Here is a 69,970-nt window from a genome sequence, read left to right on the forward strand (position 1 = left end):
TTCGTTTGGCAGCCTTTACCATAAATGGGTTAATTTAGTTTTATAGCGAGCGAGAGAGAGAGTCCGCTTTTTCTGTACAGTCTACGGCCGTTTGATAGTGGGCGTGTCTGTCTGCAGGCAAATATGTTGAAATATGTTTCATATCTAAGTCAGTTTACTGCAACTAACCCAAGAGTTATGTGTGCATTCATTAAAGGTTTAATAAATGGTTCCAACACCTATGGAAAAATACCTAATACTGGTACAAGTATTGGTGTTTTTCCACTCTACACTTTCTACATCTACCCCACCAGCCTTTTTTTTTTTTTTCTTTTTAGCAACTTGGGAGAAACAGTTCCGTTATTGTAATGAAGACCTGTTGCTCCAGTTTTAATGGTACTTATATGTGCACACGTCAATCTAAACAAGTGCTCATTTTCTCTGTTTGTGTGTCTATGGCGTAGCAGCATGTAGGATGGCTTGTCTGGTGCAGTGCATTCCTTCATGTAATAAGCTTCTTGTTCAGGGCCCAGGTCTCCCTGCAGTAGGCTATTGGCTGACCAGGGCGCTGCAGAGTCCCAACACAAAGAGGCTCTGTGTTAGCCGGGCTCACAGGCCCCCACAGGAGGAGGCCCTGCCTCACTCCAAATGGGATACATCTCAGTGCTGTTGTCGGCAAGGAACACACCTTTTCACAGGAAGCCTGAGTTTCACCACAGGTGTCCTTTAGTCATTAGTAACACTTAAGCTGTTTGTGGGAATGGGTGATGAAGCACATCTGATGTCTTCACGGCTCAGTTAGCAAGTTGGTTGTTTTAACTGATTCCATCAGCTCATTTCATCATCCAGTGCTCTCATGCTGTAGCCACAACCAGACTACACTATGCTTGATGCTTTATTATTATGTTATTAGCTTGGAAAAAAGTTTTAAGGTGGGATTTATGGCTCTGGAGGAGGTTTTCTGAAAAAACTGCCCTATTTTATTTTTTAAAAAATGTTTTAACATGCTACAAACTGCATTTAAAAGATAGCAAGTTAAGTTTATAACTATTTTCAAGAGAAAGCTGCTTTTTTAAAGGATACTGCAGAGTTAAATGCACAGAGAGTGGTAAGTTGCCCCATAGTTTTGGAGCTCAGGTCTGGAAGGAAGGCAGAATCCCCCTTAGTTTCAGAGAAAGGGAGATATTTGAGGACTTGATAACCGAGTTTGGAGAATAAGGGTGTAGTGGTTCCGTCATATAGGTGGATCTGTAAATAGACAGATCCACCTACAGACAGACAGATCAGGGAAAGATAATTAATTAGAGATATTGTGAAGATGCATAATGTGATGGTGTTTTCTTCTGCAGTATTCGTCAGTTTAATCAAACCTTCACCCAAACTGTGATTGGGGACAAGGTCACATATGTCATTTTACGGGCATTTTTTCATTTTTGCTAAGAATCGCTACTCCGTGTAGAGGATTGATTAGATTTTAATGAAAGTGCGTGAAAATTGAATAACCATTGCAATGCTCACAAATTAGCTTTAATTTTAGATGCTTAAATGAGCAGACATAAACAACATTTGTGTATTGTTCATTTAATATTTATCATCAGCCTTGTTAAAATAGAAAGTAATGTAAGCTGTCTTGTTTATGTGTATAAGCTGTAATCACCAGCAGACTCTCATTGATATTGTTTCTGTTATGTAGCCTGATTGGTAGTTTTGTGTCACCCTGTAGGATTTGGCCTGCACTCGTGTTGCTCCTGTTCCCTTCCGCTGTGACTGCAGAAGAGCCTTCGCTGCTGGATGGCTGGCACGATGTCTGGCTCTTCCGCTTTCTCGTCAACATGCTGGGATACTCAACCATTATCATCCCTGGCTACCTCCTCATTAGCTATTTCAAGCGCACCAATTATGCAGAAACAGGTTCGGGTTTTGAGAGAATTTTACTGTCTTATTTTTAAATGCACGAAAGCTGCTGATCTAAAACTCGTTGGGCTTTTGTCTTTCTCACGTTTATTTAGGGAGTGGGTTTTGCTTTCCTCTCATAAAGACCTGCGTGTTTGGAAACGAGGCCAAGACCAGCTTGTTGGATGACACGTCTGCAGCAAGCAGGAATGAGGCTGATTCGGGTTCAACACTCAAACAGGCGTTAAAGTTAATCTTTTGCGCTGCCGGACTTCAGGTATCCTCCCCCAAAACCTTCAGTCATTAATTGCATATGCTAATGCTACCACATTATGTCCTATTTCTGAGGACCCAATGTTTGGAGGTTGAAGTATGCCACTGTTTGTCGATACTGTATTTAGAGCAACATCCAGCACAGTGCAGTACAGCAATAAAGGTACTGATCCATGCAGACAAATTAGTTATTTACAAGATTTGTTCAAGGAGTGAAGGTTGTATAATTTTTTTTTTTTTTTTTTAAAAGACGGCATGATGGTAACGTCGTCACAGACCAGTCGTACTGGATACTTTGTTCTCTGCCTTCATTGATAACAGAGCTCACTACAGGCAGACCAGACATCCTCAGATTAAAGCAGATCGCAAACACGCCACACCTGCTGGACCATAAATTTCACTTGTGTTGAATTAGACTGGCGACCGGGGATGGCTGCTTAGGGTGTGCCCGCCTCTCACCCAGTGATAGCTCAGATAGGCTCTCCTCTTTGTTTAAAAACAGAGTGATCGTAAGCCCACTCCAGTGTTGTCTGAGTGACTTTAAAACAACACTGGAGTGGCTTTGGGATAACTCTTGAGTGGCACAGTTGAACCCCCTTCTCAAACAGAAACATACATCGCTGGTGAGATCTCAAATTTCTGACACTCATCTTCCATTGTGATAGCGCTTTAGATACTCTGCAGTCAAGAATGGCAAAACATTTCCAAAAACGAGGTGTACAAAACTTCAAAGCTTCAGCTAAGTACTCAGTAAAGGGCCTGAATACTTCCGCTTTCCTTTCAATATACAGGCAGTGAGTTTATAATAGGGGAAATGATGGATTTAATTCAGCCATTGACAGTAACACGGTTAAATGCAAAAAGAGTAAAGGGTTTGAGTAGTAGTAGTGTGATTCCTGCTTTTAATACTACAGTGGCAGAAACTGGGGTCAGAATTCACACCACCTGAAATAACTCTTTTAACGCTCTTATTTGATAAAGTGATTTAACTCAGTGTTAAGAATAAACTTCTTTTCTTATCTTAGGTTTCATATTTGACATGGGGAGTCCTCCAGGAGAGGGTGATGACTCGTTCTTACGGAGCCGCAACTACAGATCAGGAGGGAGAGAAATTTAAGGACTCGCAGTTCTTGGTCTTCATGAACCGTATCCTTGCTCTGACTGTGTCGGGCATCTGGTGCGTCATGTTCAAGCAGCCTCGCCATGGAGCACCCATGTACAAGTACTCCTTCGCCTCGCTCTCCAACATCCTGAGCAGTTGGTGCCAGTACGAGGCCCTCAAGTTCATCAGTTTCCCCACTCAAGTCCTGGCCAAGGCCTCCAAAGTCATTCCTGTCATGCTCATGGGCAAGATCGTGTCCCATAAAAGCTACGAATACTGGGAGTACTTCACTGCTGTGCTGATCTCGGTCGGTGTCAGCATGTTTTTGCTCTCAAGCACAACCGACAAACATCCATCCACCGTCACCACTTTCAGCGGGGTCATCATCCTCATCGGCTACATCGTCTTCGACAGCTTTACCTCCAACTGGCAGGACAACCTGTTCAAGTACAAAATGTCATCAGTGCAGATGATGTTTGGAGTCAACCTGTTCTCCTGCCTCTTCACCGTCGGGTCGCTGCTGGAACAGGGTGCCTTCTTTGAGTCGTTGGGTTTCATGACCCGCCACTCCGAGTTTGCCTTTCATGCCGTGCTGCTGTCTGTGTGCTCGGCATGCGGTCAGCTCTTCATCTTTTACACTATCAGCCAGTTTGGTGCTGCCGTCTTCACCATCATTATGACCTTACGGCAAGCTTTCGCCATTCTTCTCTCGTGTTTCCTTTACGGTCACACTGTTACCTTAGTAGGTGGCTTTGGTGTCGTTGTAGTGTTCCTGGCACTTTTCCTACGGGTGTATGCACGTAGCCGTATGAAGTCAGGTCGGCGGGGAGCGCAGCCGCTTGCACAGAAGGTGTAGCGCTCCAAACTGGGAACTAAGACCACGTTTTCTGTGGTGCTATTTGTCTATTTGTGTGCATCTTTCTTTCTTTTATTAATTTTTTTACCGTTCAGTTCTTTTTAATTTTATTTTTATTAGCAATGGTACAGAAAGGGATTCTGCAGTTTTTACTCTTACACCAAGGTACCCCCAAGGGGTTCATGTGATTCGTTAGGTCAGAGAAGTTTTGAGTGCCTGCAAACTGCCTCTTCAGCTCTTTGTTATCTTTTTTTTTTTCCTTAAACCTCCATACGTTGCCCATGCATTCAGTTTAGGGTTTCTATGACCATGGAAAATGTACGAGTTTAATAGCTAGGCATTATTTCCCAAGCGTTACTGATATTGTCCCTTATTTAACTTTATCCAGGCTAATGGCACCATTTGTTGGGTTATCCTTCAGTCGCAGCAGCCAGATGTTTATCTATCAACCTATTGTGTTGGAGAGCAGGGGTCTTTATGTGGCTTAAGATGGTGTCAAAACATGTTGCATACATTTTAGTTTAATTTAAAATATATTAACATGTCACATAGGCTAGCATCAGTTAGGGTTCAGGTAGACAAAATTCTGGGTCATAATGAAAGAATCAGATGCTGCTGTGGGTTGTTTTAGAATTTTTTTTCCACACTATGTTTTACTTAATGTTTTGAACTTTGGGCAAAAAAAAATGTATAAATATATATCTTAAATCAGTTTTTTCAAGCCAACTTGTCAGTTGTGTACTTTTGTAAAAGGACTGCTTTGATGTGAATGTTTGGGGAACACTGAATGGATGATTCTGATGCCTCATTGCTGTCACAAATGATGTGAAGATACTGTAGACCCAGGGGTCAGTTTGCAGAACGGAGTGCATACAAGGGAAATGCAATGTAACTGGTACCTTGTTTTTATCATTCTACTATTTCCTCTGGTAACTGGATTAATATTAAAATAACTTAATACTATCAAGTGTTTTGCAGTGATGTTTACATTGTTTTTATTTAACCAGAGGAGACTGAAAAGAAGGTAGTAACATCTGGAGAAATTGAACCAGCCATGTCGCCAAAGAGTTATTGGACGTCACCTATCATTTTTCCTGTTAGGCCTCAGCCCGACATTCAATGGCACTGACCACAATCTTAGAACCTGGTATTTACAGGGAGTTCATTGCAATGGTTTGAATCATTTTTATCTAATACACTCAATTTTTTTGTGTAAATGAGCAATTTCTTTGAAGCTATCATTTTTATCAAATTGGGTAAAACCAGGTGAAAAATACAAAAAGAAACTAAATGGAATTATACCTTTTTCAATCAAATACAATGGCATTGTATTATTCGGACCATGAGGTGCACCGGATTATAAGGTGCACTGTCGATGGATGGGACTGTTTTCATACATAAGGCGCATTAAGCGAAATGAAACAGTCAGATAAGTCAAACTTTACTCAACTCATTTTTCTTGCTTCCTCCACTTCCATACCATTGATTCATTAATGTTGAATTCTCTTGCAGTTGCTCTGTTCCTATGTTGTTGCAGTATATTAATGACTAATCTCGTATTGTGGATTGATTAATTCATTTGTTCTCATGACTCAAGTTTGGTCCATTTACAGCACCCTGCGTTGCGATTGCATTTATCCCTAACCATCAGAAACCCTCATGTTAACTTTTTTCGAGTGGAAAAAGTAAGCGTTCATCCTCCGGCTTCACTGTGTTTATGCTAACATAGCTGTGTCGCTAGTGATGTCATAGCAAATCATTATATACCAGCTAGTCCAACTTCAGTAACCCTACAACAGTCACTGCTGTTTAGTTTTCTGTCTTCATTTATGTTGGAAGTGATAGCAGAGCTGTAGGTTTTAATTTTTTTCAGAAATCTCTCAGTCAGAACATGCAATATCATGCTTAGGTAACTAGCGAGCTAACTTCCTGCTAACTTCTAACTTATTTAAATTTAATAAATCCTGTTTTCATGGATGCTTGGATGTTAAACTTAACTGTTACACCTGGTAAAGCAGCAACACTGATCACTTCATTAAAGATGAAAGAATTTAGACCGTTTTTAACTCTCAGTGATCCAGCAGTGTAGGGCGGGGCAATATTGCCAAAAATATTCATCACGATATATATTTGAAAATTTGCGATAACAATATAACTGACGATATAATTGACATGAGACAAAATACTTTACATCTCCACAACTTTATTAGTGCAAAAAAAAAAACCCCATTGATGTATTTTCACTTAAACAAGCAGCTGTTTTTTATGTGCATTGAAGCTATATAAAAATTTAAGTGCAAATGCAAATTCCTTGCTCACAGTTTAACCAAAAGGCATTTCCAGTGGAAATTGGCCAACATATCCTGAGCATAACCATGTATAATTTCCACAAAACTTAAAAAGAGGTTATACACACTAGAGGTGGGAATCACCATACATCCCAGGATACGATATTATCACAATACTTGACGCACGATACGATATTATTGCAATTTTTAAAAATATTTTGCGATATTCAGATTCTGTACATAAAGGTAAACTTTATCAATATTCATTTTATCTAATATCAAAGTCTGACACTCTGACAGTCTTTCTCTCATTTCAGTTAGTTTTATTGTTGACAAACTGGACGGTTTGTATTACAGTCTAGTCCAACTTAACTGAATGCAACCATCTGGTACAATTATAGCTATTCTGAACTATGCAATTTATGAAAACTATGCAGCCCATTCAGCAACTGAAGAATTTGAAAGTAAATTAAAACAATATAATTTTACATTAAATAAAAAAAGTTTTAAACTTAATTAAAATAAAACATGTCTTAAATTAAAATAAGTAAACTGTCATGTTTATTGCTGCAAAAAAATAGTTAAACACATTTGGACAGTGAAGGAATGTCAGGATTCTCGCTCAGAAAAAGGATCAACATGCTCTGAAGTCTTTTTTTGTAACAAAATATCGATTTCTGCTGTCCCTGTATCGATACGTTATTAGCAAACAAAATATCACGATACTACACAGTATCGAAGTTAAGTGGCAAACGGTCATACCTAACTTACATTTGTGCTGGAATTACTCTGTGAAAGCAGCAATGTGCATAAACTACTGACGGTAGGACGTTTTGCCAAAGTAGGATGGTTTGTCAGAACACCTTGTACCACATAAAATCAGTTCGGTAATAACGACGGCTCGCTTGCATGCTCTACCAAAAATGTGCTTTGGTGTGTATCTGACGGAAGAAAGCCAAACCAGTTCCACACCACTGAAGTTGCACCATTTTTACAAACCAATTCTAGTTCAGCTTTAAACAATCCGCTTTCGCCCTTCTCATTCTCTGTCGCCGCCCTGCTTTTTCCGCCATGTGCGTATAAAAACAAGGCCACTGAGCATGCACGTTTTACCCATATTGTATCGCGATATTTCATTTTCTTATTATTGCCTGACATTATACCGGTATTACCGTGAACGGTATGATATGGCCCAGCCCTACTGCAGTGTTCATTTGACTTTGGGACCTGAAGCAGGCATAGTTTTGGACCCAGATCACTCTGCAAGGCTCCTGACTAATGATCGGTGCGGCTTCGTACTTTACCAAAGTGGTTTTGACACATTTGACACATTTGTGAGCGCTGTGTACCACATAAAATCGGTTCGAGGTCAGTAAGCACAACCAGAATTCATACATAAGGCGCACTGTCGATTTTTGAGAAAACTAAAGGATTTTAAGTGCGCCTTATGGTCCTTCTTCTGTGATGTGATTTGTAAATTCCAACAGTGTGCCCCATGAATCAAGCCTGTTTTATGCATTTCTGCATGAATACACCTGTGCATCCTTGATTATAGTTAATTTAGCAAATTGCTTCTTGCTTGTAGTTGCATTTCAGGAATGAAGACCTCCTTCATTGTAGTATACTGAGATTTGTTACAGGATCACGAGCAGGAAGAAACTTTACTCTACTTTTCCTGTAATCTTGCTCATAATGAGTCAATCACCAGTGGCCCAATGGCCCACTGGTGATTGACTGGTGTAAATGTTAAGCAGACTGTCTTAAGGTTAGTCTATGATAAAATTGGTGTCACATTTTGTATGACTGGTATTTGATTTACCGACTTTTTCTGAACATGTATGAAAAGTTCAATGTGGTTATAAAGCACACTTGGCAGGTCTGAATCTGGTGATATTATTTCAGTAATCTTATGTTGCTACTAAGTTCAGTCTGAGTCACATACAACACACTTTCAGGAGGTGTGAGGTCCAGAGATGGTAAAATCAAAGTACAGTTTTACTCTCTGCTCTTTCACAACCAATAACTAGAATCTCGGTTTTGTCTTTTGTCCCTTGGAGGTTACTTTGGGCCATCTGTTCATGTCAGAGATACAGATTTCAAAGAAGTAAATCTGGCTTTGGTGAATAGTATTTACATCTGTGTAAAGGTGGGTGTCATCTGCAAAAAAAGCTGATAATCGATTTTCATGAAGCGAATGTATATTTCTGTATTGGCAGCGATAGCAGCAGCAGCACAGTGCTGAGGTTGCTGTGCTTCAAAGCTTTAGGGGCCTGAGTTTTTACCATAACTGCAAGTTGTTCGGTTCAAATCATTTGATTCTCTTTCCGAAATGCCACGGCTCCCGTGCCCCTTCCACCCTCTCCTGTCTCATCGAGCGGCAAGACAGCAAATATAATTTTCGAAATACGTTTGAGGTACTCTTTGCGCTTGTCACTGATTCATTAATCAGTCCACTATTATGATTCACTGAACATCAAAACGAAGACCGGGTTTGACTGTGAAGTGCCAGAAAACATTTCCCCCTGGTTTATCGATCTCAAAGCGGCTCAATTGGGGAATTTCCCTACACCTCTCGTTTTCACAAGTCCTACACCCCATCTGGGTAGTAGAAGTGCGTCACTGCGTCAGTCTTAGCACTCTTCTTTTCAGTGAGAGAGATTTAAAAAGAAAAAAACAAACGAGAGGTGGGGTATAATAAGAGCTGCAGACAGATTGACCTTTGGTTTCAGCCCCCACTGGACCAGTCACTGTGAGCTCTCGCTCTGACTGCAGGGATGACACATTCCGAGTGTTTTTTATTCCTTTATTAAAAGAACATTTGACTGTTTCCATTACTTGGGAGCTTCCCGAAACAATATTTGCCTTCCACAGAAGCTGCACTACTGTGCAAAAGTCTTGAACCACCCTAATTTCTTTCTATTTTGAATATGGACAATGAAACATGCAAGCTTACATATGAATACAATATATAGGATAGAAAACGCTGCTTCTTTTTTAGCGGTAACACTGCAGCACCAGAGAAATGTGAAATGAATAAAGATCAGTTACAAAGCATGCCTCAGAAATCAGCAGTTTCAGAGATAAAATGTGCTATTTCTTCTGGATTTTGATACATGAAATGATAATATGATATTGATAATACAATCATATGGTAATATACACCTAAAGAAAATATATTTACTGATTTTATTTAGAGCCCAGCTTGCGAGGCCAAGGGAAGATTCTGTGGGGATGTTGTCACATGGATAAATGTCAGCTCATTAATAACCTTGAATATTGTGACACAGATGCAGTAATGTGCAAAAGGTCTTGAGCCACCACTTCAGTTTTGTTTTAAATATAGTGCTAAGAAAATGGGAAATGGGTGTTGCAATTTACTGAAGCATCCGCAACCATACAGCATATAAGCTTGAAAGTCAATATTTGGTATGATCACCTTTAATCCCAACATAGCCTGAACTCTCTTAGGCAAATTGTCTTCTGATTTCTTTAAGTAGTCATCCGGAACAGTTCTCCAGGCTTCTTGGAGAACATTCAAAGCTCTTCCTTGGATCCTGGCAGCCTTTTGTTATTTTCTTTGTCAAAATAATCCCACACTGGCTCAATAATGTTGATGTCCGAGCTCTGGGGAGACCAGTCCATGAGTGATAGTTCAGGTCAATTTTACTGAATTGGCAGTGTGTCTGAGGTCATTGTCCTGCTGAAAAATAAAGCAGAAGCAGCTGCCGATCAGATAATTTCCATATAAATGGTGGATCGAAATCTGACAGTAGTTTTCCGTGTTCATACTTTAATCAATTTTGTATGTGATGTATGTGAAATGTAGGCCCAACCCATGACAGACCTGCCACCATGTTTTACAGATAGCTGTAGATACTCACTGTTGTTCCTCTCGCCTGACCTCCTTCGTTCATTTTGACAAAACAATTTGACCCAGAAATTTAAAATCTGGACTCACCACTCGATAAGACCTTTTGATACTGATTTACAGTCCAGTTCTTATGTAATGTGGCATACATCAGGGTTTCTCCCTGTTTCATTTCCTTAAGAATGACGTCTTGACAACCACCCTTCTACTGACAGTTTCTGGCTTCAGTGAACAGCAAACAGCTGAGATGCATCTCTCAGGTCCTGTATCAGGTTTTTGCTGGATTTTTTCCTATTTCTTAAGATCATTGCTTTCAGATACTGTTCATCTGATGTACTTAGTTTTTTAGGCCTGTAACCTCTTCTGCTCTCCACTAATTCAGCTTCCTCAAATTTTGTAAGGACACAGTGCACACAATAGCGAGATACTCTCAAGTTCTCAGGCTAATAACTCTTTGGGAATCACCTTGTTGCTGCAAAAATACTATACTGTTGCACCAACACTGTGTTATGTTTGACATTTTTCATAGATTCAGATAAAGAACTAGTAAAAAAAAAAAAAAGAAGCCATTTGTCGTGTGTAGATGCATCACTGATTCATTCCCTTATGTATTTTTTATGCTTGGATGATTCATAGGTCATTTCAACAGCATATTATGAAAATGAAAGATTATTACGTGTGGTATATATTAATATGCTTTTTTTTAAAAACAAAAAAGCCTTTGTCTTTTAGTTTTTTAATAGATTTCCTAGTTGAATCTACAGTCAGAGTACAGTTCAAAAGGTCAAATAATGAAAATCAAAATATAGAAGGAAATTTTAATAAAGAAATGGGGGGCAGCTTAGGAATTTGCACAGTACTGTAATATAAACATTTGAATCAGTTGAATTAAATAAAAATCATAAATCATTTTTACCCTGAAAAGACAATACAGAAGAATTTGTCTTCACTGGTTTGACAATTGTGAAGGAATCAAGAGGGAATTTAAAACAATGCAGATTTTACCAGACTTCAATAAGACTTGATATAATGATAATGACTAAAGGTAGTTTGCTTTGTGAGTGTAAAGGATTTAGGAACTTTCATAGACAGACTAGGCACACCATTTTTTTTAGGTCAAAGTCATGAAGGTTTGAAGTCATGGCTTGTTTTTGTAATTCTCCAAACTCCAACTTCATGTTTAATAGCAGTATTTTCCAAAAGACAAAAAAGATCTCAAAATATAATTACAATTCCAAGAATCAGAGCATCTGGATTTCTCTTTGGAATCTTATTTTTTAGGGGGGAACTACATAAAGATGGAATGTGTTTAGATTTCCAGATTAGCCAGAGAAACTGACCTGCAGCCAGAATGCTTCAGAAATAATTACAGTAAGATTTTACTAACTCTGGGTCACTGAATCTGAAACAGATGCTTAAAATGATTGGCTGTCTCTAGTTTTCATGATATGCTGAGAGGTCAGTTCTTGGACCAAAACTTCTTAACTGAAACCAGAAAGGAGTAAAACACATTTTGACCAATGGGTTTTGACAAACAAAGGCCTAGATGTGAGTCATTTGAGTCAAGTATTCTTTTATTTTGTAGGAATTGAGCTTTTTTTGAGTTGGATTTCCACCAAGTCTGAAATGCCGTGTCCAGTTTCAAATACTAAACTTTCTCTACTTGCCTTTTGACCTCTGCTCTGACGTTATGTTTGAATCTTAGTACTCGGAAATCCAGATAAAATCTAGATAGGAAATATATATATTAGCACAAGTAATATTTTTCATTTTCATAATATGCTGCTGAAAGTTCTGTGACTCATGGAACTTTCACCAATGAAATTCACTTAACCTTAACCTGGATTTCCTCTCTTGGTACATGTAGCTATGATGAAACCAACATACAGTACTGTGCAAAAGTCTTGAACCACCCTTATTTCCTTACTCTTTTTGCTTCCAAGGAGCCAGACTTTCTTGTGCTTTTTAAAGTGGTCTTAAGAAATAGCACTCCAGGGTTTCTGAAGGTATTTTAAAGTTTGGGAGTTTTATTTTTATGACATTCACTCGTGGACTTGCCAAGACCTGAGATCTGGCCCTTCAGTTAATCTAGTGACTGTTCACCAAAGCTTTGTCTGAAATGGGTCAGGCAATTGTCAAGGAGCCATTCTTAAGGGAAAGAAAACAGGGAGAAAAGGCTGGGGTATGTTATTTACACAAGAATCAGTAGCAAAAAGGTTTTATGGATTGATATGAATGCAGGAGATCATAAGAGAGGTACAACAGTGAGTGTCTACAGTCATCTGTAAAACACGCTGGAGGCTCTGTCATGGTTTGGAGCTGCATTTCAGCCAGTGGTGTTGGACATCTTCTTAAAACTGATAGAACCAACAACGCAGAGAAGTACAGTCCTGCCAAGCATCTGATTGGCAGTGGCTTTATTTTTCAGTTGGACAATGATCCCAAACACAGTACCAATGCAGTAAACTCATATCTGGATAGATAAACACACAATGGAACAGCATCCGTCATGGATTGGCCTCCCCATAGACGTAGCACAAACTTTCATGTAATTAAAGCATTAAAGCAGTGCGGGATTCTCTCGACTCAGACGGAGCAAAAGGACGCCAATATCCAAAGATATTAGAGTGTCCATCAAGAAGCCTGAACCAATTCTGACGACTATGTAAAGAATTTATAAGAAAGTTTAGTGAAGAGAGTTCAGGCTGTGTTGGAGAATAAAGGCCTGAATTTCCACAAATGCTTGCACATCTTTCAATAAATCGCTGCATATATTTCTCATTTTACTAGCAAAATATAAAGAGGGACTGGCTTTTCTCCATGTGGTCACAAGAGCCTCACGTGGCCTGGCAGGCTGAGGTTGAGGTGGGGTGGTAATAACTCTGCTATGTTTTCTAGTATACTATTTCAAATTCATTTTTTAAACTGTTAGATTAAAAAGACCCCAGTGACAATATTATCATATGAAGCAATCATAAACGGATAAGAAGGCTGATATTACAATTAAAAATTAACCCTCATTTAAACAGTGTACACAGGTGTAAAATGTAAAACACTGAATGGCTTTTTTATTCATTTTATACCACTGAAAACTGTGTGCACATGTGCACCTCACTTGATTTGCATTTCTCTGGCGCCACAGCGTTCCCCCTAAAAACTCAGTAACAATTTAAACCAGATTTTACTTTAAACTGTCTCTCAGAAGTTTTCCCTGGGCTGTAGAGCAACACAAACAGCTCGTGTGCCACCCTCTTACAGCTAGTCATAAAGGTTAACATTTAAACCGATGTTTGTGTTTTATTCTTCATGATAAACTGTTATCTGCTCATCTTGCTTCCTTCCTACTTAGTGTGGGTGTTTATCCTGTTCCTGTATAGTATTTACTAACTGCTGTCAATATGACAATTATAACACCCTGCCTTATGGGTGTAATAAAAATGTTTCAGATCATGAGTAGAAGTTATGATTTTTCTGACATTTAGTATTTCAAATGTCAAGGAAACGAAAATACGCCACGCTTAACACATGACACCAAGGTGATGTGGCCGCAGTAAGCATTGTAATGTCAAGCTAGATTTGCGGTGTATATGATAGGTATTGTTTACTCATGCTAAAACTACACGTCTGTGGTGGTCTGTTATCAGTGGGCCACAAACACACGAACTCTCTCGTTTAGGTCATCATGACATAGGCAGAGCCACACAGAGAGAGGAGCATTTTGATTTCTTCTCAGGGTCCTCTAAAATTATCAGGAGCACTCCTTTGCAAGAGCAAAAGCCGTGTAGTCTGACGTATTTTGAACCAGTTTCTTGGCATTTCTGCGCTGGTATCGCGCACCAGAGCAAGACAGACTGCAGTCTGCAAAGGTCGCAAGATGCATTCACAACTGTGACGCTGCTGCCAAACAGCAGGAACCCCTCCATTATTGCGCTCAGCATTTGTGGGCTGAGAACAGACTTGCACAAAGGAGTTATGTTTCCACAGGATGTCTTTTGTTGAAAAAAGAAAAAAGACAAGTCAGATCAGAAGCACCTTTCAACTTTACAAGGGAAACCTATTCTGACTCTTGATTAACCTCACAAGGAAATTTCCATTAGTGCTGTCGGAAACAGATGTCACTGTATATTAGAACATCCCTTTGAGGTTACCTATTTGTCAGTCTAGATTCAGTTTATTGGGAAAAACAGTTATGCATCTATCCCTGTTTCCCCTTTTTCCTTCTAATTAAATCTGCCTTTCCTCTAAATGGAGAACAACCATCGTTTTTTAGTGTTTGAGTTCAAAATGTTTTTTTGTGCATGTAAAAAAAAGCTAATTCTTCAGCACAGGCAAGAATTAAACTTCATGTTGTCCAGCTAAAAGCATGTGGACTACCAACAGTTCATCACACAGAGTACTGAGAATGAGTAAAGGAATTTGATACATATAAGTAAATATCCACTTTATTAGGTACACCTGCATAGACAGGCCAATAATCAGCAATAATAGCAAGAATACTATAAAGTGCATGCATGTAGGCAAGTCTGTTTCACAATACTTTTCTTGTTGGCACCAAAGTTCATTCATGATAATATTTTGCATTATGGGGGCCAAACTCAGACCCGTAAACCTTTTTTTTGGAACACCTGAGTGCCTGAAAACGGTCTCTTTTTAGCGCAAAGTACAAGTGCAATCTGAAAAACTAGTATTTTAACGATAAGCTGGGAAAGAACATTTTTTAAAAAAGGGTCCAATTTGAATAATATGCCTCAGCATTTTCACATTTAGTCAGCTTACTGATCCACAGTGGTCATGTTTATTGTTTGCTGTAAAGGTGTGATGATTCAGACTTCTGGTTCAGATGAAATTAATAGTTCAGCCACTCTCGTGCTGTGATCCATTCTGAAAGACTCGTGTCACCGTGCTTACTGGTGCAAAATGCAGTGGAAGGTCCAGAAATGGGTTCTCCTCCTCCTCCTTCTGCTCTTCCTCCTCTGCAATTTTCACACTTTACATAACCATGCCGTAGGCTGCACTGAACCCTTTGGGAAGCAAGTTCAGACTCCTGGTGTGCATCCATGCCGCAGCAATAAAGGTTTTGATTATGCTCAGCGTCAGTGTTTGATGCATTAGCCTGCTGATGTAGTGGAATCTTTCTTAATAAACGAGTGAAAGAATATTAATTTACATTTGCTCACATGCTTAAATTTCATGTATGGTTGTGCTTCAATAGTTTGAAAAGGGAGTACGCTCAGAAGGCAAGGGCGATGATGACATGTGGGGATATCGATGTCCTTGCCAGATAAACAAGATGAGATTCTCAGGGCTGTCTAGACCAGGGGGTGTTAAACATAAGGACCGGGGGCCAGAATCGGCCCAGCAAAGACTCCAGTGGGGCCCACTGGATTTCTCTGCAGAAAAGGTTGAAAGAGAACATATATTTTGGACTTTTAATTGTACTTTCATAAGTTTTACAGCTTTTCCTCTTCTCCTTGGCCCTTCATGCTACACCAAAGTAATTAAGTTATAGATTTCTGTAATTTTACTCATTTGCTTCTTAAAATTTAAGCCCAAGGAGTTGTGCTGAGAGATTTCTTCCTGTTAAAATAGCACTTCATTTTTATATATATAATATCTCAGGGATTAAATGTGTAGTTAAACCTCTGTACACTGGCAGAAAGTACAGTTTCAGTGGTCCAGGCAAGTTCCAAGTTAAAATATTCCACACATTTGATCAAACCTTTAAGATCAGCTATATAAACACATAACAAAAACTAACATTTATAGTGTTATTTGATTTACCTCATCTAACCCTTATCCTTTGATGAGTTTCCACAACATATTTATATACACGTGCTTCTGGGAGAGCAGAAAGAGTATCTAGAAATGATGAATAGGACCCTAATATTTAGGAAACTGGCTCATATGCCCCAGCTTAAAATGAGACTGAGTTTTTAGAATTGTGGTTTTTAAGCTGCCAATAACCAAAGCTACAAACATCAGCCAGGAAAACATGACAAGGTATAGCAACGAGTGGTGTACCTTCCAAACCAACCTCAGGCATGTCTTTATCTACACCATACCACATTGAGAGAAAAAGACTTGCACTGCTGCTGCAAGGTGAGTAGGGTTTGCAAAGACACATCAAGGGAACACACAGTTCCCTAGCTGTGTCATGGGGATGGTCTTATCCAATCCTTAAAGATATTTAGATTTTAAAAACATACTACTGTATCATTAACTACTGTTAGGGGTTTGAATGGGGGATAGGCTGGGATAGGCTCCAAATCCACACAATGCTCTTAAGTGGCTGAGAAACGTAGATGTGTTGATTATACGGTGATATTTACACTGATATCCTTAAAAAACCAACTCATTTATTTACTTTTACAGAAATGGACTGGTTCATTATGGTGTTACTGATAGGACAACACAGGGTAGAGAATGGCACTGAGGGACACGGTCAGCCCAAGCTTCACTATATGGCTACACCCCTGATTAAAGGGGCTCACTGCTGTAGTAGCAACTTAATTTTCATATTCAGTGTCCACATATTTATTGTAATATACTTTGCACAGTCAGCTTTCGCTTACTGTCATGGCAAGTTTAACATGACCTTTACTAACCGTGCCTGGCTGATGCCGTTAGTCCCGCTGTCACTTTGTGCCGTATTTTTACATTTATTTACATAACGTTGTCAGTATTTGCGCACACAGCGCAAGTCTTAAGAAGGTGGTCAAGTCATAGAGATAAGAGGTGGCAAAGAAGCAGCGGAGTCAGTTTCTGAATGACAGAGCTCAAGTTTCCTCACTATCACTTTGACTGGAGCGAGTGTGAGTGAGTTAGTGTGTGAGGGGACAGACACCCACACGTCACTGTTTTACTGACAAGAGTAGAAAAACTGCTGCCACCTACTCAAGCTTGTGCAAAACACACGACTTCCAGGAAAGCTACACGCTCTACATTTCCCCCAAATGTTCAGCTGATACCGCCTCACGCTTTGAAGAAACACGTGCCTCCAGCACATGGCTGTCCTTTAATGCAACGATCTGCATTTCTCAGTGCTGTTCTTTGACAGATTAACAGGATTACTTAGTTTCTTTTTACTCCCTTCTCAGGCACACCTGCACTGTAATTTATGCAGCTGTATGAGGTCTTAAAGTAAGAGAAATTACAGATTTTAGTGAGAAGACAAAGTAGATTTACATTAAACTGACCAGATCATACATTAATATGTAATGTAGTTGGCATTTTGATGCAGCTTTAAGCAAGGCGCAACTACTCTTTACAATAGTAACACTTACAAAACCCATTCTTCTGGTTCTAAACTACTTGCATGCTGATGTTTGGAAATGGCTCTCACACTGTAGCATGTCCCCACCTAGTGGATACATTGACCAACTGTCCCAGTAAGAATTTTGAAGAAGTGTGCCAGGTCCAAGTATGTGTGCAAACACTTAGGGAATTTAAACTAAGGCATAAAAATACTACAAGACAAATAAGGTCTCACATCTTTAATTTTTTTGCAAAACAAGACTTGGAATTACAGACGAGCCTGAACTCAGGCAAAGGAATCATACAGTCCTCTCTCCATGCAGTGTTGCACGTGAACAGCACTCCCCCAAACCCTCCAGATGCGACTGTGGAATGTACTTGTGTTCACACATTTACCGCTCTGACATTTAAAACTCAGTGCAACAGGGTTCTCATTAAAACAAATGTGGCGTCACCATGAACTTCTACAGGAAAAATCAAGACAGCCTCTTAAAGAGCTCTTCAGTGTGAGGTGCCACACTCAAGAGCACCAATATCGGTCCACCACACAACATTAATAGCTATTTTTTTTTACAGTTTAAGGATGAACAGTTGGAAAGGGAGGATTATGTGTTGAAATTTGGGGTGCCATCTTGTTTAATCCACTTCTTCCATGCGTGAAGCATCGTCCTCAGCTTCGCCTTCTAGGGGAGGCATCTCATCTGGGACTGCTGTAGTGGTGGTCTCCTCTGCGGGAATGTCGTCATCGTCAATACCTGAGAGCAAAAAAAAAGGAAAGGAGTTGTTCACCTAGATCGATACCCACTTCTAGAAAGTAAAGAGGGTCTGGATCTGCAGTTTTCTTACCAAGACCAAGTTTGATCATTCTGTAGATGCGGTTTGAGTGAGTCTGTGGGTCGTCCAGGGAGAAGCCTGAGGACAGCAGTGCGGTTTCGAACAGCAGGATGACGAGGTCCTTCACAGCCTTGTCGTTCTTGTCGGCCTCAGCCTTCTGCCTGAGAGTCTCCATGATGGGGTGGTCAGGGTTGATCTCCAGGTGCTTCTTGGCCATCATGTAGCCCATGGTGGAGTTGTCCCTGAGTGCCTGGGCCTTCATGATCCTCTCCATGTTGGCGGTCCAGCCATAAGTACTTGTCACAATGCAGCAGGGGGATGACACCAGTCTGTTTGACACAGTCACCTGAAGGAGAAAGAAGACATTAAGATTTAAAGAGGCTCAGGTGACACATCTGATAATTTAAGGAGACAAAGTCAAGTTAGTCAAGCATGTTAGAAATAATACCAGCACATTACAACTTTAAATCTAGTCTAGTTAGTTTACTTCCCCAAATCCTTGCAAAAACGTAAGTACTAGATGCACATTACTGCAACAAGCACGAGTTTGACTGCATTCACCTTAGGGTTCAGATTTCAAACATGTACAGTGCCACATCTGGCAAAGAATGCAAATCATTCGCATCACACCAAGACTGCAGAAACTCACCACAGTAGAAGTTGGGACCAATTAGACTACCTGTTACCAAACAAAATCCTGTCATCTACAGTTGTGAACTTTGAGACCCTAAATGTTAGAGCACGAATGGAAGTTTGGGTTAATCTTAGTTGGGCTCTCATTAGGATTACTGACCTTCTCCACTTTCTTGTCAAGGATCTCCTTCATGAGCTTGCAGAGGTTCTCAAATTTAGCCTTGTCATCCTCCATCTTTTTCTTCTCCTCCTCATCCTCTGGCAGCTCCAGACCCTCTTTGGTGACAGAGACCAGGGTCTTGCCATCAAACTCCTTCAACTGCTGGACACAGTACTCATCAATGGGCTCCGTCATGTACAAGACCTCAAAACCACGCTTACGGACACGTTCAACAAAGGCAGAGTTGGCCACCTGATCCTTACTCTCACCTACAAATGACAAAAAGCGATAAAGTTTGAATAAAACTGCATTTTTAAAACTTGTGTAAATGCAGTTCTCTCCTACCATTTCAGAAGCTACTTAAGGTTTATGTTACTCACCAGTAATGTAGTAGATGGATTTCTGGTTTTCCTTCATGCGGGTCACGTACTCCGAGAGGGAGGTAGTCTCGTCACCGGACTGGGAGCTGTGGTAACGCAGCAGCTCAGACAGCTTCTTGCGGTTTTGCGAGTCCTCATGCACACCCAGCTACAAGTGAACAAATAAGATTTATCATCTTATCCAAAAACAACCTCATACACCAGTAGGTTAATGGATTCAAGTAAAACGTCAATCCCACCCGTGTATGGTCAGGTGAGATGGACTGCCAGCAATGTCAGAATTCTAGTCACACTGCATGAATAGTTTCACTTTAGGCTTTTAATTAAATTAATGTTTTCAGGCTGCAGCATAAATGTAGGAAGTTCCTATTCCTAATGCAGATTTGACTGCATGGAATTACATAAATGCCAAAACAGCTATTCTACTGGGTTTTAAATATCTGTTTATTACAAAAACATCTACACTACTTTGAAGAACAAGAGGGCTTTACAAACCAGATTAAAGAATAAAGAGGTAAACCTTTGAGGTCCATGAAGATGCACGGACATGAAACGAAGAGAATTTTAAGAGCCAACTTTCCTAAAGTCAAAGAAAAAAAAGAAAAGTAGCTAGAATATTATAAATACCTTGAGGTTCTTTGAGAAGGCTTCGTAGAACTTCTTGTAGTTTTCTTTATCCTCACCCAGTTCAGCAAAAAGCTCAAGACATTTCTTGACGATGTTTTTACGAATGACTTTCAGGATCTTGCTCTGCTGCAGCATTTCTCTGGAGATGTTCAGGGGCAGGTCCTCGGAGTCCACAACACCACGGATAAAGTCTGGAATAGCATACAAATGCTACACTAAACCTTTGCCTTTAAGCAATTCTTTACTGTGTGCTAAGCTGTAAATTAAAGTACTTTCAGACTAAAGGTAAAAAGCAAGTCATCTTACTCAGATACTCAGGGATGAGCTCTTCACAGTTGTCCATGATGAAGACTCTCCTGACGTAGAGCTTGATGTTATTCTTCTTTTTCTTGTTCTCAAAGAGGTCAAAAGGCGCACGGCGGGGGATAAAGAGCAAGGCACGGAACTCCAGCTGGCCTTCCACTGAGAAGTGCTGTAGAGGAAAATGACTCCGTTTAGCTTTATTTGTAGTTTATGACTAGATTAAAAGCCCAGTAGGCCAATTAAAACATGGAAGAGCTGTTCAGGTTAACCTGCTTACCTTAACAGCGAGGTGATCCTCCCAGTCATTGGTCAGACTCTTGTAGAACTCGCCGTATTCTTCGTTTGTGATGTCGTCAGGATTCCTGGTCCAGATGGGCTTGGTCTTGTTCAGCTCCTCCTGGTCGATGTACTTCTCCTTGATCTTCTTTTTCTTCTTCTTGTCCTTGTCTTTAGAGTCCTCCTCATCATCTGAGCCAACATCCTCAATCTTTGGCTTGTCCTCACCTTCCTCTTTCTCCTCCTTTTCTGCCTTTTCTTCCTCTGCCTCGTCGTCACTGACCTCCTTGTCACGCTCCTTCTCCACCTGCAGAGTCACATTACTTTAATTTTTACTTTGCTGTTCTTCAACGGTATTCTAACAACGTCCTCTCTAAAAGTCACTTACAAAGAGGGTGATTGGGTAGCCAATGAATTGAGAGTGCTTCTTCACGATCTCCTTGACCCTCTTCTCCTCGATGTACTCTGTCTGATCATCCTTCAGGTACAGGATGATCTTTGTTCCACGGCCGATGGGCTCACCTGTGAACAGTTGTGATGCTTTTAATACATTTTGTACTAAACAGTGTTCATGGATTCAAGATTCGATTTTTAGATGCTTCAACTCCATATTTAAGCCTCTAAAGGATGACGCCAACTTTAACGCCAAGAATGAAAACCACCCTCTTAATATTTTAAAGCTACATCGTAACCTCAGACACATGAAAAACAATACACAATTAACAACATCAAGACCATTAATAGTAAGAACTGCTTCCAATTAATCAGCAATCAGGGATATCCTTAGATGTACCCACAATATTTAAAAACAGGTTTAGTTCTGATATTGTAACATCAAGACACTTACTGTTGTCAACCTTGACTGTGAAGGAACCTCCAGCAGAGGACTCCCAGGCATACTGCTCATCATCATTGTGCTTTGTGATGACAACCACTTTCTCAGCAACAAGATAGGCAGAGTAAAAACCCACACCAAACTGACCAATCATGGAGATGTCAGCACCAGCCTAGAGGAACACAGTCAGTTCTAATGTTAGATTTCAGCTCAATTGCGAACATGGAAAATGCTGTCCTCTTATAAAGCGTCCCTACAGTTCCATGATGCATTCCCTTCATACCTGCAGGGCCTCCATGAAGGCCTTGGTACCAGACTTTGCGATGGTACCCAGGTTGTTAATGAGGTCTGCTTTGGTCATACCGATTCCAGTATCGACCAAGGTCAGGGTGCGTTCAGCCTTATTGGGAACGATGTCAATTTTCAGATCCTTGCCACTGTCGAGCTTTGAGGGATCAGTCAGGCTTTCATAGCGGATTTTGTCCAGAGCCTGCAAATGTTTAAACAACAGGATTAAAACTAACATTCTTTAAAGCATTCAGATTCCACAAAAAAAGGCTAAAAATAAATGCATTAGTACTGAATGAAAAGCTCTGCGCCTGCTAACTTACATCAGAAGCATTGGAAATCAACTCCCTGAGAAAGATCTCTTTGTTGGAATAAAAGGTGTTGATGATCAGCGACATTAGCTGAGCGATCTCAGCCTGGAAGGCAAAGGTCTCAGCCTCCTCTTCTTGGTGCATTTCTTCAGGCATCTGCATTAAAACAGTTTGTGTATGCTTTAATAAAATGGGTGGATTTCGATGGAAACAGGATGATAAAGCTAATTACGGGGAGACAGATCCGGTTAAACTACATACATTCAACTACTTTCAGTTTCGCAAATTGTATCGTCGTTTGATCCTGTCAGAAGTCGGTTACATAATATGGATAACTGCCGTCATGTTGCGGAAGTGGCCGTTAACCAACATGGCGTCGAGCGGCAGACAATGGACCCCGCAAACACGTGCTAAGGAAAAGCTACTGATGAAAATAACGAAAAAAAGCTTATGCAATGCGGCAAAATAGGTTCCCCCAGAAGAGCAACTTAAAGCCATGTATTAACGACGGCAAACGTGACTGTCATATAAAACGGCTCTGCCACCAATTCGAATAAATAACAACTAAAAACACCAGTCACTTAAGACGAGCATAAATCTGAAAGCATTGGCAACTTGAGACTAACTCGTGCATTTCATAGAAACGCGAGAGCAACGTGAACAACGGGGACTAAGCGAAATCGACTCAAGCCAGTTCACTTTATTCTTATAAACATTTAAGAGGATTTATTCTGTTAATGTGGACCAGTCGTACAACATATGAACAGATACAGCGCTGTCATGTTCGCCACACCACACCTGCCTTGGTACTACACACGGCTGGGGCAGTGCGGCAGAGTGCAGCATTTACACTGCTCGACGTCTACATGACAAGTGCAAACATTTCTTACTCCACAGTAACTAAAATCCAAAATTCTGACTACTACAGTGATAACTGTGATATGTTAGCTGTCCCTGACCAGAGTTACTTAAGGTTACAACCGTAACTCGTGAGAATAGGAGCTGTATACTTCAATGACTGTTTAATAAAAGGTCAAATATCAAAGGCTAAAGCACGTAGCAACCGACAAGAAAACGCTCGTCTACATACCTTGTTAATTTCGTTGACTTTTCTTGAATAAAATGCAACCAAATCGCTATCCCTTACGCTGTCTGACGCAGAGAAATGGAAAGGGGCCTCCTTTTAATAGACCGGTATCTTTATACACGTGCTTCACGGTGCAGTCGTATCCATCCGCGGTGCGCCATCTAGTAAGGAGAAGTGCATCAAGTGAATTACAGTTAATGTTTTAAGGCTACATTCACCATGTGATGAGTGTGAATGAAGACTTGAGGAAATACGATAGCTAAATAAATAAATATGATATTATTAAGACATTTTAGCAGGTATTAATTCAGTGGATTGAAGTGCAATGTGTACTAAAGAAAACAAATCTCTGGAGATTTAAAGCCATTATATTAGGTATACAAACACAAGGGGACTTTTTCAAGATTAATTAGTAAAGTGAATCCAAAAACACCATACTAATCTGGAAAACACAGTATTACAGTTTTATTTCTGAGACAAGCGCATCATTGCTGCCATCTTGTGGCCGTTAAAACCAAAAACGAAAGTATTGTAAGAACCGATCTATTTTATACCAGTTTCCAGAGCTGCCGCGATATGCTATCAATGTAGAATTTAAATCAGTCTAACAAATAAAGTCAATAAAACTCACAAGTATACTGTTAATTTCCCGAGAGACCAACAAATACTTTGGATCTTTTTAATCTGATGGAGGAATATTCAAAAACATGCAGGGTGTGCTTCGTTTCTTCTAGCACTTTCCATGAAAATCCCGCCTAAAGTGACGTCACGCGTTGTCAGTCGCAGTCTTCACATAACAGCCGCTGTCTCGGAGAGGCACCGACAAAAAACAAAACAAAACGAACACACAAACAAAACAAACAAACAAACAAACAAACAAAACCAAAACGCTGCTTATGCAATAAATAAATAATTAATCTTCAGATATTTATTCTGTCGGATGTCAAAATTATTATTTTATTCGTAAAAGACATTATGGAGGATCTCCTATGCACAAATAATAGACTACGTCTTTGGATTACATATTAATGTAATTAAATAAAAATCTAAATTGACGGTGTCTTAAAATTTCCACAAAGTAGTACATACAAGTGCAGGAGTTATCTTATAGTATTGAAATCTATTTTTAACCCAGCAAACCTTCAACATCGACAAACGCTCCCTAACTTTATGTTTCATTAACCTTCTAGACGACCTTTAGGAATGCTATCTAAATATTAATAATAATAAGAGTAGTGATTTTTCTTATGGATGTTAATATTATAATACTAGTATAAAACTATACTCTAATGCTAGTAATAATAGTAGTACAGTTATTGCCGCAGTAGATACTAGTATCGTTAGTAAACTCCGTCCAGTGGTCAAGTCTTGGTGTACAAAGCAAGCGCTCATGTAGTGTTGCTCGTAAAGCGCTTGCGTCAAATGGTTTTTTTTTGAAGGCCCGACTAGCCAACGTGCTAATCCAACATTTGGAACGTTAGAGGAATTTTCACAATTACTAACCTTCTGAGAGTATTTTTATTCTTTTAAACACCGCCTGATTAAAGGTATGTATACCTGGGCATGTGTAGATTTATCTTGAACTTTAACTTTGCCCGCTAATAGTTGAGTGTTGTTTGTTAAGTAACGCCAGGTTGCGCTAATATTAGCTTAGCCTAAGTCAATGCCGGGGACACTGGAGCGTGCTCGGTGCTAGCTTTAGCTAACTAAGCTGCTAGTTTTTTGGCCGCATAAACAGTGAACAAATTAACTCGTTGTAACACAATAACAATACGTGGCTCCTGGGACTTTATAATAGTCACCCTACAAACTCCATCCCATTGAGCTAAGCTAAGTTTAAGTATTGTTGCTGCTGGGCAGCAGAAGTCACCGACGGGTACTTCAAATTCATATGACTAGATACCAATAAACATCGCTGTGCTTTCTCACTTATAGTGTTGTTGGGTTAAACTAATCTTTTTACAAGTTTGGCTCTTTGTTCTAATTTACATTGTTTAGAGGACTTGATTTAATTACACATCTGGTGCTGCTGATAACGGGTATCTTGGTTCTTTCTTCAGGTTGGTCCAGTTCACTTCCACAATGTCCTTCCCCCCTCATTTAAATCGGCCGCTGTTGCCACCTCCAGGCATCCCTCCTCAGTACACAGGCTTCCCCCCAGGTAAGCACCCTTCTGTTTGGCGTTCACCTGTTTTGTTTCAGGTTTACCACAATGTCATTATTAAGAGGCATATTCGCAACACCTAAGGTAGTTGAAATTCGCTACATTACTGAAAATATTTGAGAATCGTTTTACTAATCTGCAGTCATAGATCTTAAGTGAAAATGGTGTAATTGCTTGTTGCATGTTTTCTTTGGCTGTTTCAGGAGCCCCTATGATCCCAGTTCACATGGGTATCATGGCCCCCACACCTGCAGTAATGGTTTCTTCAGTACCAGTGCTCAGCAAGCCTGCAGTCCCTAAGAGGGAAACCATTGCTGTGATTGCCAAAGACAGTGATGAGAACAGTGGCCCCACCACAACAGTGTTTGTGGGGAACATATCAGAAAAGGCTTCAGACATGTTGATCAGACAGCTGCTGGCGGTAAGATGGGGAACACCCATTCTATTTGTAGAACTACACCAGCAAAGGCAGACACCCTCTTAAGTTGACAACTTTATTTTTTCTTTGTAATTATATAGAAATGTGGGATTGTTTTGAGCTGGAAGAGAGTACAAGGAGCCTCTGGCAAGCTTCAAGGTAATTTTTATTATGTAGTCAGTATATGGGTATTAAAAGATGAAGAATATCTAGATACATGGCAAACCGTCAATTCAGTCTATAAATAAACATTTGATCATGCCTTTATGTCTATTTATATGTCAATATTTGTTCCAGCTTTTGGTTTCTGTGAGTACAAGGAGCCAGAGTCCACACTGCGAGCCTTGCGCCTGCTTCACGACCTCCAGATTGGAGATAAAAACCTACTTGTGAAAGTTGATGCCAAGACAAAAGCACAGCTGGATGAGTGGAAGGCCAAGAAGAAGACTGCAAATGGGGTATGAATTTTGTAACAGCAATTCAAATAAATGTTTGCAGCAGCTAGAGAAGGTGAAAAATTGCTAAACTTGACTCATTTCATTGACAGGATAAAAAGAGTGAAGATGCAGGAGAGGATGAGGAAGAAGTGTTAGATGAGGAGACAAAGAAGAAAGATCAGATTATCAAGGGCGCCATCGATGGACTGATGCGGGAATATGCTGCGGAACTTAATGCACCTTCACAGGATGATGAGTCCCAGCGACGAAAGAGAAAAAAGGAGAAAAAAGAAGAGGTGCTAACCTTGATTAATTGTTAACTTGTGCTACTGTTTTGTTTACTCCTTAGCTTGAAAGTGAGCATTGTTATTTCAACCTGTCAATGCGTTGTTTTTCCTCAGGATGACATAAACACTATTGACATGGAGGAGGACAAGAGGGACCTGATTTCCAGAGAGATTAGTAAATTTCGTGACACTCACAAGGTAAAGTGGCTTCTTTGATCTTGTAGTTGACATTTCAGGTTTTGGACAGCAGTTCACTCCTAGAGCTTGCACATTTAGTTGACACAGTTTTTTTGTTTTTTTTTTGCCCTAACTCAGTAACATGCATACTCTACTATAGATTGGCGGTCCCTAAAACAACACCACCAAACATATTATTCTGCCCTAAACTATATGAAATGTTTTATTTTCAATGTTTGAACACTACAAGTGGGCAGACAGCTAGTGTATTCTTGTCACCTTTCTCAGGCGTGATTTGACACCTGCCACTATTGCCAAACTATCTAGGTGTGACCATTATAGATCCATATCTTCATTCATCACACAAAAATGCATGGAGACGATGTAAAGTTACTTAAAAGCTAATCTATTCATTAAACCCCACCATTATGATAGTGATCATATGGTGACTAAAGCAAGATGAATCTCAGAGCTTTGGAAAAAGTTGCCAGGATAGGATGTAAGTATCAGCCTTCATTTACTATATACATATACTGGGCGTCCCCCTCTTGAGGACTTGCATTGGGGCAACTGTGCTTGTCAGTTGTGTGTGTGTGTGTGTGTGTGTTGGCCTTGATTTAGCCAACCTTTCCACCACGCAAAGACAGTTTCCCTAGATCATCCTGAATTTATGACAGCATTGGTGCTTCACTCGAAAGCTGATGAGTCAGTGAACCTGTGCGAGTCCTCTGTAAATTATGGTCTGTCATAATGGTGTTCATGTTGAAGCACAAGGACTCAGTAACTACTGCAGTGACTTTGGCTGTAGCCTTATTATTCTAGTGTGGGGTGGGGGCGCCCTCTCCACAGCAGTAAGATGATCTGAAGACTAACAAGGTACGTGCTCTCTGTATGTTTTGTTGTGGAATTTCTTTCTTCTCTCTCTTCCATTTGATAAATATCTTACTCTCTCTGCATTAGTTTTTATTTTTTTATTATGAACGATTAGATTAGTTAGTGAGTTTATTCAATCAACTGTTTAAATTCTAATTTTTATTAAAACAACAAGGACGGTAGCAATCTAGTTGGGTTTTGGATGCATAACTGTGGTTTGCTTGAAGTGTCCTCCAGCTGTAATCGTGATCTTGCCAAAACAGCGTTTAAACAAAGGGAGAAATTTCTGCTGCCTGTTGTGACCTACCATATTTGGGCTGATTGATTTTTAGCCCCAGAGGAAAAAAAGAAATCATACTTAATTCAATATCATTATGATTATTTAATGTGGTTAATCAGTTTTTAGTGAGTGACTTTGCAGGGAGTGAATTTAGGCTTTTTATGGGGAAAGAAAATTAAAGGAAGCGCTTAAATGCTGAAAGTATTTTTGCAAAATGTTTTAATAATACCAGATTTTTCTTTATAATTATAAGTTTGCCTAAATATTACTGCTTATATACACCCATACATGCTTACTGTAAATAAATAAAATTAAATTTATTTTTTACATGGTCGCATGTTTATTTAGCCTTGGCAGACAATGCAGAGGTAAGTAAAAAAAAAAAAAAGAAATGTATTAAAAGAAAGGAAAAAAACACCTAACGTGAAATCATAGATTTGAATTAGAGCTAGGGTATTAAATAATATAAAGACAATTTAACTGGAGCGTTATAGATTTTTAAAATAATTAACATCTATGTTATCTCTGTCATGTCACACGTTTCTTTCTCTTGAGATGCATAACACCCAAGGCTTTTAATTAGTTAGTCATTGTAAAGACCAACTGACTGCATATGACTTGTACAAGAAAACTTTGTAAAGTTATTTTCCATCTAACCTCAAATACAACAGTGCCAATGTAAGAGGAATGCAAAATGATGAACATAGTATTATATTAAGGCTCAGTATATTCAATCATTTGTTTTTAAAAGTCTTATTTTGCATCAGATGCCAGTATAACTGCAAAGGAATTCTGGTTAAAGCCTTGTGTGTGATGTCCATAAAACCAGAGTTTGGTGTGTGTGTGTATGTGTGTGTGTGAATAATCAGTCCTGAAGAGCTCCTGAAGACTTCTGCAGGGGTAAGACCGTTTCTACAATTTCATTTATCTGTTCAGAAATATAACTGATGTTCATAATGTTTATTTTTTTGATTTTAGCAAAAATGCCAAATGCCATGTTACTCATTGAAGGAAAGGCTGTTGTTGTTTGATGACGATGATAATGATGATGCTTAAGCAAGACAGAATCCCATAACATTTTTCCCTTGTATACCGTGTGACCTGCTTTCCTCCCAGGCCTAACTTAAAAGGCTTGTAAGGGCAGCGAAGGGCTGAGTCCATAGTTCAACACCTGTAAGTCACAAACAACTAGTTCAAAAAAAAGACTGATGCCTGTTTTCTGTTTTTGTTTTCCTTGTTCTGAGAGGAGGACTCTTAAGGAGACAAAAAGCATTGTCATTTCCCGCGTTTTCTTTTGTTTTTGTTTGTTTTTGTTTGTTTTTGTTATGAATGCCTCAAGTTGGATATGTTCCACGGGTCTTTAAGGCCATTAAAGTGGTTTCCAGTTCTATTCTTGCTAAGCTGTAGTTTATGCTGCAGGCTTCAAGCAATAAACTTTGTCCTATAGTTTTAGATTAATGTTGAAGCTGTCTCTCTGTGGGGGGAGAGCTTTTTGATTGTTCCTGGTTTTTCATTTAGGATTCTGGCTTCTTATACAAGCTTTGCGCTGATTAGCAAAGAGCATGTTCATCTTTGAAACCAAAACCTGGAAACCACTTGATCTGTGCACAGCTGTGAATTGGTTGCAGGGGCTCCCTGCATCTTGTGTGGCATAAGCTGAACCTGTCTGTATTTTACTCTGCAGAAACTTGAGGAAGAGAAGGATAAACGAGAGAAGGAGCGGCTGGAGTTTGAACGTGAAAGGAGGGAACGGGAAAAAGAGCGAGAGCGGGAAAGAGAGCGGCGGGACCGCGAGAGGGAAAAGGAGCGAGAGCGGGAACGGGAGAGGGAACGAGAACGTGAGAGAGACAGAGATCGAGACCGAGACAAAGACCGTGACCGCAGGACCAGGGAAAGGGAACGAGAGCGAGAACGGGAGAGAGACAGAAGCCGTGACAGGAGTGCCGACCGCAGCCGATCCAGGTGAAGCAAAAAAAACAGAATAATAAGACACATGTTACAATTAAACACATGCAAATGTTTGCAGGTACTTTGCTGGTGACTGAATTCTGACAAGTTTCTGCAAGCTGATTTTCTCAGGATTTAATTGAAACCGCTTGAATTTTAAATTGAAATGTTAAAATTCATATCATCTCATTTTGATGAAACTCCTTAAGACTATGTACCATGCTTGATCAACACCTTAGTACTTGGATTTGCCATGTGTTTCTATATGGTCACAAATAAAAGAAAATGTATCTATGATTTCATTGTTGCAGGGAGGTCAGCCGAGACAGAGACAGAGAAAAGAAGAGAGACCAAGAGGATGAAGAAGAAGCATATGAACGCAGGAAACTGGAGAGGAAACTTCGAGACAAGGAAGCAGCCTATCAAGAGGTGGGACTGGCTGTGCTAAAAATGATAAAAGCCATGCGCTGAAGAGCAATATAAGCTATCCTACTAGCAGTGAGGTCACAGCTTCTATTTCCTACTATACAAACTGTTTGTCTGAGAAAGTCAATACAAGCAGTAAAATTCAATTAAAATGATTCTTTATACGTCAAAAAAAATCCAATAAATCTTCAGCATCATTTCTATTTTTAGCAAAGTAACAGCCCTTGTATTACTCATTTACCTTAGCTAGGGGTAGTTCTTGTGTGATGTTTGCAGCTTGCCTGACAATATATTTGTTGTAGCGGCTGAAAAACTGGGAGCTGAGGGAGAGGAAGAAGGCACGGGATTATGCTAAGGAGGCAGAGAGAGAAGATGAACGCCGACGAGAAATGGTAAGTGGCTTCTGAATGATCACTGGTTATACAGGTTAAGTTCATACTGTATTTATTTAACTAGGGATTTGTATAGCAAAGTAACTTTGGGGTTAACTCTGGGGTTACAGAGTTAAAGTGGTTTATTTATTACCAGACTACATTGATATGTTGCCCTGCAGACTTAACCTGCTCTGGTAAAGGTTAGAATAGAGATAAGAGATGAACACACAGAGCCACAGCCTTCAAACTAATCAGTTTTCTGGAAATGGTATTGCCTTGTTTGGAGAAACCTTTGGACCTCGGGGTGCAGGTAGTTGGAGGCTTTGTATGTTTTTGAGACGGTCTGCACCCTAAGCCTTGTACTCGCCAAACTTAATTTAAGATTTGCAAGAAGACTAAACCTGCTTACTAGTTTGAATTCTTTACTAACAGACCCAATAACACACCCTGTTTACTAGTTTACTAATTGAGACAGGTAGAATTTGTTAGGAGTAATTTTTGTGGAGAAGTTCATTTTTGTCCTTTGTTTTCATTAGATTAAAGAAGGCAAACGGTTAAAAGAGTTTCTTGAAGACTATGATGATGACAGAGATGACCCCAAGTATTACAGGTGAGTGTTAACCCAGGTCATCAAAAACAAATGCACTTATGCAGGATCCTAATTGGCTAATTATAGGTCACTATAAATCCACTCTAAAAAATTTCCTATACATATAATGTTGTTTGCCATACACTGCCGATTTCCTGTTGCCACCAGGCAGCACTATGAATGTAACCTAATATTGACACATACAGTGAAGGAAATGAGCAATCTCAAAATTTTATGGTAGTGGCTGCAAGAGTTTTACATGACATTTCCAGATGGCAATATGTAACCATATTCATAGCCACTAGTCTATGATTATAGTTAAATACTGCCATACCCATGTTCAGAGGCAGACCCTTATCAAACATGAGAAGTTTGGTTAATGAGTGAATTACAGGAAATTAAAATTTCATGGGGAATGATTGAAATTTTCTATGGCAACATAGGGGCGCTCTTCAGTGAAAACTTAAATCCTTTGCAATTTACCTACAAGAGTTTTTATTTATTTAATTTTATTATTTATTTATTTATTTTTGTGTGTGTACCGTGCTGTTTTACGTATGTTTATTAAATGTTATACAGATACACACAACACAGCAGCGGGGCTCCTGTTTTGCAGAACGGTGCTATAGAGTCATTTTGCTTCACCCATGTACGTGGCCCATAACATGTGTATATTATCAGCAGACCTGACACGTGCAAAATTTGATTAGAATCAGGACTTTAAATAAGCCAATTTCTTTTCTTATTATTCTTTTTCTTTTCTTTTTTTTTTTCCTTTTTTTGGGGGGTAAGAAATAAAAAAACAAAACAAAACAGCGCATACACAATAGGGCCTCCTCACTATCAGCAGATCCTGTGTGACCCACATGTGGCTCATGGCAGCGCATGCAGTACTGCAGCCATTGTTCTGAAAGCTGTTATTTTCCGTATGACCCCTAGGGGCAGTGCACTGCAGAAGCGTCTCAGAGACCGAGAGAAGGAGATGGAGGCGGATGAGCGTGACAGGAAGAGGGAGAAGGAGGAGCTGGAAGAGATCAGACAGAGGCTGTTAGACGAGGGACATCCAGACCCAGACGCAGAGCTACGCAGGGTATGCTTGTCTGTAATGTAATATAAATGTGTGTGTTTGCCTGTATCTGTCTGAGCTGAGTGGGGCATGCTGTCTGTTGTCTGTGTGAAGGTCACTTTATCGTCTGAGTCGCTCTGCACATTATGTACGTCTAGCTGTCATTATCTGTTGACCTTCTTTTCTGTAAAATGCTGTGATTGGATGATTATTTTCTGCATATCTGCCTGTTATTGGTCCAGATGGAGGAGGAAGAGGAGGAGCGTCTGAGACAACCTCCCATCGTCCAAGAGCCAGAACCTGAGGAGGAACGTGAGCGCCACAGGGGTTCACGAGATCACCGGGAGCGCCGACAGGAGCAGGAGAGGGCAGATTCACGCTCACGACCCCCCCAGTCCGACAACGAGGTGGAAGAGGGTGAGGAGGAAGATTATGACAACGATGAAGACAACCCAGACGTGAAACCACGCCTAAAGCCCACAATGCGACCAATCACAGCAGCGCCTTCTGTGTCATCAGCCAGTGGAAATGTGACTCCCAATACGCCCGGGGAAGAGTCACCCTGTGGCATCATCATCCCCCATGAAAACTCCCCACCTGAGGCTCTTCCGCAAGAGGAACACCGGCCAAAGATTGGCCTCAGCCTGAAACTGGGTGAGTCTAAAAGATCTTTTACCTCATTACAGGATGAACAGACACACAGCATACCCATGTAAATATGAATTCATTAATCAATTAGTTGATGGGCAAAAAGTAGCAAAATGTTCAATAAGTGATTAAAAAAATTCATAACAAGGAAATAAGTCTTTTGCATTTTTTTAAGTTGCATTCTATAGACAAATAATTGTTTAAAACTGGTTTTAGGGTAAAAAAAGAATAATGGGTGATGTGTTGCTTTTCTTCAGGTTTTGATCTTGTCTGAATGTAGTCAAGGTAATTTGGTACCTGCTACACTGTTTGGTTAGTGTGAATTGGACTGAAGGAAAGGATATTTCTATATTTTAATTTATTTTGAAGCTAAATAACTTCATAGGAACAAATCTATGATACACAGATTCCTACATGGATCAGGCCGTGTTCCAGAAAGCATGTTTAACAAACTCTGACTCCCGTCCACTTCATTGTTTCTGTCACCTCAGTGTCTTCACTTTGAGTGTGTGTTGGTATTTAAAGAAAGCCAACATCAATGGAGCTCAAATACCAATATTCACCATGGCAACAGATAATTAAAGAGCAGAGCCTCAATTTTCATCTAGTGGACTGAGGAATATGAATATGAATCATGAAATTCGTCTGAAAAACAGAGGGGACTTATTTTAATCGGTGTCATCTGCTCAGGCATCATTTATCAAACCTAATTTTCCTTTAATAGATGAAATCTGGCAGAATTCCAGTTTTACATCTGATGTTTTCTTGAATCAAAATTTTAATCTGACAGTAACAAAATGGAAGTTATGACAGTGTTTTTAGTGTTTTTAATCAGCTACATTTTTGCAAGGTAATGTGCCTGAATATGAGCTTTGATATGAACTATATGAATGTCAGGCAGGTGTTTCAATTGTTTCAACATTTTCAGATGCTGTTAAGGGCATTTAAATAACTCTGGGGTTGCAGAGACAGAATTCTTGCTCCTTAACTACAGACAGAACAGTAGTTAAACTCTGTGTCCTTGCCAGGTGCCACGGGAAGCCCCAGTCAACCCAACGCCGGCAAGAGGAAGAAGCTTCCGGTGGACAGCGTGTTTGACAAATTTGATGACGAAGAGGCCGATGAGCAGCCGCGCAAGAGGAAGCTGGTGCCCCTGGATTATGATGACGACAAGAGCCTCGGGGTGGACGGTGCTGGACTTTCCAGCATAAAGGGAGCCAATGCTGAGGAGAAACGCAAACACATCAAGAGCCTGATCGAAAAGATTCCCACCGCAAAGCCCGAGCTCTTCTCGTACCCACTGGACTGGTCCATGGTTGACACGGTGAGGAGAAGAGGGACAATTTGTGGCATCTCACTGAGTGTGTCTTATTTTTAATTCATTTATAATTAAGCAAGTTAGAAAAGAAAACCTGTGCTAAGAATATTTTACTCGCAGGATTTAAATGATCAAGGAGGGTCAATTCACAACCTTATTTTCTGCTTATTGCTAAAAAATAATATAGAAACGGTGAATATTTCTCTTTGTCATCCCTTTTCCTACAGACGTTAATGGAACGGCGTGTTCGTCCCTGGATCAATAAAAAGATCATTGAGTACATCGGAGAGGAAGAGCCAACGTTAGTGGACTTTGTCTGCTCCAAGGTAATAGACATGTCACTAGTTGACATCTGTCTTAGAGAAAGTGGAACGATTAAAATGTAAACTTTCTGATATTTTCCTCTGTGTACTTTCAGGTGATGGCCCACAGTACACCGCAGACTATCTTGGACGATGTTGCCATGGTGAGCAAAGACACAGTTTATAGATGCTTGTTTATGTGGTTTCTCTGTGATTGTATTTCTTGCCAGGATGCAGGTTTTTTTTTTATTTTTTTTTTTTATTATAAACCTCCTTACTAACCTTCTCAATCAAATTATACCAAAATACACTTCATTAGGTACACCTGTTCAGCTGCTTAATGTCAATATCTAGTTAACCAATCACATTGCAGCATCTCAATGCATTTAGGTATGTAGACCTGATCAAGACAGCCTGCTGAAATTTAAACTGAGCATCAAAATGGGGAAGGAAGGTGATTTAAATGGCTTTGGACATAGCATAGTTTTTGGTGCCACAAGCATGGTCTAAATATTTCAGAAACTGCTGATCTGCTGGGATTTTCCCATATAACCACCTCTAATGTTTGAAAAAGAGAAAATATTCAGTGAGTGACAGTTCTCTGGGTTCAAAAGCGTTGTCAGAGGAAAATGGCCAGGCTGCTCGAGCTGATATGAAGGCCACAGTAATTCAAGTTTCCCACTTGTTACAAATAAAGTATGCAGAAGAGTATCTATGACTACAACGTGTCAGACCGTGAAGCTGAATGGGCAAAAGCAGCAGAAGACCACTCCTGTCAGCTGAGAACAGGAAACAGAGGCTTGGATCACACACAGTCTCATTAAAATCAGACAACAGAAGATTGAAAAGTATTGAGTGATCTACTGAATCTTGAGTTCTGCTGCAGCAGTCATATGGTAGGATCAGAATCCTACCTTATATCAACAGTTTAGCTTGATGGTGGTTGCGTTATAGTGTATGGGGATATTTTCTAAACCCATTTTAGATCCCTTAGTACCAACTGAGCATCACCTAAACTACGCAGCCTACCTGTGCATTTCTGCTGACCATGCGTGTACAGTGTACTCGCCTTCTGATTCCAGGAGGATGTGTCACAAAGCTCGTATCATTTTAAACTGGCTTTTTGAACATAATCGTGAGTTCGCTGTACACAAATGGGCCTCCAGTCACCTGATATCAAACTAAGAAAGCACCCTTTGAGATGTGAAAAAGTGCAAGATTCACATCATATCAGCAAAAATCTCAGAGCAATGGTTCTAGCGCCTTTAGTAAATCAGGGACATCAAGAATTAAGGCAATTCTGGAGGCAAAAGAGTGCAACAGGTATTAGCACGGTGTACCTAATGAACTGAAGAGTATGTTAGTTCCATCTGATTTAAGATGTGTGGGGGGAGATTTATGAGGGGAGATTTCAGGCGCACCTCTTATCGATCAAGGTGAGTGCCAGATAAAAATGTAACCCTTTAAGGCAACTGAAATTGTAACATTTGACTAAGAGTTCAAGATCTTTAGAGAAACTGGCCTTGAAATGTTTTAATGTCTCTCATTCGATGGCACAAGTAGAGCCATGTCAAATGAGATGTATTTTAATTAGCAGTTCATGGTCAGTATTTTAACATATTCACCTTTTCCACATACACGTCATGAGTTTAGGTTAGTCCTCTAAGTTTCTTTCGATATCTAACTTTCCTTTTGTTCCGGGTCAGGTTCTTGATGAAGAAGCTGAGGTCTTCATAGTGAAGATGTGGCGGTTGCTCATTTATGAAACTGAAGCAAAGAAGATTGGGCTGGTAAAATAATCGTTGGCCGAATGAAGATGAATTCCTCTTCTCCTTTACCTTCATTGTGTATAATACTGTAGCGAATTTATGTCACCCCAGAAGACGTGACTGACCATACCAGTACAGACTGTAACTGCAGATTCTGCTCATTCTCACATTTGCACAAGTTGTTAGCTCTCCTTTTTTTTTTTTTTTCCCCTCCTTCTGTTTAAACATACTCAGGCTGCATCCACCTCCTCCACTCTGCAGGTGCTGATTGTGTCTATGTGCTTTTGTGTATATACAGTTTGTCATTATTTGGTTATGAAGAAGCTACAGCTCTGGCCACCCAGGGTCACTGTGTTGGAGATGAGACCCTTTAGTCGCATACTTTTTTTTTTTATATACATGCCAACACACACCGAGTGAGAACAGTTTGCAGGTTTGCTACAAACAGTTCACCATTTCTCAAACTATTCTTTTGAGTTGTGAAATTGGGCTTACAGTTGAATGTGGGTTGGTTAAGTAGACACAAACTAAAGCGTATGAATGACTACAGCTATGTTTTTAAAATAATTACAGGGGTATTTATTAAGGGTTTTTGGATGCAACTGAATTTTATTTCTGTAATCAGTACACACAAATTCTTCCCCCTCTCCCTCCATTTCTTGTCACATTCCTGACGAACAGGCATGTTGTTTTCAGACCATCTCTAAAACATCTAGTTGTCATTTAAAATGTGTCTACTGACAAGACCCATAGGCACTGTGTCATCCTCAATGCTGTAAAAGCACACGTCATAACCACTATAGGAAAATGAGCTAAGAACGAAAACAATTGAAATTGTGAAGATGCTCTCCATTTGTTTTTGTATTGGTGAACATTTGAATAAATAATTTTTATAATCATTTGACTTTTGGTTTTGCATTAAATCCCAACCATTAATTTCAGTTCATGTCCTAAAATATGGAGCTGGATTTAGAGTTAAAAGGGGGGGGGGTTGTTCTGTTTCTTTGTGAGCAGACAAATAACCAGATATTCAGCACCTGGGCTAACACAGACAATCATTCACACTTATGGGCAATTTAGAGTTTCCAATTAACCTAAGTGCATGTCTTTAGACTGTGGGAGGAAGCCGGAGAACTCATGCAAACTCTATACAGAAAGATCCCAGCCTGATGGTGGAGTTGAACTCCCTCCACATAAGCAGTCTGAGATCTAAGTTTTCTGAATATTAAATCAATGTTGAGGGGTTTTGGCATTCATACACTGATATACAGTCAAACCTATCTCCAGTTGGCTTCATTACAATCTCTCTATTTGAAAAAAACAAAACAAAAAGGCGAGAGTAACCGACAGGATTTACCTTTAATTCATCCAATAATAATTGCTGCTTTTTGGGAGAATAAATGTTATTTCTTGTTGGTGGAACAATTTAATTAAACTGACAAAAAGGCATTGAGATCAAAACTTCCAGATCTTTATTGATACGATGGGAGCTAAACAAGAGCCAGTAAAAACCCTTTAACTGGAAGAGAATCAGCACATAAAGTCACCGCTGGCCGGTGTAGAGACAGACGAAGCATATGCGTTTCCCCTTCAGTCAGTCACATCCAGCGAGCAGCCGGAGATAAAGCGGCGTGGATACTGAAGACACCGGGCTCTTAAAGCAAGAGGTAAAATGAAAGGCCACAGCTTGAAAACAGCTTTTCTTGTCTTAGAGTTATTTAATCAAATGGGGTACTTTAAAATAAAAACTATAAGTGATGTTTAACTTGTAATTTAACCATCCTTGTGTCCGTGTCTGGTTAAAAAGACCGCGTTTCAGTTACCTTCTTCTGAGACAAACCTCTCTTGAACAAACTGGGATGTTGCCAATAAAAATAGTAACACCAGTTAATGGTTGCAATGTGAAAGTTAACATCTGTTGGACTGGGTGACTGAGGCCAGGTCTGTCCACGTTTATTTTTCTTCTTTCCTCCTTTGATGCTTTTCTCCCCACCAGCTTTCCAAAGAGGACCGACTCTTAGTCCTCTGCTTTGGCCTCCATCTCCTCAGCGTCGTCGTCTCCATCCACCTCGGCGTTCTCGCGCTCTAACCTCTCCAGCTGCCGGGCGAGCTCTGTCTCATCCGTGTCCGTCACCACCTTAGGCTGCAGGACAAAGTTTACAGTATAGGCAGATGAGCTAAAGACAAACATGATCATGAAGAAAAAAAAAAAAGAAAAAGAAATCATTCACCTCCATCTGGATATTAAACACGCCCCTCTTCTCTTCAATCTTCTCCTTGATAGCAGCCATGGCCTGGTTGAGGACAGAGAGGCCCTCTGTGCGCTCCAGGGTGGTCGTCGTCATCACATAGCGAGGGGGAGCGATCAGGTTGATCTGTAGAAGGTAAACACCATGAGAGACAGATCCAAGTAGAGCCTACAGCTAGAGACTTTTTACTTCTTGATGGAAGAGAGAAGGATTACCTTGATGGGCATAGCCTCTGTGGAGCAGCCCAGCCCAGCCCTCAGAGCTTCTTTCACGGCGTCGATCCCCTCGTAACCATAGCACGCCACTTCAATGTCTGCACGAGGTAGAGGTGGTTATCTTCACATTTCTAATTTATTCCCAAGTCCAACTGAGAAACACTGTGAGTAAACATTCACCTGCTCTGATTTTGACAGCCTGTGGAGTGAGTCGCCTGTTGATGTTATCAATCAACACATTCCTCTCCTCCTCTGTTAAATCCAGGCCATCCAGAATAGCAGGATCTCTGCAGAAAGCCATCAACATGTAAATGTGTGCACACACTGAACAACCTGTGTTTCATTTTAATAAGAGGTGCTGAAATGAGAACTTACGATACAGCCTGTTTGAAGACATCATAAGCGCCGTATCCTGGCCGCTTGTATCTCTCGTCGAAGACCCATGCGGTGCGCTGGTACAAGCTCTCTAGCTGCTCATCCTTACTGTACTCCAACACCTCTGCCACGTGTCGCAGGATGCTGTAAACCTGCAAGCACTTTCAAAATCAGCTCAGCGCAAACAAACAAGATAGACGTTTACAATTTCTTACAAATACACGTCTCACTTGTCTCACAATATTATAATGAACGCCTGAACCAAATGACCACTACTTTGACCACAACAAGGCTCAAAGGCAAGTTCCATCTACCTTAACTTTACACAAGACAAGGAAGTCCTCTCCAGGCTGGGCAACTTGCACCAAAATGACCGAGACAGATAAAAAGCACCTGACCAACTTACAGTTTTAGATTTGGTGAATTTATCCTCACACTTGATGGCCTCCTCTGGCGAAACTCTTCTTTTTGATAAATCAATGTATCCTGAGAAGAAAACAGAAGGAATGCAAAAAAAGCTGTTTTAGTGCAGCAAGTAGTTTCTTACGATTAGGAATGATACGATTAACTAACAGGGAGGGATTCGATGGCCACTTGCTGGTCTAAGTTTCAAAATGTGCTCGTCTTTATTTCCTCATTACCACCTTTGCATTTCCATCCTGTGTCTCTACCCGAGTGTCGGTACATGGATCACAGGTCAAATCTGCACAACTATCTATATAAAGAAAATAGCCACGTAATATGAGTCAGATGAGCTGCATATTTTGCGATTAGCAGAAAATGTCCAGTTCAGTAACTCAGTTCAAAGTGCTCATGCTTAATTCATGTCAGTTTTGTTTTTCCTTTTTTTTTTTGAATGTATGAAATATGCCGATGTGTTATAAACTCAAAAATCATCATCTTCATTCATCTTATAACGAGCCTCAGTTCACCCACTCTCTCAGACAAGCTGTTTAAGGCAAACTTGCATCTGATTGGGCCGCTGCTGGTGGGTGGAGCTGCAGTTCCCACAGAACTTTTGAACAGATAAAGATATCACCTTCTGGTGACATCATACAGAGCCGAAAGCACAAGAAGGGTCTAATGAAACGGTGCATTAAAAAGCAGCCTGAAGCCTGAGCTTCAGGAATTACTCATACATATGGTGACCTCATTAGGTCCCCTTTAATTATTCCAAATGAGATATTCTGTGTGTCATGTGAGACTGTCCTGACATTAAACTGGTGAATGCTATAACATAATGCAAGTTATTGATCATATTACCAACCACAGCCTGTCTCAGTCCACCTGATGTCACAGAATAACACCTCTAGCTTCAATTCAAAAAAGGAAATGTGGACCACACAAAAAGATCTCATTTCATATGGTTTTTATTCCACCACTGCCCTGCAGATCCGACACACCGCCAGTTTCAACTATACTAATCTACACTCACCCTTCTCTTTGTCTACTCGGATGACGACCACGCACTCGTTGCGGCCTATGCGGATGAGCTTGTTGATGGAGCGGATACGTCGACGCGACAGCTCGCTCAAGAGGATCATGCCCTCGATGTTGTTGTACTCCAAAAGGCTGACGTAGGCGCCCATCTCAGCGATGGACCTCACGTTCACCATCACGACATCCTCCACCTCTGGGAACCGGTGCTGGTAAAATCGACAGCTGAGCCCCGGCATTGCTGTGAGGTCAGAAACAGTTAAGAAGACGGGGGGAGCTTAACGTCTGCAAGTCATGGCACAAATCTTCACTTTGCAGTTTTAAACACTGTGAAAAGTGCTGCTCGGCCTGTAACTTGGTGTTTCGGTACTAATAAATACAGTTTTTATTCTAGTTAATAAAAAAATAGTCAATAACTTGTAACTAGCATCTCTGCCTCCACTGCTTCAGTTTTCACCAAAGGTTGTTTAAAAAGTCGTCCCACAACTAAACACAATCAAAGCTCAACATTAAATTAGCAGAGAACCATGTATAAATTATTTCATTCTGGTTTTCTTTGTCTTTTTTAATCTCAATCATAGTGATTTGTGAATAATCTGTCACACCATCCCTCTGACAATCCTCCTTTTAGATGTAGTGAAAGAGACATGCAGAGCACTTGTCAGAGCAGATGCTAGAGACAGAATGAGAGGATCTGGTGTGGTGACCCCTAAAGGGAGCAGTCACCTACAGCACCTACAACGTAACCTAAGTAAAGGACCCATGACCCATTCATGCTTGTGTATGCTCTATTACGTGTTAATTACTTAATGGTTGTGAATCAGTGTTTTATATGTGGGGTCAGCCACAAATTATAGAGCCAATGATTATTATTCTCTCACTAATAAAATACAAACTATGCTGTGAAAAAGTAGACAGAAATGCACAAGAGGACTCAAAAATACAGAACAATCGTAATAGTTGTGGGCTGCGTCCACACGATGTCTAATTACATGTCAGGTTACAACATAGGCTTTCAACACAGAAGCACAAATCCCTTGTTACCAGGGCACATCACCGTGTTAACTTCTAGATTAGCTTGTATGAAATCACTGCCTAATGACCAAACAAACTCTCCTTGAAACAGCGTCATCATTCCATTCAAGATCTCCTGAACATTTTTCTGTTACAAACACTCATACCGCTGACTGGTCTGCAGCAGCCGTGCTGCTGTCGGCCTGTATTATGTGTATGACCACTTTATATTCTTCTAATATCACAGTTGTCTCCTCTTTAAAATCAATGTCCCTGCTGGCAGTAGGCTTATCCAGGTTTATGACCGATTGGATGCTGCTAATGCCAACTCTCTCATGTAACTGCACTTGTAGCTAGACTGAGATGACAAATAAGGGGACAGCCTTGCTATTCCCCAAATCTTTTGCTTTTAACATCCTGTAGTCCCTGTAACCTGAGGACAGCAGCCTACCCCCTGGAGTGTTTGACTCTTAGATCCTATCACCGTTGTTTTCCCATTCTTTGATCTCATCACTCCTGATTGTTGTCTTTAAACTCTAGTATCTTCTGCTTCTGTTTAACATTTACATATAAATCATCTTCTAGTGATAGTCCAGTGTGTGAATGTGTGTGAATGGGTGGATGACTGAATGTGTAAAGTGCTTTGGGGTCCTTAGGGACTAGTAAAGCGCTATACAAATACAGCCCATTTACAAATACCATGCCTCTTTGGTGGGTCAGAGTTGGCTCATCTTCCAGGACCCACTATCTGGGCTAGTATATGGCTAGTCCATTTCTTTGAGAGTTGATATCACATCAAGATGATAACCACCTTGATGTGATATCATGGGTATGCAGGCCACAGACAGGCAATTGGGACACAATGTCAGCAACCACAAGTACTCTGAGTTTGAATAACAATCTGTTGGGTGTAAAATGCTCCAGTCAGCCAATTAACATCAATCCCTTTCTACATCAGAGTATTTCAACTATACACTGCAGTGCCTGTTCATGAAGTAAACTCAGCTACCAGTAAAGACATTCCTTTATGGAAGAACACTGTAATGAAAAATATCACTTTTTCTATTTTACTCAGATTTTAAAATATTAGCTGTGGTCATTTTTAGAGGCTTTAACCTATAAGAAGACTTTGGCCATACAGATGTTTTCTCTCTAATCCTTAGTCTACTATCAAGAAAGGTGTGGACAAAATAGAGAGATACCTTCAATATTAAACGAAAAGTCCCAGGATGTTTGAATGGAGCCACTTATGTGTGTTTCTCTGTTTTCCCACCGAACAAAATCCAATGCCCAGGTTTAGCTTATAAAAATATCCAGGACATAAAATAAAAGCAGCGAAATGAAACAAACTTCTGCCATTTGTCGTTTTCTCCTGTTGCTGTGAATGGACTGATGTAACGCATCATCATCGCAGAAAAATCACTTACTGTTTAAAAGAGAGAATCGGCGACAAAATATGGACACAAAAAGCTGCTTACCAAATATTTAGTACGTGTTACCAGCGACTGTATGACTTCCTAGTTATTACATTTAAAACCACGAGAAGAATCTTCATTCAAGCGCAGAAACGCTTTCTTTCAACATCAGTTAGCTTCCCAGCTAATAACCCGGTGCCCAGCTCACATGCGGCACACGCAGGCTAAGCTGTTAGCCGGCTATCTGCCAGTTCCGATCGTTCCCCAGTCCCCGCCAAACGACATCTTCATAAAACAAACTCACCTGTGTCATAAGGTTACAGAACGACGCGCCTGAATGTTCCGTGCTGACTTTGTTTAAATGTCAGATTTGGTTTTCTTTCTGGTGTTTTTTTTTTTTTTAATGAGTAACTCGGGCCCGCTAGCTCACATTCATGGGTGTGCTAATTTGTCGACCCGGAAAAGATCGTAGGGACCTTCCACACGCGCGCATGTGCGGAACGACTTTGGTTCTTTGGTCACATGACGCGGAGGGCCAGCTGATCATCGCCGACAAGATCACGACCGTCAACTCGATCTGCTCTTCTAATCCTACACGAAGAGCAAGATTTTAGCTGTTATATGTCTAGATTAATAATTCAGGATTCGAGCTAAAGTTGTAGTGTTGATTTAGGGAAGCGGGAGTGAACTGAAAATCGCAGTAATCGACAAAAAACGGAAAGATGTCTGGAAAAGACAGGATCGACATATTCCCCTCCAGAATGTAAGCAGCTTGTGCGATGGCTAGTTGCTAAAGCAATGTAGCTTCGTTAAAGCTCATATACCACTGTTTTGTTGACATATTTGCTTTTATATATGAAAGTTGTGGATCATTTTCTGCATGCATTTGAAAAGCAGGGATCGCCGTTTTGTTTTGTGCCAAGGTTACCGTTTAAAAGAGGAAGAATCCTGCTGCTGTCATGTGATATTTCTAACATTATCCAAGTGTGAGCTGTCAGTCGGAGAGACTTCATTTTAATCTAATTTCACCTGCTTCCAGTTATATTACATTTAGGACTACTGAAACTGTAAAACACCGAGGTTTGACCCTTTTATCAGGTCCTGGGTGCAAATATCACCCAGGAGTGGTGCAGATTGTGTTGTTCCTTACCTTGTTTTAAAAATAACGCTATTACACAAATCGCAGCATGTGACACCTTCTGTCCGTAGACTCTTGGTTCAGATAAGATCTCCTGAAAAAAAATCTGAAATTTTTGAAAATTTCTAAAATTCTGAAATGGTGAAAAACAGAAGAAATCTCAGGAAAATTAATGGGATCTCTCTTCCATGATGGGAAGGGATTCAGCAGATGTTGTACAGCATAGAGCAACAAAAGTAAATTTATATTATAGACGATCAGGATGACATCGTTAACAATCTAACATGTAACAATCTGTGAGTAATGTGACACAAAAGTGGGCTTGAATGTTGATGGCTGTATATTTTCGGCTGCTCCCTTATTCACAAAGAGGGATCCACAGAAGATGGATCCCCATATTTAACTGGTCTTACTCCAGGGATCTCTAACCTTTACACTATGGAGCCATGTTAAATTCCAACACAGGCCTAAGGCAGCATATGAGTCACCTGCTCAAGTCTGGAAAGAGCTGGGGAAAGATTCTGATTTGGAAAATCTTATTCAGCCTTTATTTAAATTGAAAGTTATCAGTCATGATAATTTAAATGAACAGTCAATGACAAGTGAGTTACAACTACTTAGCCATTTAGCAGATAAAATTCAACTTGTCAGCAGCTCATTGTAAGGTCTCCCACCAGAACTACAACACATGGACTTATATATTAGCTAGATGAAAGAGACGAACAGATACTACTACTTATTCTTTTTTAAGGTAAGCTAGCAAATGGCTGGATGAATTACAACCCAGGCCTCCACACTATAGCCCTATAATATACAGGTTTTCCTGCTAAAACCAGTGAACCACACTGGTGCTCCAGAACAAACTACTCTTGACAATTAGCATTTAGTAGCCTGGTAGAAGAGGGAACAGAGGAGTTTCAGTAGTGGGTTTTTTTTCGCTTCATGGGCGCAGGATAGCCCTGACCTGAGGGCATTGAAATAAACTCACTAGAGAGAATGTGGCCACCTTGATTAATAAGACCCTTTTCTTTCTGAACTATGCGTTTCTTTGGACTTGGTACTCTTGGAGTATAAGACTTTAATAATGCTATTAAGGCTGTTCCTGTCCTTCAGAGATGACCCATTGAACCAGTATATGACATAAAATGATGAAATGGGGAAAATAAGAAGCAAATCCATTTAAAAAAAAGAGCTTTAACAAGCATAGAGGTCGAGGGAGAAAAGAGGAAAATCTGCCGGTTAAAAAAAAAAAAACTGGGGTGAGGGTATCAACTACCAGAGAAGAGAGACAGAGACCTTGGGATGGCCTAAGGTCTGAGTGAAAACATGACAAGGAGATGAAATGAATGAAACTTGGTTGTGTCATTTTACCCCTAATTTAACCATCTGATTCAAATAGTGTTAAAAATATGTGGGTTTTCTCTGGATTTGCAGGGCTCAGACCATCATGAAGGCTCGGCTGAAGGGAGCACAGACCGGCCGCAACCTGCTCAAGAAGAAGTCCGATGCCCTCTCCATGCGCTTCCGTCAGATCCTTCGCAAAATTATTGAAGTCAGTTTAAAATGAGCCTTCGTTTTTGGTCCTAATGTGGTCAAAAGAACCGATGATGCAACAAATACTTTATTCATACATCATGCTCTTTGGTTGGAGGCTGTAGCTCATGATAATGCTCAATTAATCTGATACTAAGAGGTGTTTCTATAGTAATTAATTGGGTACCTTCATTGTTATAAACTAACAAATTACAGCCAGTCTGAATCAAAACCTCATGAAATAAAATCTTCCTGAAGGCTTTCAGCTACATGTTTCCCAAAGGTGTGTTTATTTATACTTTTAGACTAAAACCAAGATGGGAGAGGTGATGAGGGAGGCTGCCTTCTCTTTGGCTGAAGCTAAATTTGCTGCAGGAGACTTCAGGTAAGAATGAGAATAACGTGTCAGCGACGTGATTTTGTGTTCTGGTGCAGATACACAAGCAACTTCCATCTGTTGTTTTTGGCCTACAGCACAACTGTAATCCAGAATGTTAACAAAGCCCAGGTGAAGGTCAGAGCCAAGAAAGATAATGTGGCAGGTTAGCATCAAAAAATATTTTCTCATTTTTAATCATTTTTTGTTTTGTTTAAAATATCTGCTGCTTTTCCTCTTTTAGGTGTCACCCTTCCAGTATTCGAACACTACCAAGAAGGCGGAGACAGTAAGTCCAGTCACACGTCTGAGTTTGGTGTAACTCTACATCGGGTTTGAAGGGAATCGCAGAGAGCGCTCACCCCACGATGTGTTTGTGTCTGTCAGGTTATGAGCTCACCGGTTTGGCGAGAGGAGGAGAGCAGCTCTCGAGGTTGAAGAGGAACTATGCCAGAGCTGTGGAGCTGCTTGTGGAGTTGGCCTCCTTACAGGTAGGAGGCGCTGTTACATATTAAAAGCATGCTTTATAGTTAGGGGTTTCCTAAAGTTTAAGTGGAAAAAAATTGCTCAATTTTGGTTTGCAGACATCTTTTGTCACTCTGGATGAAGCCATAAAGATCACCAACCGCCGTGTGAACGCCATCGAGCACGGTAAGCACACTTAACATTCAACTGCAACCTTTTATTAATACATTCATTTATTTATTTATTTTTTTAAATAAAAAAAGGGTTTGTGCAGCTAAAATCATTTTGAATCCGCTTTGCAGTGATTATTCCCAGGATTGATCGCACCCTCACCTACATCATCACAGAGCTGGATGAGAGGGAGCGAGAGGAGTTTTACAGGTGATGATGTTTTCTGTCTGCCTCGTGAAGGTTTTAGTGCATAAACCTAAAAAAAACTTATCAGGAGGCATCTTTTGCATGTTTATTAGATATTCTTGTTCCAACTAGCTGTCCACAGCTCCGAATTCATTCTGTCACTACCCCAGCAACTTAAGTCCAAAACCAGACTGCCCAATCCTCAACTTTTGGTTATAACACAGAATGTTCTCTGCTTTGCCAGACTGAAGAAGATCCAAGAGAAGAAGAAGCAGCTAAGGGAAAGGACGGAGTTGGAAATAGCCGCCCGTTTAGCTGCTCTGGGACCCATCGCTGAGCCCGCCAACATGCTGACAGAGGAGGCGGATGAAGATCTGCTGTTTGAGTGAGGAACATTACAGGCCACCGACTTCACTAATCCTTTTATTTATTCTGTGCCTCTCTGGCCACGTCTGTGTGTCTTTATGTCAGCGATGAAAGTTGTTTCTTTTTTTGTGTCCACGTCGTGATGATTAGTTCTGAGTGTTTCCAGATGTGTACAGGGATCAAAGTGCTGTTCGGTATAATACACAAGTGAGACCAAAGCAGTCTCTAACAAATTAAGCAAATATTACAATGAATATGTTTACACATGGTGTGCAAGTGATGATAAAGAAGCGTCCCGTGTGACCGATCACCTTGTAGATATTCAAGTTTTATCATATATAGAGGCATTGCATGCTGTACAGCTTAAAGTGGTTGTGGATTTCAGAGGGTGCGAGTGTGCGCCGTGGAGACCCGTCCTGCTGCTCACTTCATATCGTGCGGTTCCTGTTACCTCACTGCAGGCTGTTTACCATTTCACCAGAAGCCCCAATGTGACCCTGTTGTAAAATGTGATGTGCAAGTCAAAACAGCCCAACACTTCATCCAAATAAAGATGTTCTAAATATTCAACCACTGATTGAATTTCTTTTTTCCCCACTGGAGGGAAAACATTTTAAGTTCCATATGTGAAGACTGCTAAGAGACGGCTTCAAAACCTTTAATCAAGTGCAAATTATACTGTGTTTAAGCAAAATTAAATGTTATCTTTTTTCAAAGGAGATCCATTTCAGAGGTGTTCTCACTTTTGGATACATCCCATTTAAGTGAGAGGAGAAACTGAATAAGGAACTTATGTTAGTTACCCAGTGGCTCTGGCAAGAGTGGCACCACAGTAGATTTAGACACATTAACACTGTGTCGAAAAATGTTTTTAACTGCAATCTAAACTTATGAAAGAAAAAAAAAAACTCTAGCATGCTGATAAGTCTTTTGCCAGTTTGGTCAAATTTGTTTTGTAAACGTGCCTGATGGCCTTGATGGACATGGTTATTGCTTCCTGTTCTTAGCTGCAGCCGGTTTGATAGTCTACTGCTGTCACCCATCTGCTTCAAGGTTCAATTGTGCATTCGGAGATGCTCTTCTGCATACCTTGGCTCTGACAAGTAGCTAGTGGTTTAGACCAGCGGTCCCCAACCCCAGGGCCACAGACTAGTAACAGGTATCAGGCGGCGAGAGTTGAGGCTCGGGTGTGAAATTGATGGTTTTCAGGGTTTTTATTGTTAACTTGTCCTGACAAATACCCAAATATAACTATATAAAAAAAATAAAACTAACACTGAAAACAAAACCTAAAAATTCTCAAACATTAAAAGCTAAACTCAAACCACCAAACCTGGAATCTGAACTGAAATGGAAACTCAGAACTACAGAAAAGATAAAAAGAAAACCTTCTCTTTGATATAAAAGCCAGACAAAATATGTGACTTGTTCACATGTGTTTTATTTTATTAACAATTCATGAGCACAAAATTGTGCTTATGAATTTGCAAATGAACTGCAAAGAATCAATACAGTATTTGTTGGAATCACACTAACTGCTCTTATCAATACTGATAGAAAAACAAAAAAAAACAAAACCAGAAACTCGGCAGTACTTAGCAGCATTACTGTTTGTAACGACAACCAGCTACAGTGGTTTGTTATCACAGCGTAAAATCATAAAATGAGACACAAAATCAAATACTGACAATGGAAGTACCTCCAAACTGTGCAGATTACAGCAGATCTCTCTCCTGCACTTCTGAGTGGAAGACGGTGCCCTGCAAAAAGCACTGATGCTTCTCTTCTGTTTGGTACCTAAAGAGTTTCTGATCTGCTGCTTCATTAGGGAGTCAATTAAAAACCAACACATAAAGACTCCCACACACAAACTGTAACAGTAAAACACTTGATCCTTTGGTCTAGAAAATATGTATGTACAGTTATAAATAACTATTAAGCATAGAATAGAAATGGTTCTATTTTGTTGATAAATGACTTTGCATAAAACTGAGATCAACAGAGAAACAAAAATCACCAACAGACACACGCACACCGACAACAAAATCAAAGATTAAAATTGAGTCCATCCCTGTAACGATCACCTCCTCTACAATCGAGGAAAATGTGCAAGTCAAATTCCAGTGACAGTTTACCAACCGTCCCTGGTTCGTTTTTCACTCTCCAGTCTTCTGTTTACGTCCTTCGACTCATGGTGCTGGGACACAGTGACCTCTAACACAGCCAGGACGTGGGCACCCACTGGGGCTCAGTGTCCAGTTTATCTATCATCCTGCGCAGCTCGTGGAAAGCTTGGTCTGGATCCACGTTCAAGATGGTTGCATCAAAGTAGTGGCTGAAATTTTGCTCCATCTCGCGGGCCTTTTCAATGACCTCCTTCAGCATGTCCGGCTGTGCACAGGACATGGACATCAGTTCAAGAAACTGCAGTAGTGACTCTTATTATCACGTGTCTTCATTCTCAAGTCTTCATGAACAGAGGCAATGTTTATTTACTGATTTTTATATCTAAATTGGGATCCAATACATTTAAACAACGGTGTACACACATAAAAAACGTGCCTGGGACTTTTCCCCACATATTAACTGCGATCTATAAGAATGTGTCATGTGTACTTCACACCATGTGTACACACTTTTTTTTTTTAGGGTTAGTTTTTTTTTGAGTTTCAGTTCAAAATTGTTTTGTTAAAATTTAAAATAATTAAAAAAGGCATTTTTTTTTATTATGGAATCACCTTTTGTTCTTCATAAAATAATAAAACTGATTTGCCTTTCTCTTCGGGTGATGCTATAAATTCTTTTCTCTCTATAAGTTAACGCATAAATGAAAAGGATGAGATCTTGTTTTTGTTTTTTGATCCATTTTTTATTTTTATATCACCATCTTGGCCAGCACTACTTCAAAGACCGGTGCTGTGCTGACAGACTTTTGAAAAGCCGATGATGTGATGATGTCATTTTATTTAGTAAAGTGAGTAAAATTTATTTATTAATTAAGCGCTTTTCACAGACAAACAGTCGCAAAGCGTTTGTGTGGGCTTGGTTGTTTCTGAGACCATTAAACCAAACACCTTTCCTTCTCTCTACTTCTTTAGTCACAGTTTTGTCTAAGAGTTTATGGCCTAAAGAGTCTTTTTTCACAAGCAAAATTACCCAGATTAATTCATGACTAAAGCTGGGATTGGGAATTGAGCTAACAGTGTATGCAATTTATAAACAGGACTATGTACTGCTCTCCATGACTGATGAAACAATACCCCTTTCTGCCTTTGTGTTTACACACAATTTCACTTTTGTTTGGTTTGTGTGCATCTTGCCTCTAGTTTTACTATCTCATGGCGATTCTGTGAGTTAGAGACCAGTTTTTATGCAATATATGTGAGTAAATAATGGTCATTCCCTGCTCTGCCTGAACTATGTTTTCTTTTCTGAGCTGGTCAGCGTTTACCTTTGGTGTTTTCCCCTCTGTGGCCAGCAGGGTGCGTAGTCGCTCCTGAGAAGGAGGAGCTATGAAGATCACATATGGCTTAAGGTTGGAGGATCTCAGGACTCGCAGTGACTGACAGAAGAAAAAAATCAAGGCACAAAGAAACAAAATGAATGGAAAGAGCAACACAAGGAAAAAAAAACAGATTAAATATGGTGTCTTCAAATGTGTTATTTCAGCTTTGATCAGGCTTAGACAGGATTAAGACTTATGTTGAGGAAATGAAAGGGGGTCATTATGTTCTGGCAGGGCCACAGTGGTTAAGATCACAGATGAGGAAGGATCTAACGGGCTTTGTAATTAACATGTTAGTGTCTGGACAGTAACGAGGTCTCTTACCCTTGTGTGTAGGCAGAGCAGACAGATGCGTCCAGAGTTGATGACGTGTCGGACGGAGTCTGTGCTGGTGCCATACAAGTTCTTCTCGTACTCCCCCGATTCAATGAACTTTCCCGTTGCCAAGTCGGCTTCAAATGCAGAACGGGTTACAAAATGGTACTCGCGCCCATTCCGCTCATGTATCCTCGGGCTCCTGGTTGTATCTGAGCCGTTAAGAAGGACAGATATAACTGTTTTACATTTTCTGAGCTTTAAGTTGTGTATATATATATATACATATATATACATATATATACATACATACATATACATACATATATATATATATATATATATATATATATATACATATATATAATATATATACTATACACATATACATATACATACATATATATATATATACATATATATTATACATATATATATATATATATATATATATAATATACTATATATATATACATATACATATATATATATATATATATATATATATACACATATATATATAATATATATACATATTACATATATAATATACATATATATATACATATATATATATATACATATATAAATATATATACATATATACTATATATATAATATACATATACATATATATATACATACATATATATACATATATAATACATATATATATATATACACATACATATATATATATCATACATAGCAATAATAATATACACATATATAAACATATAATATAATACAAATATATATACAATATATACATATATATATATATATATATATATATATATAATCATATATATACATATACATATATATATATATACATATATATATAATATAATATACATATATATATATAATATATATATACATATACATATATATACATATACATATATATATATATATACATATACATATATATATATATATATATATATATATACACATATACATATATACATATATACATATATATACATACATATACATATATATATATACATACATATACATATACTATAATATATCATATACATACATATACATATATATACATATATATATAATATACATATATATATCACATATACATATATACATATATACATATACAATATATATATATATATATATATACATATATATATATACATCCATATAATAACCATATATATATATATATAATTATATATATATAACTTTCTTTTTTTTTTAATTTATCTGTGTGACAAACAGTTGTGCATTATGTGATAAGTTAAATGGTTTCACTTCTTTACTGAACACCAGAAACGCGTTCCGCTCATCATCTGAGGTCTGTGATTAACATTTCACGTCGCCTCGCTCTGGGCTCTGTTGCTTTGACCAAGCGGAGACTTACGTGGAACAGCGACAGCAAACTTCTCGGGTTCGATGGAAAGAAGCCTCCGGCGCAGCTCATCGTGACCGCTGTTTGTTGGGCCGATCAGAGCTATGGGGCGTTTGCGGTTGGCAGGCTGGTGATAGAGCGACATCTCCTCATAGGTCAGGATGTCATCGTAGTCTGAGGAGACAGCGTGGGAGGGGTTATTGAAACATCCCTGACCTACATACCAAATTACTTTGAGCTCTTGGGCTGACCTGTGACCTCTCTGTGGAGGATAGAAAGATGCATGGGATTAAGAGTTCAATAAATTTACTGTGTTTGAGTAAAGTTTTTTTTCCATAGTGCTTCATATCTGACCCTCATGGCTCACAGTCTGCCACTTTTAGCCGTGGATCAGGTTCATTAGAACAGTATGTGTGCTACTTAGTGAATATTTGTGTTTCTATGTGTGAGCCAATCACAGCACAGGTTCCTCCAAGCCATTTAGGCACCTGCTGGTCACCTGTTCGTGCGCCCTCTGATCCTGTCTGTGAGGGTAGGACTAATCTGACCGGAGACACACCAAGTCTGATCAAGCTGAAGTGAGAAAGACGAGACGTGTCAGCTCTGGTGTGGAAGTGGTCTTTCACGTGTGATAAAGACAGAGCGACACTGGGTTAAGACTGTAACCAGAGCCCACTTTTAAATGGGATTATTGCTCAAACCACTGAAGAGCGACACAAGAGAAGAAAGCCTTACCTGTACTTTTGCTGGACTGTGACGTGCTCTTCTTCCTCTGTTTCTTACTCTTCTTTGGGTACCAATTCTTCCCTGTTATTACAAAGAAATTTGCTTTAGAAGGCAAATTATCACAAGACTGTTAAAACACGCTGAGCACGTTAACTTCGTCTTACCTTGCTGCTCTCGACTTCTGTCTGTTAGAGTTTTCTTTAATGTCTCTCTCTGTTGCTGGAAGCTCTTACCTTAAAAAAAAAAGAGAACGTACAGACAGTTATTAGTAATTTATATAAATTCTATTATACTGGAACATTATTTGTGCCTAGACTGGACGATTACTACGTGGCCAGAAACCACCAATATTACAAATCCTAAGCTTTTGCAAGCCTACTATTGTTTTTCTTTCTCTACCTAAAGAGGGGGAGACAAAAAGATGGCCCGCTTTCCATTTCCAGTGCTTAACCCACTCTTTCGTCCCACCACAACAAGGCCTAGGTCAGAAAGTAATCACAAATAATTCTCAGGTGTTTGCTTTAATCTGCTTGACGTGCCAGATGGATGCTGATTCCTGCCAGGGTAGTAGTGCCAGATTAGCTATTAGTCACTTTCAAGTACTCTTCTGAGACTGGGTTTCCAGTTACTAGAAGGGGTCGAGCACATTACTGGCTTATCATTATTTTATAAGAAGCTCTCCTATGTAGCCCATGCATTAATTATTAAAGATTTTATTTCATGTATCATCTCTCAGAAATATGCCATTTTGGAAAGTTGTTACCACGATGTGAATTAATTATGTGTGTACGCTATAGGCAGTGTCACAGTTATTCTTTCTGGCAATTTTAAGTGTGTAACCCCACAAATAGTATTCGCTTTGCATATATCCATATACGGGCTCCAGTTTTTTGTGTTGCTTTTCCATTATAGATGATACTCAGTACATCTAGTAATGATTAATAATCAACAAATCTACCCAAGTTATATAATTTCATATCTTAATGTGCACATTTCCACGTAGCATTTTGTTTGTGCTTACTGACCGACGGTTTAACCGACCACAAAAATAAATACAATTTAATTAAGTTTTATTTATATAGCGCCAAAGTACAACAACAACAAAGCTTCGGTGTGCTTTATACTGTAAGGCAAAGACCCTACAGTATTCTGGAGAAAACCCCAACAATTAAACGTTCTCTATGAGTAAGCACTTTGCGATGGTGGAAAGGAAAAACCCCCCTCTTAACAGGAAGAAACCCCCAACAGGACCAGGCTCAGGGAGGGGCAGCCATCTGCCACGGATGGTTGGGGTGTGAGGGGAAAGAGAAAAGAATAAATAAAAAAGAGCTACTCATACCAAAACAGGAGCTTAACATTAAATAACATTTTACTACTCCTCCTCTTACACATTTGAGCCTTGTACATTGCAAAAAGTATTAAAAAACAGCATGTATATTTTAAAATATAATACGATGTGGGGGGTTTTAATATAGTTATATGTCTTTTATTACTCCATGCTGTGTGTATGACATCACAACTATAGGTATTTGTATATATTATGCAGTATTATGTCCTTGCTGTTATTATTTGTCCTTGTTAAGCAATAAACTTCATAATGACATTCAGCTCCGGTCTGACTTCTACCTGGAATGAGTCCAGCCAGGGGCTGGTTTTCCTCATCTCCATCCCTGTAGGCTTGCCACCAGTTGGAGTCATCCTGGCTGATGACATGGAGTATATCTCCCTTCTGGAAGGACAGGCCAAGCTCTCGACACGGCACGAAGGGGTCATCAGACGGGTCGTAGTCAAAGTACGCTCGTACGTGCATCTGAGGGCAGGGTTTTACATTGTGAAGGACTCTTGCACGCATGTAGACAGGCCATCTCACGCACATACGGCCACATACTGTAAGATACTTACCACAGTCTGTCTGTGCGGGGCAGGTTTAATCTGAGAGCTGGGGATGAGGAGGAAGGTCAGAGTGCCATGCATTTGTTGCTGTGGAAAACATGAATTGCAAAAAATTGAACACAACAGGAATATGAAGAGACATTATTCATTTACTTGTAATTTAGGAGATAGATTTTATATTCTGAGAGCACACTTAGTTCAAACAACTATTATTTGCATATCTTTTTTAAATGACAGCTTGAAATTCAATTTGCCTAAACAACATTTTTTTTTAGCAGTAACATTATTTTATCTATTAATAAGAATTATATGTTAAAACTCTTTTAGAAATATTCATTTATTATTTCAATTTAGAAATAATCATTTTTTAAAGTTATATTCTCTGTGAGTGAAACCTACTGCAACCAGCATCTCAAGTAAGATACCTGTTTTATATATATATATATATATCCCGATGCCCTTTGTGACATTAAAGTTACAAACAAAGTGTCCAGGTAGCAGCAATCTGAATGTTCATTACAACATGAAAAAGTATTTGTCCCCTTCTTGATTTCTTAGGGTTTGTTTTGCATATTTGTCACACTTACATGTTTCAGATCATCAAACAAATTTAACCCCTTAAAACCTGAATCATGAGAGACCTGTCAGAAATCTTTAATTTTTTGATAATGGAGTGTTTGTTGAATCTTTAGACAAAATATATAAAAATATATCAAATCTGCATATGTGAGTTTTAATTTGAAGAACATTTGCTACATAAATAATATTTTCGCAATTTAGTAATTAAAAGTGTGTCATGCAATTTCTATCATCTTTTGGGGTAAAAAAAAAGTCACACTGATGATGTAGAAGTCTCAAAAACTCACAAAAACACATGTATCAAATATGATCTGCTTGGCTTTAAAGGGTTAATAGTAGTCAAAGATAACCTGAAGAAATACAAACTGCAGTTTTTATTTTGGATTATTTAATTTATTAAGGGAAATAAAATCTGCCCACTTATTAACTGGTTGCGGCACCCTTGGCAGCAAAAACTGTAATCAATAACTGGCAATAAGTCACATTGCTGTGGAGGAATTTCTGCCTTTTCTTCTTTGCAGAATTATTTTAATTCAGCCACACTTAGTAATCCTTACTTGGATTAACTTTTATCCATCTTTGATCTTAAAATCTGTTTGATGAGCTGACGTTTAAGATTAAGTTAACATTTATGGGGGACAAATATTAAAAAAAAGAAATCAGAAATGGGACAAATAGTTTTTCATGTCACCGTATTGAAATACTTTGTGCCATTATTAAAACAAAACAAACTGCTATGAAAAATAAAAGAGCACTTGAAATTACCAGCAAGTCGTGGACTTCATTGACGTGTTTCCCACGGATAGAAATCCCGTTGATCTCCAGGATCTCATCTCCTTCACTGAGGAGGCCACTCCGCTCTGCTGCTCCGCCCTTTACAACACGGCTCACCACCACACTGTCCATGTCATTACGTACTGTTGCACCCTGATGACCACGCACAGACACACACTTACAAAGTTTGTACAGATGGCATAACAAGAAAAAGACCTTACATTGAGCAAAGACACAAGTCTGAAGACACAAGGAGAGGAACGGGTGTGAATACAAAGAAATGCGACCACCACTTTCATTTCCAATTCATTCCCATTGGATATGGGACACTCAGGCTGACAGGGACTCATTCTCCTCCACAGTTTGAATGCAACAACCCTTCCAATTCCATCCTCATTTCACAGGAAACCAGAGTCAAAGGAGAAACATATGTGGGCGCTAGGGCAGGTAGTTAATGATGACTATGTACTGGTGCATGAAGACATGACTTAAGTAATTTCTGCTAACTATTCTCCCTTGGAGGCCAAAGGATGTTATAGTACAACTCTACATTTAATATTAAAAGGATTAGTATACCTTGCTTGCATTCCTAACATGATGAGCCACCTTTGGGAGTGGTATTGTAGGCTCAACTGAAAACTACCATCTGGTATCTGTTCTCTTCTCTACTGATGAAGTAGGGTCAGGTTGACAGAGAAGCTGATGTACACTACTGAAAGTAAGCAGTTTACAATCCATGATGAAATCGCAGATACACATGTGCAACTGGTCAGAATGAGACTTTCAGACAGTGAACTCAAAGTAAGAAGCAGCGCAGAGACATACGACGAGATAATCTTGAAGGAACACTAGCAAAAATGAAATCAGGTGAGGCATTTTTATGACATAGCTAATTTTTATGGGTTGTGTTGCAATAAATTATGATTGCCTATCCTTGTTACCATGTTTCTTATTCTTTCTTTGCAGATACAACCAAAAAAACTGATGACATCTCACCAGTGGAGTGTCTCTGGCCTTCTCCAGCCGCACTAATTTAACCGTCTCTCCGAGGTACTGGGTCACACTTTCCTCTGCCATTTCCTGCACTGCCACGCTGTCATGGGCCTGCATCAGTGCCTGCAATGCAAACACACACATATATTGTAGAGAAAGAGTATGATCATGCAGAAATATACAAACATGTAGTGAACAAAAATAAAGTGTGAAAGGAATAAATGAGGACTTGAGGAGAAACAAAGGATGCTGCGTTCTATAGCAGTTGACATGGGAAATAAAATGATCATAAATCTTATACGGTTTTAATCAAATTCTTCACTGCTGTGATTTTTTAATGTAAAATGATGAAAGACGAAGTGATACCAAACAAGTTTCCAGACCCCTTTGACATGCACCTGCAAGCAGAAGCATCCTGCCACCCAATCTTTTTTAACAAGACCAGTCTGCAAACCCACCTCTAAGCCAGAAATAATACAGATATTGCTCCTTCACTTCATTTAATGTGACAAGCGCTCGGTACCCCACGATTAATAACCGTCGGTCCAAATTAGTTTCTCTATCCTGCAGCAGAGGGGACCTGAGAGAGCAGAGGCCGGGCTAAGCTTTGGCATACACGCAATCCGTCTTACTCTCCCCTGCATTTAGGAGTCAAAATGCACGGCCATCAATCATCAAACACCTTTGGCTGGACTGCTCCCGAGGAAACGGTGTCCCAGAAAACAATGAGAGGGAGACAAGGGGACTTGAGGGGGCCCTGCTCGTCTCTCACATGTCTCTATTAGTTTTTCACATGAAGCTGTTTACCTGTACTACAGGGTGACTCATGTGAGCCTCTGCTCCCTGCAGAGAAACCAGCATAATCTGTTCCAATTTCTGTGCCACAAGGCAGGCTCACATCTCATCACTCTGCCCCTGCCGGCTACACGGTTCCAACTCAGTGGAGGGGTTAACCGACATCGGGGGTGGGAGATTGCGATGCTTCACACGGTCATCTGGGTCAAACATCAGACCCCGTGGCGCTCCCCTGTCAAGACCCTCAACCATAAAAATCATAGCAGAGTAACGCACCTGGGGTCTTTTCTCACCTTAGTGCCTCGCTAATAGACGATGACAGCCTGATAATGTGACTTCATTTTTTCCTACAGAGGAGTCACTTTAGTCTAAACTGACAAAGGCAGAGTGTCACGCAACATCGAATAAATGCAGTTTCTGTTGTTCTTTTCACGTTGACACGCCAATTTTTTTAAAACAAAAACTCCCAATGTAATGCTGCAGGGGTTACCCAAAATGAAGCGTGTAATGTTTTTTTATTTTGTTTTTCTTTTAAAACAGAGCTGTGGGAGTGGCCTTTGTCTACTGCAATGCTAATGTTTCTGTAAAGATGCAAAAAGCAGCACATGAGAGAGGAGCATCTTAATTGTCCAGTTGGTCAGCTAGGCCAGCAGCAGTCTTTGGCAGTGTACGTCAGGTCATTACTACACGGGTTACGGACAAGTCGGACCTCGTTATGTTGAACTGTAGCCATGTCACAAACAGTGGACAAAAAAGCTCTTTAAGCAGTCCGACAAGAAGGTTGCTCAAAATTACATATGCGTAATTTAAGGACAGATACAGCATTTCACCAATTTACAAATTACATATACCTAAAGTCATATTGCCACATTTAAGTTTAAATTTTAAGTGTCTCTCCATAATAAGTAGGCATGGGCCAGAATGGTCCTTTTTTTTTTTTTTTAACAAATTCAATTTGTCTGACATCATTAGTGCTAATTTCAGTGAGACAACTCCAGTTTAAAATGATTTATTACAGCGGCAAAACATAGTTAGAGGCTGGCATCTAATTTCTGAGCTCATCCCTCCCTGCAAATATGATTGATGAGTAAATACCCCGCTGGAGACTACATATGGATACTGGGTTGGAGGATGGCTCAAAACAGGTGGGAGTGGAGATGGGCAGGACTGACATGTCAAAGAAAGTGATGGTATATTCTGCAACTTGAACAGACCGGAGGAGGGAGTGTTTGGACACATGAGCATAAAGTGCTAAAGCTTGAGCTCAGTGTTTGTACTCCTTGCAGAAAAGCTCACCAAAACACTACTGCTTCAACAACACTACACATCTCTATTAAAACTTGTGGTTGTGCTCAGTAAAAATGTGTAAAAAATAAACTAGCATAACAAACCTAATTTTTCACAACCTTTATTAAAAAAATAATTTAATTAAAAAAATTAATTTAAAGGAGGTGGATGAACAACACACCAAATGGCTAATTTAAACTGCTTGATGAATAAGTTGATCTTGAAAAAAAGCCTGACACACACACACACACCCTGAATAACACCTAAAAATAAGAGTTTTAGAATTAATATGTCATAGAGGATTTAAGGTCTTTAATAACCATCCGCCCTGGCCAAGTGTCCTTGATCAAAACAGTAAATTCCATCCATTTCATAACCCTGTGGCTGTAATGATGGAGAGCCTGACCTCTATATCTTTCATTCAAGAGAAAGGGCCCTATTTCACCTTCTAATAAAGTGCATATGACAGCAACAGAGATGTAAAACTGTCCAACTGTCTCTGAGCTGGTAGGCAGCCAAGTCTTATGGTTTATTGGCATATTCTATACTTCCACTAGGACCTCTGACATCCTAGTGGAAGGTGCAAGAAAAACAATTAGCCTTTTGGAAAGAGTCCAGTAAAACATTAATTATATTTCCAGTTGTGCAATTATCAGAATATTAACTAAATAAATGAGTTGGCCCAAAAGGTTCTGCAGGCTTTCTCGGCCTCAATGGTGCTGCCTTATAATAAAATTGCAGGTAAGGAGAGGTCATGGCTGGGAGGCTGATCTCTGACCTGGAGATGAGGATTGGTGAGCAGAGCTCTGAGCTCTAAACCCTCCTTATGTTGGCTGGACTGGAGAATCTTCTGTACCTGAAGAGAAACAGAGACACACCACAGTAAAATAATTCTGTCAAGAGCTATAAACAGTGCATCAAGTCAGAACAAACTGTCAACGGCTAATTAAAAACGTTTAACACAATAGGGACAGTCAACCTCTTAATCTTTTATAACATGACTTTTAAGTCATCTAATAAGTCACGAGAATCCAAGTAAAGTTAGAAAGTTAAATCCCCCTTTATCAAATTGACAGATATCAAATGTAGACCTCAAGGATAATTATGTATCCTATTTACTAACTTTACAAGGTTAGTTCTTCTTTCACACTTTAACATCTGAAAGCAAACACTTGATAGTTCCATGGTCTTCTCCTTACTGTACAGCTAAGGGGTCTAACTTTTTATGCATAGGAGTACAACGCTATGATGAATAATATATAAGTAAAATGTGCATGAAAGGTTTCAACTAATGACTTTATCACCATTGTCATGGACATTATTTTCTGAATCTGCGCTGTTGTATCATATTTTACAAATGTAGCTCTTTCATCTTGTGACCCTCACTTGCTGTCTGGGTACCAAAACGTACATACTGTAAATATCTATATGAAGTTTAGATGCTAAACTGTTCCCATCCTAAACCCACGTACACCATAAAAACCATGCTAGTGGCACATTCTGGTAACAAGCCTGTGGCATGGAAGAAATGTTTTCCAAGAAAACTGCAAGACAAATAACATTTTTGAAGTGATCTATGTATAACACAAGAATTTCCAAACATTTGGGGGGGGGGGAAAGTATATCTTTCAAAGTGCACACAAACATAGGTCCCTCACACAGAGTTAATTTGGAACCGCTCATGTAACTCACAGCAGGAGTTCGAATTCCGTGCAGAAAACTGCTCTACATACAGTCTTGTTAAATGCAAGTTTCATCCTGTGTTTATAATGTGCGAACTTTGTGTTTCACCAAATTTAACAAGCACTGGGGACTGGAAAATCCCCGATCTGAACGGCAGCATGTCAAAATTCTGGTCAATTTCCAGCCTGTCAAAAAATGTCCCAGTTTTCTTTCTTTCCTCTCTTTCTCTCTGTGCCATTTTAATCCTTTGGCTCTTGTGTTGTAATTTCATGAAACAATGCAGTGGCTGTGGCTTTGGACTCTTCATGAATAATCGCTAATTATTTTGGCCTTCTGTTTCTTCCCCTTCTTCTCTTGTTTGGAGCTTAGTTCATCCGTTACACTAATCAAAGCTCTCACTAACAAGGTGACGCACTTTCCCTTCCCCCCCTTAGTGGTGCGGCGCCGCGGCCCACGCTGCTGTAAGCTGCTGGAGTTTCTTTTTCTGGCCGCCCAGATCCTGGCTTCCTTCCCGCAGTGCGCTGCACTGCTCAGCCAGCATCAAGGGCTGCCGAGAGATTAGTTTACCCAGTGGTCAAAGTGAGTGTCACACAGAACAGCCACTTAGTTTAGACATGCTGCAGCTCAAACTTTAATGCACTGATAAGCGCTTCGGGAGCTGGCCCGGTGGATGGGTGCGCACACTGATTTACTGTACACAAGAAAGGGAAGGGAAGACAATGTGCTGTGTGTGTGAGGCAAAACAGATCATCACACCCAGCCTCTTTATCTTCAAACCACTCCTGTCATGACTGGAATAGCAATTCTGTTGCAGTGCTGCTTGCTGGCCTTTGAATGAACTCTACACAGCTCACAGTCTGTTTTGTTGACACAAGTTGTACTATTACACATCTAGCCATCAGCTAAACATCACACTGAACGATGTCCTGAAAAGTCTCCATTACATTCTTTCATGTTACACCTATCACAAGTTGACACTAATCCTAATGAAGTGCCTATTGTGGGTGTAACTTGTCACAGATATACAGAGCTTCTATGTGTTTCATGGCAAACCACATCAGAATTTCAGTCTTTCTACAAGGTCTGTTCTGTGTGACAGGCTCTATTTTGAACACTGTGTGCAGAGGCTCAGTTCTGCTGGGACACAAATCAATTACTGCTGCTTTGCTTCAGCAGAGACCAGCTGGTGTTTTGTCAACAAGGAATTCAGGTGTGGCAGATTACCACCTACTCAAACCTAAAGATTGAATTGGTTTGTTGCTCTCTGTCACCTTCTGTACTGCAGCTCTGCAGGCACTGTAAACTGTTATTTAAATAGAAAACAGCAACTACCCGATGAAAGGTATCAAAAATAAAAAAATTAGTTAAAAAACACTCATTATTTTTTATATTTACAAATAACCTGAAATACACCTTCCTCCTTTATTTCCCTGTCATATCATCCACTTTTCAACCTAATTGTCATATTAACGTTCTTGAATCTCTTTTGTTGGCAGCTCACTCAATTTTTATGCGCAGCCTGGATCTCACATATCCCTCATTTTTGTTTTGACTCACCTTGTTAACCGCAAGACAATTTACATTTCATAATTATTCAGACTGGCATGGCTGTCTTTTGGGCAGCTTTGTTGAATTAATCATCACCTCGAGCAAAGATTTTTCACGCTTCACTGAGTTTGCTCAGTTGCTTTACTCACATATGCGCTTTGAAAGCAAATATAAACTGAAAGGGTCCAAGGAATTAGGAATTAGGAATTGCAGCCTGAGTGCCTTTTTGCCTTTATGCATAAAATGCAACCTCTGCAGAGGCCACCCTTGGACTAATGAGGTACAAAACTGGTTTTGTGACGTGGTTCAAATAATTAAAGTGAGGGCTTCATTATTCTCAACGCAAGACTGTGGACAGCTTCATCTGCAAATATAGTATTGTATATTTGTATACATAGTATTGCCAATGTTTCAGCCGTAACAAACAACTAGAAAATGATCATCCCACATACCTCCAGGCAGAGGTCTTGAGCTTGTGATGTAAGGGGGGAGGTGGGACTGACTCTACTCATCTGCTGAGACACAGCGCTGTATATTGAATAGGCAGTCCTGAAGTCTTCCTTAGTGAGGAGCTGCGTTATAAGCTCCACATCCTGCTGGCTCTGAGCATCAGTCAAGCAGTGCTGCACCCACTTCAGAGTCTGCAGCAACTCCTCCAGCTCTGAGAAAGAATCACAGACAGTGAGTAGGGGAACAATAGTACAGAGGCAATGCCGAGGAAAAGTCAGGACTTTAGCTTTTAGTCCTTTAAGTTTAAAATTTTCCTCATTGTTTGTCTTCTAGGTTTACTTTTCTGGCAGCATAGCTTCTTACTGCATTTAAATTCTAAGTCTTATACCTGTATATCAAAGTTTTCCACTAGCACATTCTGTATTTGGCCCAGGGTAATCTCTAGCTATATCACACACAGATCTACAACCTTAGTACTGCAGCACACAAGCTGTCTGTTGCTCTTAAAACATGTTATTTCTAAGTCATGTACAGAATATTTTCATTTTCAGAGGCATAATTACTTTAATTTTAGTGGAACTAGAGCTGATTTTGCTCCACTGCTTTCAAAGGTAATAGCCACCTCTGCTGCAAAGCCACCACGCATACTGTACATAGTATGTTTCTGCTAAATGAATAGTTGTTTACTTTCAGTGCAATGAAAATATAAAAAGAAGGTAGAAAATTTTAAGATTAGCAGTGCAATCTTCAGGAGTCATGGCATAAGAAAACATTTGGGAGCAAAAATCAAAACAATAATTAGACATCTTGCTGTGGAGGTCCAGAAATTTGCTCCCAGGCCACTAGTTATCTATGAGTCTTTATTTTTAGTCAACCTTTGTTTCAGTTCAGTAGTTGCTACAGTGTTTACACTGGAGATTTAATATGGAAGATAGTAAGAATACATTTTGTGGCATCCTTTTTTTTTTCACTTCACATTTTCTTGGACAACGTTCATGAAGTAGTTTACAGTCTAGAGTAATGTTCATTATTATTTACTACTGACTGAAATTAGATTTTATAACTGAACGTGCTAAAAAGTAGCTTGACACCAATATCATCTGAAGTATTTATATAGTAAAGAAATAATAGAAACTTTGAACTAATCCTACAGAATATTGTGTGTATTTTATTATACCACAGCAAAGCTCTGTCAAACCAAAGTCTTAGACGGGTCAAGGTACACAGGCACTGTCTGTGAAAAAAAAAAAAAAGATAAGACCCTGAAGACCCGGTAAAAGTTACTTCCCAGGAAAATCACACTGTCCAGCTGTGATAAAAAAAAAAAATTATTATCATTATTATTATTACTACTGTTGTTGTTGTTATAAATACATTAGAGTAAGGGCTGAAAAAAATTACCAGTACTTTAACAATTTGTATTTTACCCACTAAAATAAGGCTCATACTACATAAATCATGATCACTGAGTGCATCTTAGTTATATACTGATGACTTTAAATGATCTTAAACTGTATAGAAAATATAACAAAGACACTTTTTTCAACATAAACAAACAAAAAACATGTTGATCCATAGTGGTGCGCTCATATTATGCCATACACTCTTCTTCTAACAACATTTTTTTCCTGGAATGCTGAATTTTTATTTTATTTTTTATTAATTTTATTGCTATTTCTGGTTTCTGTTATTTTATTACTATATTTATATTTGTATTGTACAGCACTTTGGTCTACCAGGTGTGTTTTTAAAGTGCTATATAAATAAATGATGATGATGATAATGATGATGAATTTTGTGCTGGGTTCAGCTAATCACGCGCCCTATGGTAGCTGGGATAGGTACCCTGCAACCCTGAAAAGGATAAGTGGAAGAGAATGAATGGATAGGTTCAACTAATCAGTGGAAACTGGACATCAGTGACACCAAACCAACCATCTTTAGTAACATCTTTCAATTTACCCTTTCACTGTTTAGTCACTAGTTTGACTCTTTCTGTTTTACCAAAATTTTTTCTTAAGTATGCATACATCCCATTCTTTCAGGCATGTCTTCCTCACTGCAATCTCTCACTTCACACCTGTTAACTCACCGACTACAGAATCCAGGGAACATGTGTCTTTGGTGGCTTTTTCCTTTCCCTCAAAGGTGGGATTGTCAATGCCCACTTTAGGGTTCTGCGACAGCTTCTTGAGCCTTAGGGAAGAGTTGAGGTCAATTTCATGCTTCAACCTGCTGTCCTCTTCCCTCCTTTTTCTCAGCTCCTCTTGGTAATGCTGGATCCTCTCCATGTGGGCACTGCACTGTGGAGATTTGACAAGGCTGCTTTCATCCCCTGGACAGTCCACGGCCCTCTCCCTGTGGCTCTTGATCAGGCCTGAGGCCTCTTGCACATAACCGTTCATATGGGATGTGATCATCCCTGCTGCAGCAGTGTACCGCTCAAAGCACTCCAGTGTTTCCTGAGATCTGCTGGAGTGTTAGGAGGGACTGATGCTGAGACTGCTCAACTCAGGGGCCATACTGAAGCAGTGGAAGATGTAGTCCTTTTCCCTTTTTCTGTAATTTGTCATCCTGAAATTCAAACAGAAAGTTTCAAAGGTTTAAAACACTTCCTCTAAGTGTTTACATGCTTAATTCTAAAATATCTTTGAGGTCTTTGCTGCCAGCACATTTACTTTTTCTATAATTTTACAGATTGTAAATTAAAAAGAGTGTCACTTAATTTATAAATAAATGTTTCAACAAAAATCTTGATTTGTTTCTTGTTGTTGTTGTTATATGCTCTCAGCATTTATTTGTTCACACTTGAAATAAAATACACCCATAGAAACATTTGCAAGCCTTATTAATGTAGTCTACGATCATGTAATATAAACTATGATTTAAACACACTATTTAATATTAATTTATCATTTAGACCTATTTTGAAACTAAATATGCAAAGATTTCCTACTTAGTTTCTCAAATCGTTTTCCCTTCATCTTAACTTTGCAGTAAAGTGAATATGTTATAGGACTGTTTTAGACTGCTACTACTAAGTAGCAGTTTCAGAAGTTGCCGTCTGAACCTGAATAACTGTGTTACTAAAAAACTTGCTCAGGCATGTAAACCTCATACTGAATCTGTGATGTTTCAGCAGCCTAGACTTGTCATGTTGAAGTTCTTTAACGTCTCAAATGACTCACATTGCAAAATTTCAGTCATGCTGAGACTTTGTGTTGCCTGTTGATCAGTGCCAGCACCGGCTCCCACGTCCTCTCATCAGTCTCACCACTAATCTAACTCCTAACAGGAAAGGCTTTTTAACCTTAGTCAATTAAAATCCCTTGAGTGCAGCTCCATCCAGCCATTTTCTTGTTTACACTTATCCCTAATTGCTCACCTGAAAAACTTAATCAACTCTATTGTATGTATGGGTGCCCATTATTCTATTACATACATGTATATAGTAACTGCTACTTTATTTACTTTTAAGGACGTAACATGCATTCATTTGATTCTGGTAGTACAGCAGACATGAAGCTTTGGTCAATTCATGAGAAAACCCCCCAAAAAACTTTCAATAAGTGAGTAGTGAAAGTGTTTTATAACAGGACATGTAGAAAGCCAAAACCATGTCTTGATTTCTTACATAATGTGTTTGTGTAAATACCATATTGTGGAATAGCTAATACAACCAGCTATGGCTTAAATACATTTCAGGATTAAAAGCTTGATTTTGAAAGCTTTCACCTGACCTTATTGCAAAGGCTTTGCAGTTAAGACAACCTTTACATGCAACAATAAAATAAATATAAACAAAAACTGTTGCTGAATGCCACCTCTCTTTTGTAGTAAGTCATATACTCACGTCACCCATCACTACATGGCAATCCCCCCCCCCTTTTACCTACTTCTCAAAGCTAATTACGGCTGGCAGTCTTGTCTCTCAAACCCCTCCCTCATGGAAGCATTTAGCTGTGTTTAGAGTGGCGATGTACTGCTGACAAACAGCAAAGACTGCCAGCGTACCATCTGTTCCCAAGGGCTTAATTAAGCATGGGATCTCATCCTAGCTTGGTGGCCACAGCAGAAGTGGGAGGGATGCTGGGAGGGGACAGGATACCTGTGTGGAAGACTGAGCATGAATGGGCACACACGCACACAGACCCACTCACCCACCCACCTAAACATAAGCAAGTAAGACAATACAAACAAAAAAAAACTGGTTCCAGTTAGATATTTGCTCAAGGGATTAAATATTTCTGGGAAAATAAATACTAATGCCAAATTAGACAGCGATAAATGGCTCAAATCAGCTCACCTACCTACAAAAAGATTTAGGTGACAGTGGAACACCAAACATATAAAACCCTTACAAAATAACATCATGAAGGAGGACATCCCATGACCACACACAAATAAATAGGAAACGTTATCGTGAATCACCCTGAATTCCTAGTTTTTCAGACTATGGCTCCATTAAACTTATCACCCCGAAATTAGCTTTGAGCAAGTCCTGGAATATTTGTCATGTATGTCATTTACTTACTGAGAGCAGTTTAAAAGTCCTGAAAAATGTTTGTCAAGTGAACATGGTGCACATAATAATTTTGCAACAAAAGTGTTAAAGCCTGCTCCGAGGATAAGGTATTACAACTCACTGTAAAATGCGGATAGCACCCTACACTGGCATGCTTTTTCTCGGCCAGTTTCTCTTTATATGGCCTTACAAATGATTTCATAATAACTAGTAAACATGGGAAATGGGCTTGTACCATTCCAGCATAACAGTAGATACTGTGAAATGTCTAATAAAGGCAAATAAAGACACAAAAATGCTTCTTAGTTAATTGGTAACTTTAAAATTTGCACAGTGAATCTTAAAGCACTTGTAATTTACTTTCTATTCCCAATGAGACACCAACTGTCTTGTTAGTAACAAAGGTAGAAATAAAATAAAATAAATGAGTTTCAGTTCATAGTATCCATAATTCACTGAAAATATGAATATGATAAATTTGACATGATAGCTGGAACAGGCAAATTGTAAGGAGTTAGTGTCTAAATATTACTTATTGGGTTGAAACATTAATTTGTAGCTTCGTACAACTTTTAAAAAGTAGCAGCACATTTCTACAAAGCAGTACCACATCCGCTTAGAATAAGCAGCGGTCCTAATTTAAAAGTGTAAAATTGGATTTTTAATCAGCTAACGTAACAATAGCAAGGAACTTAGCTTAGTAGCATGGTACCGCTAACTGCGTAGCTTAACGGTAACTGTCCCGCAACAAACTCGGTGTACTTACCGCTTTAAAAAGAGCGAAGTGGATGAGATTTTCGTATTATTTTACTGTCCGTCGCTCAGAAAACGTGTGATTTGTTCACACAAGTACGAGCAGGATAAGGAAGACGTGTCTCCCGGTCTTCACAGAACCATGTTCAGCCGCTGCTGTGAGTTTTGTCCGGGCACAGTCGGGAACACTTGTGGCCATTGCTGTGGAACTGCGCTTGTTGTTTTGAGTCGTCTCCGTGGCAACACTTGCGCCCCACAGCGCCCCCTCCCTGTCAGGCACGCGATGACCCCCAATCTGCCGAACTGCACCATGTACTTGAAGCCGATTAGATCAGTGACGCAGTGAGTAAGAGTGAAAATTTCCCCCATAAAATCCCTGTTAAAAGTCGTGGAATCAACAATAAGGTTAATTTTGTTTTCTTTGCTGAAATGCTGTGTTTATACATGCAACTATTCACTTGTGTGCAAATGTGCAGACTGCATGACAGAAAAGCAAGGTTCTAAATTACTGTTTCGTTTTGTTCTTACATTAAAGATAAGATCAATATCTTTTAATCACATGATAGATCACAAAATGTCAACAGTTAGGGAAAGAAATGCATTTATTTTTTAATAATTCACACTATAAATGAAAAAAAAGTGAAACCCTTTAGAATATAAACAGAAATAAAACTGGATAGTTTCAGAAAACACTCACTTTGAGAAAATAGCCTTTAGAGCACTGTATTTTTTAAATTCTTCCAAATTCGTATTGGAAACTCACAAATAATGCTTCATTTCTTGCCCAATCCTATACAAGGTTTTAACCTCAGCAGGCTTGACCACGTCTAAATGCCTAAATGTGGTTTCTCCCATGTGATTGAGTAATACGATATTTGCATAAACAAGAAACTGAACAGATGTAGCTAAAAACAAAGTGACCAGCGGGTGTGAGTACATATGAAACATCATTCATATGATTCTTCGCAGACTAGCGTGTGAGCGTTACTTTAATGCCGCAGCCTGTAAAAGTCAAGTTAGTTCTAAGCGCTATATAATTTATTTTGTGACTACATTTCTTGAAAATGTGCTCTAAAAGTCCAAGCTAACTGTAAATTAACCTGTCTTTATTTTAGTGAAGTAAAAGTGGCATAATTACCTCCAAAGTATAAAGTAGTATAAAACGGAATTAATGACAGCACATCCACAGATCACAAAATATCACAGTGAATTTTAAGGAAGCGTATATAAAATTACGACTGAAGATCACAGAGGAAGCTGCATCACACTTGGAGGACTGCCTTATTCTCCTCCTAATAATAATATTACTTTCTATAAGCTTTTTCAAAAGGTTCAAACAACAACTTAGTATCTTCAGAGAGGCTTTGACTGATCATAAATCCTTTCATTTGTTTTTTTTAATCTAAATGGCCTAATTTAGTTGAATGTATTTACAAAAACTAGACACTTATGTATATCTTCTAATGAATAAACACAGTCATTGCACTTGAGGGTATGAAGA

At 39.5% G+C, this 69,970-nt stretch overlaps 6 protein-coding genes across 8 annotated transcripts in view; 3 read left to right on the top strand and 3 right to left on the bottom strand.

Annotated features, from left to right (window-relative positions):
* Positions 1–5,066, top strand: part of slc35b2 (solute carrier family 35 member B2) — a 5,553-nt gene extending 487 nt beyond the window's left edge. Inside the window, exons 2-4 of the mRNA XM_005921521.3 lie at positions 1,703–1,890; positions 1,989–2,149; positions 3,171–5,066. Coding sequence (XP_005921583.1) covers positions 1,703–1,890; positions 1,989–2,149; positions 3,171–4,103 — 1,282 coding nt within the window. The 3' untranslated portion in view covers positions 4,104–5,066. The remainder of the gene's footprint in view (positions 1–1,702; positions 1,891–1,988; positions 2,150–3,170) is intronic.
* Positions 5,067–17,737: 12,671 nt separating this feature from the next.
* Positions 17,738–22,322, bottom strand: hsp90ab1 (heat shock protein 90, alpha (cytosolic), class B member 1). The gene is made up of 11 exons (XM_005921520.1): positions 22,173–22,322; positions 21,845–22,051; positions 21,574–21,733; positions 21,115–21,248; positions 20,728–21,033; positions 20,454–20,619; positions 20,148–20,338; positions 19,521–19,668; positions 19,141–19,409; positions 18,360–18,693; positions 17,738–18,268 (listed from the first exon to the last, which is right to left on the bottom strand). The coding sequence occupies exons 1-11, from the start codon at positions 22,320–22,322 to the stop codon at positions 18,150–18,152; spliced, it is 2,184 nt and encodes a 727-aa protein (XP_005921582.1). The 3' UTR covers positions 17,738–18,149.
* A 2,327-nt stretch (positions 22,323–24,649) lies between these two features.
* rbm25b (RNA binding motif protein 25b) lies at positions 24,650–36,529 on the top strand. The gene is made up of 17 exons (XM_014333343.2): positions 24,650–24,794; positions 25,308–25,408; positions 25,615–25,832; positions 25,931–25,988; positions 26,127–26,287; positions 26,377–26,562; positions 26,668–26,751; positions 29,568–29,845; positions 30,142–30,259; positions 30,559–30,648; positions 31,167–31,240; positions 32,159–32,309; positions 32,528–32,939; positions 33,962–34,257; positions 34,479–34,577; positions 34,670–34,717; positions 36,260–36,529. Exons 2-17 carry the CDS (start codon positions 25,330–25,332, stop codon positions 36,350–36,352), a joined length of 2,445 nt encoding a protein of 814 aa, XP_014188829.1. The 5' UTR covers positions 24,650–24,794; positions 25,308–25,329; the 3' UTR covers positions 36,353–36,529.
* A 1,242-nt stretch (positions 36,530–37,771) lies between these two features.
* Positions 37,772–43,509, bottom strand: eif2s1b (eukaryotic translation initiation factor 2, subunit 1 alpha b). Of its 2 annotated transcripts, none has more exons than XM_005921518.2 (8): positions 43,332–43,509; positions 40,597–40,839; positions 39,568–39,647; positions 39,162–39,313; positions 38,967–39,073; positions 38,787–38,884; positions 38,554–38,697; positions 37,772–38,465 (listed from the first exon to the last, which is right to left on the bottom strand). In XM_005921518.2, exons 2-8 carry the CDS (start codon positions 40,835–40,837, stop codon positions 38,340–38,342), a joined length of 948 nt encoding a protein of 315 aa, XP_005921580.1. In that variant the 5' UTR covers positions 40,838–40,839; positions 43,332–43,509; the 3' UTR covers positions 37,772–38,339. The 2 variants fall into 2 exon arrangements, with proteins under 2 accessions (XP_005921580.1, XP_042076312.1); XM_042220378.1 differs by lacking the exon at positions 43,332–43,509 and adding an exon at positions 43,091–43,253.
* A 30-nt stretch (positions 43,510–43,539) lies between these two features.
* Positions 43,540–47,832, top strand: atp6v1d (ATPase H+ transporting V1 subunit D). The gene is made up of 9 exons (XM_005921519.3): positions 43,540–43,790; positions 45,600–45,717; positions 46,004–46,083; positions 46,173–46,240; positions 46,319–46,363; positions 46,462–46,565; positions 46,659–46,725; positions 46,842–46,920; positions 47,141–47,832. Exons 1-9 carry the CDS (start codon positions 43,750–43,752, stop codon positions 47,283–47,285), a joined length of 747 nt encoding a protein of 248 aa, XP_005921581.1. The 5' UTR covers positions 43,540–43,749; the 3' UTR covers positions 47,286–47,832.
* An 851-nt stretch (positions 47,833–48,683) lies between these two features.
* pals1b (protein associated with LIN7 1, MAGUK family member b) lies at positions 48,684–69,003 on the bottom strand. Of its 2 annotated transcripts, none has more exons than XM_005921516.3 (14): positions 68,483–69,003; positions 65,284–65,765; positions 63,194–63,402; positions 60,289–60,366; positions 57,432–57,551; positions 56,427–56,588; positions 55,092–55,169; positions 54,816–54,999; positions 53,354–53,422; positions 53,199–53,270; positions 52,476–52,637; positions 51,092–51,294; positions 50,714–50,824; positions 48,684–49,653 (listed from the first exon to the last, which is right to left on the bottom strand). In XM_005921516.3, the coding sequence occupies exons 2-14, from the start codon at positions 65,609–65,611 to the stop codon at positions 49,477–49,479; spliced, it is 1,953 nt and encodes a 650-aa protein (XP_005921578.1). In that variant the 5' UTR covers positions 65,612–65,765; positions 68,483–69,003; the 3' UTR covers positions 48,684–49,476. The 2 variants fall into 2 exon arrangements, with proteins under 2 accessions (XP_005921578.1, XP_005921579.1); XM_005921517.2 differs by lacking the exon at positions 68,483–69,003 and adding an exon at positions 67,206–68,473.
* Positions 69,004–69,970: the final 967 nt, after the last annotated feature.

This window comes from Haplochromis burtoni, unplaced genomic scaffold (genome assembly GCF_018398535.1).
Source record: "Haplochromis burtoni strain Fernald_Lab_line unplaced genomic scaffold, NCSU_Asbu1 Contig_47, whole genome shotgun sequence".
NCBI classification, from domain to species: domain Eukaryota; kingdom Metazoa; phylum Chordata; class Actinopteri; order Cichliformes; family Cichlidae; genus Haplochromis; species Haplochromis burtoni.

What these genes read in the sequence shown, in the direction of transcription:
- hsp90ab1 (XM_005921520.1), bottom strand. Translation starts at nt 22,322, where the DNA reads ATGCAGATGCCTGAAGAAATGCACCAAGAAGAGGAGGCTGAGACCTTT. An exon ending in TGATTTCCAATGCTTCTGAT is followed by an intron (nt 22,052 to 22,172) that starts GTAAGTTAGCAG and finishes AAACATTTGCAG; the next exon opens with GCTCTGGACAAAATCCGCTA. An exon ending in CCTTCATGGAGGCCCTGCAG is followed by an intron (nt 21,734 to 21,844) that starts GTATGAAGGGAA and finishes GTGTTCCTCTAG; the next exon opens with GCTGGTGCTGACATCTCCAT.
- rbm25b (XM_014333343.2), top strand. Translation starts at nt 25,330, where the DNA reads ATGTCCTTCCCCCCTCATTTAAATCGGCCGCTGTTGCCACCTCCAGGC. An exon ending in GATGACCCCAAGTATTACAG is followed by an intron (nt 31,241 to 32,158) that starts GTGAGTGTTAAC and finishes TATGACCCCTAG; the next exon opens with GGGCAGTGCACTGCAGAAGC. An exon ending in TCTTGGACGATGTTGCCATG is followed by an intron (nt 34,718 to 36,259) that starts GTGAGCAAAGAC and finishes GTTCCGGGTCAG; the next exon opens with GTTCTTGATGAAGAAGCTGA.
- eif2s1b (XM_005921518.2), bottom strand. Translation starts at nt 40,837, where the DNA reads ATGCCGGGGCTCAGCTGTCGATTTTACCAGCACCGGTTCCCAGAGGTG. An exon ending in CCGAGTAGACAAAGAGAAGG is followed by an intron (nt 39,648 to 40,596) that starts GTGAGTGTAGAT and finishes TTTTCTTCTCAG; the next exon opens with GATACATTGATTTATCAAAA. An exon ending in CAGAGGCTATGCCCATCAAG is followed by an intron (nt 38,698 to 38,786) that starts GTAATCCTTCTC and finishes TACCTTCTACAG; the next exon opens with ATCAACCTGATCGCTCCCCC.
- atp6v1d (XM_005921519.3), top strand. Translation starts at nt 43,750, where the DNA reads ATGTCTGGAAAAGACAGGATCGACATATTCCCCTCCAGAAT. An exon ending in TTTGCTGCAGGAGACTTCAG is followed by an intron (nt 46,084 to 46,172) that starts GTAAGAATGAGA and finishes TTTGGCCTACAG; the next exon opens with CACAACTGTAATCCAGAATG. An exon ending in CAAGAAAGATAATGTGGCAG is followed by an intron (nt 46,241 to 46,318) that starts GTTAGCATCAAA and finishes TTCCTCTTTTAG; the next exon opens with GTGTCACCCTTCCAGTATTC.
- pals1b (XM_005921516.3), bottom strand. Translation starts at nt 65,611, where the DNA reads ATGATCACATCCCATATGAACGGTTATGTGCAAGAGGCCTCAGGCCTG. An exon ending in ACAGTCCAGCAAAAGTACAG is followed by an intron (nt 52,638 to 53,198) that starts GTAAGGCTTTCT and finishes CTGTCTCCTCAG; the next exon opens with ACTACGATGACATCCTGACC. An exon ending in GTTTGCTGTCGCTGTTCCAC is followed by an intron (nt 51,295 to 52,475) that starts GTAAGTCTCCGC and finishes TTAACGGCTCAG; the next exon opens with ATACAACCAGGAGCCCGAGG.